This window comes from Hyperolius riggenbachi, chromosome 1 (assembly GCF_040937935.1).
Source record: "Hyperolius riggenbachi isolate aHypRig1 chromosome 1, aHypRig1.pri, whole genome shotgun sequence".
NCBI classification, from domain to species: Eukaryota; Metazoa; Chordata; class Amphibia; order Anura; family Hyperoliidae; genus Hyperolius; species Hyperolius riggenbachi.
In genome coordinates this window covers 671,227,560-671,299,648 of record NC_090646.1, presented here as the reverse complement: position 1 = coordinate 671,299,648, position 72,089 = coordinate 671,227,560, and the positions used below count along the sequence as shown (strand labels likewise).

The 72,089-nt window shown below is 50.3% G+C and overlaps 3 protein-coding genes across 3 annotated transcripts; all 3 read right to left on the bottom strand.

Annotated features, from left to right (window-relative positions):
• Positions 1–18,233: 18,233 nt before the first annotated feature.
• RPP25L (ribonuclease P/MRP subunit p25 like) lies at positions 18,234–21,468 on the bottom strand. Its single transcript, XM_068272461.1, has 2 exons — positions 21,362–21,468; positions 18,234–19,192 (listed from the first exon to the last, which is right to left on the bottom strand). The coding sequence occupies exon 2, from the start codon at positions 19,173–19,175 to the stop codon at positions 18,615–18,617; it is 561 nt and encodes a 186-aa protein (XP_068128562.1). The 5' UTR covers positions 19,176–19,192; positions 21,362–21,468; the 3' UTR covers positions 18,234–18,614.
• Positions 21,469–26,752: 5,284 nt separating this feature from the next.
• Positions 26,753–46,290, bottom strand: DCTN3 (dynactin subunit 3). The gene is made up of 7 exons (XM_068272459.1): positions 46,163–46,290; positions 42,192–42,276; positions 38,405–38,491; positions 37,496–37,579; positions 36,791–36,849; positions 31,771–31,830; positions 26,753–27,975 (listed from the first exon to the last, which is right to left on the bottom strand). The coding sequence occupies exons 1-7, from the start codon at positions 46,244–46,246 to the stop codon at positions 27,886–27,888; spliced, it is 549 nt and encodes a 182-aa protein (XP_068128560.1). The 5' UTR covers positions 46,247–46,290; the 3' UTR covers positions 26,753–27,885.
• Positions 46,291–56,562: 10,272 nt separating this feature from the next.
• On the bottom strand, positions 56,563–60,616 carry LOC137544175 (fibrous sheath CABYR-binding protein-like). Its single transcript, XM_068265246.1, has 2 exons — positions 60,503–60,616; positions 56,563–59,667 (listed from the first exon to the last, which is right to left on the bottom strand). Exons 1-2 carry the CDS (start codon positions 60,614–60,616, stop codon positions 56,563–56,565), a joined length of 3,219 nt encoding a protein of 1,072 aa, XP_068121347.1.
• Between the last annotated feature and the right edge of the window lie 11,473 nt (positions 60,617–72,089).

Genomic DNA, 72,089 nt, shown 5'->3' with positions numbered 1-72,089 from the left:
GTCCTCTGTGTGCGACTCGCTGCAGTCAGAGCCACAAACAGATGGCAGGGCAGCTCAATGGACAGAAGCCCATCCAAAACAGAGAACAGGTATGTAACATCCTGTCAAGACCCACTTTGGATGTTTGGTTGTAATTAGAGCGGACCTAAACTCAGAACTTCCTCCCTGCTCTAAAAGATACACAACAACAACATAACCTTCAAAGAAAAACATTTCTTTGTTACAGCTGATACAAATCCTGCAATAAATCTACAGTGTGTCTACTTCCTGCTGTCATAGAAGCAGACACATTGTTAACATCCTGTGCTTTCAAATGAGCTTAGATGTTGTGGCAGTCAGGTGACACATGGGAGAGATCAAATTACAACTTCAGATTAGACAGATGAGGGGGAATTAGACAGGCTCTCTAAATACATACAAGGTGGATTTTTCTATGTTTTCCTTCTGTCATGTGCAGAGTTCAGCTCCACTTTAAAGCATCTGAATGACATTTATTTATATTTGCTGAAAAATCGACGTATCTCTTTTGAATGCTGAATGTACATATGGGGGTGTGCTCTAACATATAGACAGTATACAGGAACAAAGTCTGAAGAAGGCTTATTAGCAGAAAGATTACTCTTTTTCTTTTAAGCCAATAAATGGCATCATCCTGATTCAAAACTCTCTGCTTTCGCTGATGGCTAAGATGGTAGAATGCTCGACTGCTACAGGAAAGGAGAAGGATGCCAAACCATACACACTAGCATAGAGGTAGTAACAGCTCAGGTGACAGTGACAGTGTAGCAATGAAAGGAAAGCAAACAGCATTTTTATTCCTGAAGTTGTCATAAGATGGTAGGAGCTGAAGGACAGAAAATGAGCCAGGAAAGAGTTAACTGAGACCACTGCTGGCTAGGAAGAAAAAAAACCTAAAGCCATAAATTTAGGTAAAGATAAGAAAGTTTAATTTACAGCTGCTGGGGTCAGTCTGACAGCTGTAAAGGAGAAGGTGAAGAAACTAGCAGAGCTCACTGATGTTTGTGAATGCCTGCATTAAAACTCAGCGGAACTTAGTTCTATCTGCTTTGTAATGTCAATATGTAAATCCCTGATATTTCTCACATCACACCAGGATTGTGAGAGAGATGCAGGGATTGGGGAACTCTGAAATTAAGCTATTAGTGCAGAGCAGGGCGCTGCCTGGCTGCACTGTGGGACCAGACAACATGATTTACTTTGACATATGACCTCTTCTTGCTCCAAGTCCTGTCGCTCTTCTTATCTTATCAGATTTGATCGCGCTAGGCCATGGCCTTTGTGGCCTTCCCAGAAATCCGGCCCTGTGTACAGCGCCTCTACCACGTTATGCTGGAGGAGGGAGTAACGTCATGCAGCGGTGTCACATGGTCACATTGCCGCCCAGCGCCTCTACCACGTAACGCTGGAGTATGGAGTGGTGTCATGCAGCGGTGTCACATGGTCACATTACTGCCCAGCGCCTCTACCACGTAACGCTGGAGGATGGAGTGACGTCATGCAGCGGTGTCACATGGTCACATTACTGCCCAGCGCCTGTACCACGTAACGCTGGACAATGGAGTGACGTCATGCAGCGGTATCACATGGTCACATTGCCGTCCAGTGCCTCTACCATGTAACGCTGGAGTATGGAGTGATGTCATGCAGCGGTGTCACATGGTCACATTGCTATCCAGCGCCTCTACCACATACCGCTGGAGCATGGAAAGACGTCATGCAGCGGTGTCACATGGTCACATTGCTGCCCAGCGCCTCTACCACGTAACGCTGGAGGATGGAGTGACGTCATGCAGCAGTGTCACATGGTCACATTGCTGCACAGCGCCTCGACCACGTAACGCTGGAGGATGGAGTGACATCATACAGCGGTGTCACATTGCTGCCCAGCGCCATGCGACACTGCTGCATGACGTCACGCCATCCTCCAGAGTTACGTGGTAGAGGCGCTGTGCAGCAATGTGACCATGTGACACTGCTGCATGACGTCACTCCATCCTCTAGCGTTACGTGGTAGAGGCGCTGGACAGTAATGTGACCATGTGACACCGCTGCATGATGTCACTTCATCCTCCAGCATTACGTGGTAGAGGCGCTGGGCAGTAATGTGACCATGTGACACTGCTGCATGACGTCACTCCATCCTCCAGCGTTACGTGGTAAAAGCGCTGGGCAGTAATGTGACCATGTGACACTGCTGCATGACGTCACTCCATCCTCCAGCGTTACGTGGTAGAGGCGCTGGGCGGCAATGTGACCATGTGACACTGCTGCATGATGTCACTCCATCCTCCAGCGTTACGTGGTAGAGGCGCTGGGCAGCAATGTGACCATGTGACACTGCTGCATGACGTCACTCCATACTCCAGCGTCACGTGGTAAAGGCGCTGGGCAGTAATGTGACACCACTGCATGACATCACTCCATACTCCAGCGTTACGTGGTAGAGGCGCTGGGCAGTAATGTGACCATGTGACACCGCTGCATGACGTCACTCCATACTCCCGCATTACGTGGTAGAGGAGATGTGCAGTAATGTGACCATGTGACACCGCTGCATGACGTCACTCCATACTCCAGCGTTACGTGGTAGAGGCGCTGGGCAGTAATGTGACCATGTGACACCGCTGCATGACGTCACTCCATACTCCCGCATTACGTGGTAGAGGCGCTGGGCAGTAATGTGACCATGTGACACCGCTGCATGATGTCACTTCATCCTCCAGCTTTATGTGGTAGAGGCGCTGGGCAGTAATGTGACCATGTGACACCGCTGCATGACGTCACTCCATACACCAGCGTTACGTGGTAGAGGCGCTGGGCAGTAATGTGACCATGTGACACCGCTGCATGACGTCACTCCATACTCCAGCGTTACGTGGTAGAGGCGCTGGGCAGTAATGTGACCATGTGACACTGCTGCATGACATCACTCCATCCTCCAGCGTTACGTAGTAGAGGCGCTGGACAGTAATGTGACCATGTGACATCGCTGCATGATGTCACTTCATCCTCCAGCATTACGTGGTAGAGGCGCTGGGCAGCAATGTGACCATGTGACATTGCTGCATGACATCACTCCATACTCCAGCGTCACATGGTAGAGGAGATGGGCAGTAATGTTACCATGTGACACCGCTGCATGATGTCACTCCGTACTCCAGAGTTACCTAGTAGAGGCGCTGGGCAGCAATGTGACCGTGTGACACCGCTGCATGACGTCACTCCATACTCCAGCGTTACGTAGTAGAAGCGCTGGGCAGTAATGTGACCATGTGACACCGCTGCATGTCACTCCATCCTCCAGCGTTACGTGGTAAAGGCGCTGTGCAGCAATGTGACCATGTGACACCGCTGCATGACGTCACTCCATACTCCAGCGTTACGTGGTAGAGGCGCTGGGCAGCAATGTGACCATGTGACACCGCTGCATGACATCACTCCATACTCCAGCGTTACGTGGTAGAGGCGCTGGGCAGCAATGTGACCATGTGACATTGCTGCATGACGTCACTCCATACTCCAGAGTTACGTGGTAGAGGCGCTGGGCAGCAATGTGACCATGTGACACCGCTGCATGACATAATTCCATCCTCCAGAGTTACATGGTAGAGGCACTGAGTAGTAATGTGACCATGTGACACCGCTGCATAACGTCACTCCATACTCCAGAGTTACGTGGTAGAGGAGCTGGGCAGTAATGTGACCATGTGACACCGCTGCATGACGTCACTCCATACTCCAGCGTTACGTAGTAGAGGCGCTGGGCAGTAATGTGACCATGTGACAACGCTGCATGACATCACTCCATACTCCAGCGTTACGTGGTAGAGGAGCTGGGCAGTAATGTGACCATGTGACACCGCTGCATGACATCACTCCATCCTCCAGCGTTACGTGGTAAAGGCACTGGGCAGCAATGTGACCATGCAACACCGCTGCATGACGTCACTCCATCCTCCAGTGTTACATGGTTAAGACGCTGGGCAGCAATGTGACCATGCAACACCGCTGCATGAAGTCACTCCATCCTCCAGCGTTACGTGGTCAAGGCGCTGGGCAGCAATGTGACCATGCAACACCGCTGCATGAAGTCACTCCATACTTCAGCGTTACGTGGTAGAGGCGCTGGGCAGTAATGTGACCATGTGACACCGCTGCATGACATCACTCCATACTTCAGCGTTACGTGGTAGAGGCGCTGGGCAGTAATGTGACCATGTGACACCGCTGCATGACATCACTCCATCCTCCAGCGTTACGTGGTAGAGTCGCTCGGCAGCAATGTGACCATGTGACACTGCTGCATGACGTCACTCCATACTCCAGCGTTACATGGTAGAGGCGCTGTGCAGCAATGTGACCATGTGACACCGCTGCATGACGTCACTCCATACTCCAGCGTTACATGGTAGAGGCAGTGGGCAGTAATGTGACCATGTGACACCGCTGCATGACATCACTCCATACTCTAGTGTTACGTGGTAGAGGCGCTGGGTAGTAATGTGACCATGTGACACCGCTGCATGACGTCACTCCATGCTCCAGCGTTACGTGGTAGAGGCGCTGGGTAGTAATGTAACTATGTGACACCGCTGCATGACGTCACTCCATGCTCCAGCGCTACGTGATAGAGTCAATGTGACCATGTGACACCACTGCATGAACATGCATGCACACACCCGCAGTGATGCATGCGCACACAGAAGTGTATACACCCCTAGTGACACATGTGCTTACAGAAGTGCGCACATGCCGGGACAGAAGCATGCACAGATAGCATGATTGCACAGATCCACCACACCTTTCATTATTTTACGTTTAGTAATGGGCTGTGAGTGATTCCACGTGTATAATCTACCCTGAGCCGTAATCCCGCCAGCCCGGGGTCTGCCAGGACGAGGCAATGACACGGTTAAGCTGCGCCCGTTGGTAATGCCGTCTTGTTTAAACAGATAATTGGTTTGAAGTCGGAGAGTTTACAGCTGATACGAGTGATGTTTGGCCTCAAAGAGCATCTGATAGAAGTGGCTGGATGGCTAATGAGGCCTGACTGGCGGTAATTAGGGGGTTCATCTACTGAAGAGACAATTACACGAGCAGGAATGTGGAGCCTCATCAAACCTGGAGGAGGAAAATCACACAGAATCCATTATCAAAGCGCTACAAGTACCTCTAATCTCCTCTCATCCCAGCTTGAACGTTACTAAGGACCGCACCATCCAATAGGGGGCGCTACAAGTACCTCTAATCTCCTCTCATCCCAGCCTGATCATTACTAAGGACCACATCATCCAATAGGGTGCACTTTGCTTGCATGCAAATGTAATGCAAATTGTATGTGCAGTTTAGAATTGGAATGCCAATCGGAAGACAGGCCCATTCCCAAGCTGCTACAATTTGCTTTACATTTGTATGCTAGCCAGAATGATCAGCAAGAACCCCAAACACAACCTCTATTCACTAGCAGGGAATTAGGACCCTTTGACCTTTGTGACTGTAGAATGTTATCCGCAGTGTCTGCTCAGCCAGATAAAAGTGTTTTGTCTTCTATTTACTTTTCAGGACAGTGGGCTGTCTGCCTCGTTTGCATGGATGAAAGCTCTGGCTTTTTAGCATTTCCACACTGTAGTCGGTGGCCTGCTGAGGAACTTAATGTCATTTATGTTTCTTCATGGTTTTTGCTTCTATTTTAAGACACTCGACAGTTTGCTTTTTTTCACAAGATGTGTGTTACCAAATACAATACATTGCGCCCCAATCCGAAAACAAGAAATAAATCACAAACGGCCGTGGTGAATCATGTGCAGCGAACACCACAAACCTGGAAAATGGGGTGAATTTGCAGATTAGTGCACTCCCAGCCTCAAGGTGCTACACAGGCACAATAACCTTCACATGAAAATCAGGACTCGGAAGAGGTAACGGGTCCATGGCTTTCCTCAATCAGCCTCCAGGATGAGGAAGTCGTCTCTCTTCTGACCTGCCAATTCTGTCCTACACAGGGGCAAACCCACGATTTTCAAGGGGGGCGAGGTTCCTGAAAGGGGTCCCTCAGCCACGCACAATACAGTATAATAATATGGTAGGACATCATGCTAGGTACATATAATGCAATTTCCCGTCTGACTGACAGGATCTCACAATTATTTCCTAAATGTCTGATCTGCTCCAGATCGACAACGCAATCGGTCGGGAGCAGCTTGGATACAGATAATAATGAGGACAGGCAACATTGCTAATGAAGGAGAAAGTGAACCATTCACCCAGCAGGGCACAGGGCTGTGCTCATACCTGATTCTGTTACGTTCCCCAGAGCTGCTCCATGCTCTGTACACATGCTGCTGCTCCATGCTCTGCACACACGCTGCTGCTCCATGCTCTGTACACACGCTGCTGCTGCTCCATGCTCTGTACACGCGCTGCTGCTGCTCCATGCTCTGTACACACGCTGCTGCTCCATGCTCTGCACACACGCTGCTGCTCCATGCTCTGCACACACGCTGCTGCTCCATGCTCTGCACACACGCTGCTGCTCCATGCTCTGTACACACGCTGCTGCTCCATGCTCTGCATACACGCTGCTGCTCCATGCTCTGTATACACGCTGCTGCATTATGCTCTGCACACACACTGCTGCTCCATGCTCTGTACACACGCTGCTGCTCCATGCTCTGCACACACGCTGCCGCTCCATGCTCTGCACACACGCTGCCGCTCCATGCTCTGTACACACGCTACCGCTCCATGCTCTGTACACACGCTGCCGCTCCATGCTCTGCACACACACTGCCGCTCCATGCTCTGTACACACGCTGCTGCTTCATGCTCTGTACACACGCTGCTGCTTCATGCTCTGTACACACGCTGCTGCTCCCTGCTCTGTACACACGCTGCTGCTCCATGCTCTGTACACATGCTGCACCCTGCTGCTCCATGCTCTGTACACACGCTGCTGCTCCATGCTCTGTACACACGCTGCTGCTCCATGCTCTGTACACATGCTGCTGCTCCATGCTTTGTACACGCTGCTGCTCCTTGCTCTGTACACACGCTGCTGCTCCATGCTCTGTACACACGCTGCTGCTCCATGCTCTGCACACAGGCTGCTGCTCCATGCTCTGTACACGCAGTGCTGCTCCATGCTCTGTACACACGCTGCTGCTCCTTGCTCTGTACACACGCTGCTGCTCCATGCTCTGTACACACGCTGCTGCCCCATGCTCTGTACACACGCTGCTGCTCCATGCTCTGTACACGCAGTGCTGCTCCATGCTCTGTACACACACTGCTGCTCCATGCTCTGTACACACGCTGCTGCTCCATGCCCTGTACACACGCTGCTGCTCCATGCTATGTACACACGCTGCTGCTCCATGCTCTGTACACATGCTGCTACTCCATGCTCTGTACACACGCTGCTGCTCCATGCTCTGTACACACGCTGCTGCTTCATGCTCTGTACACACGCTGCTGCTCCATGCTCTGTACACATGCTGCTGCTCCATGCTCTGTACACACACTACTGCTCCATGCTCTGTACACACGCTGCTGCTCCATGCTCTGTACACACGCTGCCGCTCCATGCTCTCTACACACACTGCTGCTCCATGCTCTGTACACACACTGCTGCCCCATGCTCTGTATACATGCTGCTGCTCCATGCTCTGTACACACCCTGCTGCTCCATGCTCTGTACACACACTGCGGCTCCATGCTCTGTACACACGCTGCTGCTACATGCTCTGTACACACGCTGCTGCTCCATGCTCTGTACACATGCTGCTGCTCCATGCTCTGTACACACACTACTGCTCCACGCTCTGTACACACGCTGCTGCTCCATGCTCTGTACACACGCTGCCGCTCCATGCTCTGCACACACGCTGCTGCTCTATGCTCTGTACACACGCTGCTGCTCCATGCTCTGTACACACGCTGCTGCTACATGCTCTGTACACGCAGTGCTGCTCTATGCTCTGTACACACGCTGCTGCTCCATGCTCTGTACACACGCTGCTGCTACATGCTCTGTACACACGCTGCTGCTACATGCTCTGTACACACGCTGCTGCTACATGCTCTGTACACACGCTGCTGCTCCATGCTCTGTACACACGCTGCCGCTCCATGCTCTGTACACATGCTGCACCCTGCTGCTCCATGCTCTGTACACACGCTGCTGCTTGATGCTCTGTACACATGCTGCTGCTCCATGCTTTGTACACGCTGCTGCTCCTTGCTCTGTACACACGCTGCACCCTACTGCTCCATGCTCTGTACACACGCTGCTGCTCCATGCTCTGTACACACGCTGCTGCACCATGCTCTGTACACACGCTGCTGCACCATGCTTTGTACACATGCTGCTGCTCAATGCTTTGTACACACGCTGCTGCTCCTTGCTCTGTACATATGCTACAGCTCCATGCTCTGCACACACACTGCTGCTCCATGCTCTGTACACATGCAGCTGCTGCTCCATGCTTTGTACACACACGCTGCTGCTCCATGCTCTGTACATATGCTGTTGTTCCATGCTCTGTGAACACACTGCTGCTCCATGTTCTGCACACACTGCTGCGCCATGCTCTGTGAACACGCTGCTGCATGCTCTGTACACACGCTGCTGCTCCATGCTCTGTACGCATGCTGCTGCTCCATGCTCTGTACACACGCTCTGAGCACACGCTGCTGCTCCATGCTCTGTAACCACGCTGCTGCTCCATGCTCTGTACACACGCTGATGCTGTTCCATGCCCTGTACACACGCTGCTGCTGCTCCATGCTCTGTACACACGCTGCTGCTGCTCCATGCTCTGTACGCACGCTGCTGCTGCTCCATGCTCTGTACACACGCTGCTGCTCCATGCTCTATACACTCGCTGCTGCTCCATGCTCTATACACACACGCTGCTGCTGCTCCATGCTCTGTACACACACGCTGCTGCTCCATGCTCTGCACACACACGCTGCTGCTCCATGCTCTGCACACACACGCTGCTGCTCCATGCTCTGTACACACGCTGCTGCTGCTCCATGCTCTGTACACACACTACTGCTGCTCCATGCTCTGCACACACTGCTGCTCCATGCTCTGTACACACGCTGCTGCTGCTCCATGCTCTGTACACACACTACTGCTGCTCCATGCTCTGCACACACTGCTGCTCCATGCTCTGTACACACGCTGCTGCTGCTCCATGCTCTGTAAACACGCTGCTGCTCCATGCTCTGTACACACGCTGCCGCTCCATGCTCTGTAAACACGCTGCCACTCCATGCTCTGTAAACACACTGCTGCTCCATGCTCTGCACACACTGCTGCTCCATGCTCTGTACAGACGCTGCTGCTGCTCCATGCTCTGTACACACACTGCTGCTCCATGCTCTGTACACACACTGCTGCTGCACCATGCTCTGTACACACGCAGCTGCTCCATGCTCTGTACACACGCTGCTGCTCCATGCTCTGTACACACGCTGCTGCTCCATGCTCTGTACACACGCTGCTGCTCCATGCTCTGTACACACGCTGCTGCTCCATGCTCTGTACACACGCTGCTGCTCCATGCTCTGTACACACGCTGCTGCTCCATGCTCTGTACACACGCTGCTGCTCCATGCTCTGTACACACGCTGCTGCTCCATGCTCTGTTCACACGCTGCTGCTCCATGCTCTGTAAAAACGCTGCTGCTCCATGCTCTGTAAACACGCTGCTGCTCCATGCTCTGTACACACGCTGCCGTTCCACGCTCTGCACACACGCTGCTGCTCCATGCTCTGTAAACACGCTGCTGCTGCTCCATGCTCTGTACACACGCTGCTGCTCCACGCTCTGCACACACGCTGCCGCTCCACGCTCTGCACACACGCTGCCGCTCCATGCTCTGTACACACGCTGCTGCTCCATGCTCTGTACACACGCTGCTGCTCCATGCTCTGTACACACACTGCTGCTCCATGCTCTGTACACACGCTGCTACTGCACCATGCTCTGTACACACGCAGCCGCTCCATGATCCATACACACGCTGCCGCTCCATGCTCCGTACACACACTGCCGCCCCATGCTCTGTACACACACTGCCGCCCCATGCTCTGTACACACACTGCCGCCCCATGCTCTGTACACACACTGCCGCCCCATGCTTTGTACACACACTGCCGCCCCATGCTCTGTACACACACTGCTGCTCCATGTTCTGTACACACACTGCTGCTCCATGCACTGTACACACACTGCCGCCCCATGCTCTGTACACACACTGCTGCTGCTCCATGCTCTGTACACACGCTGCTGCTCCACGCTCTGCACACACGCTGCCGCTCCACGCTCTGCACACACGCTGCCGCTCCATGCTCTGTACACACGCTGCTGCTCCATGCTCTGTACACACACTGCTGCTCCATGCTCTGTACACACGCTGCTACTGCACCATGCTCTGTACACACGCAGCCGCTCCATGATCCGTACACACGCTGCCGCTCCATGCTCCGTACACACACTGCCGCCCCATGCTCTGTACACACACTGCCGCCCCATGCTCTGTACACACACTGCCGCCCCATGCTCTGTACACACACTGCTGCTCCATGTTCTGTACACACACTGTTGCTCTATGCTTTGTACACACACTGCCGCCCCATGCTCTGTACACACACTGCTGCTCCATGTTCTGTACACACGCTGCTGCCCCATGCTCTGTACACACACTGCCGCCCCATGCTCTGTACACACACTGCTGCTCTATGCTCTGTACATACACACTGCCGCCCCATGCAAAGTCAACTGTAGCAGGGAAAGGGGGCGGTGCTGTGAGCATCATGATGCCTGCAGATATTCTGTTGCCTCAATTTGTGCCTGTCCCCAGACACTGCACCGGCCCTGGTCTGAGGGTGGATTCTCTGCAGCTGCATCTCCTCCCCCCCCCCCCCCCCCGTGTTTTCCAATGCTATAGAGAGGGGAGGGGGAGAAGCAGCAATATACGTCCTATTGTAGCCAGTAGTGCAACAACAATCAGCTGTGGATTCACCAACATGGAGGATCTCTAACGGTCAATCACATCAGGGGACACCTGTACTCAAGACTGTCACCCGAAATGACAATTTCACGTTAAAAGACAACAGGGTTACCATTTTTCAGACGCTGAATGCTGTAAAATGGACGCATTTTCGCATGTGATCGGTATCAATGATAGGACTTCAGACAAAGAGAAAAAAATCACACTTAAGTGCATTATAAATGTGCAGATATGAGTATGCGGATTTCCCATCCGAAAACTCATATGCGATTAACATGCTTCTAAAGGAAACGTAGCCTAAACCTCCCAAGTGTAGTGTGTGTCGCTGTATATCTGACTGGCTGTGCTCCAATGTTCCGATTAAACATGTCCTCCTGGTCTCTGCATAAGCTGCACTGCCAACACCCCCTTCATGAAAGAAAAGGTCCATGGACACTAGACCATAAACCGAACAAGGACCTGTTTTCTCTCCTCTCTCTAACTTATCAATTAAAGCAACACGGAAGAGGAACTAAACTAATGAGATTATTGTATTCATAGAACTAACCCGAAACTGAACTCTCCTGGAGTCCCCGATTTTTATCTTATGGGTTAAAATCCCAGCTCTATAGTTTCACACTGACATGGCTGCTGTGTATTCAGCACCCACAGAGAAATGGTGACCTACTCCACTTTTAATCACTTTCCTGTTACCAGGAGTATTTGCACAGCTGTACAGAAGTTGCACGACCTCTAATTAGTTTTCCTGAGAATGTCTGCGGCAGTATGACATCTCCAACTGCACAGTTGTTCACATATTAATCTTATCACATTACATATGATGCAATTATTGTTGTATCTGTTATCCAAGCGTTCCGTCGGAGGGGCCAAGTTCGGAATGCTTGGGCAACAGATACTCCAATGATTTTGCCTGATGAAGCAGATTCTCCCATGAATGTGTGTTAGTTTTTTTTTTTCAAACGTGATAATAAAATTTGTTTTGAAACTAGAATAATTGAGGCTGACTACCTGCAGGTAAGTCCACCGCTGCCGCCCTTTTCATTTGTTTTTAACGTATTTCACCCTTTGCCGGATCCTCTGTGTCAATGATCATGGCTACATATTGATATCCACCCCCGGTGGGGGGATGCCACGCGTTTCGACTACAAAGAACGACTTCAACCCCAGTGGGATCGGGTCTAATCTCCCCACCTGCCTATAACATTGGCTACCTGGGAGGTAACCTACCTTTGAGAGTATTACTTCTATGACACATTCACACAATCCATCCAGTAACAGTATATGCTGCCTATCAGTTTCTCCTACCCCCATTTTTCATCATCACGTCACTTCCAGGTACGCTAACAGTCAGGTGTAGCTGCACAGTACCTGTAATACATGCATGTAAAAAGGCGCCACGGTCATTTGGCCGACAGGAAAAGCCACTAGTAGAATATTGGTAAAATCACAGCTACTCGGCTATTGGGCAATGGGATAATTCCATAATAAAATATCGGTAGTATATATTATGTACACACATACACTATATATATATACACACACACACACACACAAACACTATACACACACACTGTACAAACACACTGTACATACACACACACACACTGTATACACATGCACACACTGTACACACACACACACTGTACAAACACACTGTACATACACACACACACTGTATACACATGCACACACTGTACACACACACACTGTACATACACACACTGTATACACACACACACACACACTGTATACACGTGCACACTGTACACACACACACACACACACTGTATACACGTGCACACTGTACACACACACACACACACTGTATACACGTGCACACTGTACACACACACACACTGTATACACGTGCACACTGTACACACACACACACTGTATACACGAGCAGACTGTACACACACACACACACTGTATACACGTGCACACTGTACACACACACTGTATACACGTGCACACTGTACACACACACACACTGTATACACGAGCACACTGTACACACACACACTGTATACACGTGCACACACTGTATACACGTGCACACTGTACACACACACACTGTACACACACACACTGTATACACGCGCACACTGTACACACACACTGTATACACGTGCACACTGTACACACACACACACACTGTATACACGCGCACACTGTACACACACACACTGTATACACGTGCACACACACACTGTATACACGTGCACACTGTACACACACACACACTGTATACACGTGCACACTGTACACACACACTGTATACACGTGCACACTGTACACACACACACACACACACACACTGTATACACGTGCACACTGTATACACGCACACTGTATACACGTGCACACTGTACACACACACACACACTGTATGCACGTGCACACTGTACACACACACACTGTATACACGTGCACACTGTACACACACACACACACACTGTATACACGTGCACACTGTACACACACACACACACACACACACACACTGTATACACCTGCACACTGTACACACACACACACTGTATACACGTGCACACTGTACACACACACACACACACACACACTGTATACACGTGCACACTGTACACACACACACACACTGTATACACGTGCACACTGTACACACACACACTGTATACACGTGCACACTGTACACACACACACACTGTATACACGTGCACACTGTACACACACACACACTGTATACACGTGCACACTGTACACACACACACTATACACGTGCACACTGTACACACACACACACACACACACACTGTATACACGTGCACACTGTACACACACACACACACTGTATACACGTGCACACTGTACACACACTGTATACACGTGCACACTGTATACACGTGCACACACACACACTGTATACACGTGCACACTGTACACACACACACTGTATACACGTGCACACTGTACACACACACACACTGTATACACGTGCACACTGTATACACGTGCACACTGTACACACACTCACACTGTATACACGTGCACACTGTACACACACACACTGTATACACGTGCACACTGTACACACACACACTATACACGTGCACACTGTACACACACACACACACTGTATACACGTGCACACTGTACACACACACACACACACACACACTGTATACACGTGCACACTGTACACACACACACACACACTGTATACACGTGCACACTGTACACACACACACACTGTATACACACACACACACACACACTGTATACACGTGCACACTGTACACACACACACACACACTGTATACACGTGCACACTGTACACACACTGTATACACGTGCACACTGTACACACACACACACTGTATACACGTGCACACACGCACACTGTATACACATGCACACTGTATACACGTGCACACTGTACACACACACACACACACACACACACACACACACACACTGTATACACGTGCACACTGTACACACACTGTATACACGTGCACACTGTACACACACACACACACACACACACACTGTATACACGTGCACACTGTACACACACACACATACTGTATACACGTGCACACTGTACACACACACACACACACACACACACTGTATACACGTGCACACTGTACACACACTGTATACACGTGCACACTGTACACACACACACACTGTATACACGTGCACACTGTACACACACACACACTGTATACACGAGCAGACTGTACACACACACACACACACACACACACACACACACACACACACACACACACACTGTATACACGTGCACACTGTACACACATTATTTTCTTGTGCACCATAAACTCTCCTCACACATCAGACACAGTGTGACGGCCTGATATACATTTACACACAAAACCAATCATCATATATTGTCATTTACTGTACTTCTGGGTAGTATGAAAAGAGGTCTGGAGTCCTAAATTTTATTGATGTCCTGAGCCCCGTATGTGAGGATTTACATCACTTCCTGTTCAGACAGGTAATAGTAAAACCTCTTCCAAGAGTGACATAAACAGCAACAAGTAAAGTGCGTTTGTAGACATGAGGAGGGATTGGAATCACACACCAGATTTCATCGCCGCCCCTCACTTCCTGTCCTGGACCCAGAGATTAATACCAATGGGACAACCAACTATCCAGGAAAATTGTAAATATGTAAAAGAAACTGACATAAGTAGATTTCTCCCATAGTAACATGCAGTATAAATTATTGTTTTTTTCTGTGTTGCTGTCACTTTACAGTAGGTAGTAGAAATGCAACATCTGTCAGGTTTTGAACTCTTCCAGTTCCTCATGGGAGATTCTCGATATTACTTTATTTACAAAAGCACTTACTTGAAGGATACATGAGGCAAAAAAAATCAAAACAATAATAATAAAAATGCATCTTTACTTATCTGGGGCTTCTTCCAGCACCCCTAGAAGTCTCTTGTCTCTCACCGCAGCTCCGGTCTCACCTGGTCTTCCAGCGTCCCCTCTGTAGTGGCCGGCGTCTCCTGTGTATGGACTCGGCTGGGTCATTAGCCGCTACGGAGGGGCACGTAAAAGACCAGGGGAGAGCAGAGCTGCGGGGAGGGACACAGAGACTTCTAGGGGCGCTGGAAGAAGCTCCAGATAAGTAAAGATGCACTTTTTTGCCTCATATCCTTTAAGAGCAGTTTCTCAGTTAAACAAAGTACAGGTAATCCTCAGTTAGGGAACGAGATAGGGACTGTAGGTTCATTCACAACTCGTAACCCTGTGCCATCTCTGTCAACTTATCTCCTCTATGTCTCTCTGTTCCCCTGTGCCTCCAGTGTCCCCCTCTGTGCTACATCTGTTACTCCAGTGTCCCCCTCTGTTCCCCTGGGCCTCCAGTGTCCCCCCTCTGTTCCCCTGTGTCCCCCTCTGTGCTACATCTGTTCCTCCAGTGTCCCCCTGTGCCTCCAGTGTCCCCCCTCTGTGCTACATCTGTTCCTCCAGTGTCCCCCTCTGTTCCCCTGTGCCTCCAGTGTCCCCCCTCTGTTCCCCTGTGTCCCCCTCTGTGCTACATCTGTTCCTCCAGTGTCCCCCTCTGTTCCCCTGTGCCTCCAGTGTCCCCCCTCTGTGCTACATCTGTTCCTCCAGTGTCCCCCTCTGTTCCCCTGTGCCTCCAGTGTCCCCCCTCTGTGCTACATCTGTTCCTCCAGTGTCCCCCTCTGTTCCCCTGTGCCTCCAGTGTCCCCCCTCTGTTCCCCTGTGTCCCCCTCTGTGCTACATCTGTTCCTCCAGTGTCCCCCTCTGTTCCCCTGTGCCTCCAGTGTCCCCCCTCTGTGCTACATCTGTTCCTCCAGTGTCCCCCTCTGTTCCCCTGTGCCTCCAGTGTCCCCCTCTGTGCTACATCTGTTCCTCCAGTGTCCCCCTCTGTTCCCCTGTGCCTCCAGTGCCCCCCTCTGTTCCCCTGTGCCTCCAGTGTCCCCCTCTGTGCTACATCTGTTCCTCCAGTGTCCCCCTCTGTTGCTCTGTCCCCCTGTGCCTCCAGTGTCCTGCCTCTTTTCCCCGTGCCTCCAGTGTCCCCCTCTGTGCTACCTCTGTTCCCCTGTGCCTCCAGTGTCCCCCTCTGTGCTACCTCTGTTCCCCTGTGCCTCCAGTGTCCCCCTCTGTGCTACCTCTGTTCCCCTGTGCCTCCAGTGTCTCCCTCTATTGCTCTGTGCTACCTCTGTTCCCCTGTGCCTCCAGTGTCCCCCTCTGTGCTACCTCTGTTCCCCTGTGCCTCCAGTGTCCCCCTCTGTTCCCCTGTGCCTCCAGTGTCCCCCTCTGTGCTACCTCTGTTCCCCTGTGCCTCCAGTGTCCCCCTCTGTGCTACCTCTGTTCCCCTGTGCCTCCAGTGTCTCTCTCTATTGCTCTGTGCTACCTCTGTTTCCCCGTGCCTCCAGTGCCCCCTCTGTGCTACCTCTGTTCCCCTGTGCCTCCAGTGTCTCCCTCTGTTCCCCTGTGCCTCCAGTGCCCCCCTCTGTGCTACCTCTGTTCCCCTGTGCCTCCAGTGTCCCCCTCTGTGCTACCTCTGTTCCTCCAGTGTCCCCCTCTGTTGCTCTGTTCCCCTGGGCCTCCAGTGTCCCCCCTCTGTGCCTCCAGTGTCCTGCCTCTTTTCCCCGTGCCTACAGTGTCCCCCTCTGTGCTACCTCTGTTCCCCTGTGCCTCCAGTGTCCCCCTCTGTGAGTAATGGCATATGTGGTCAGTAGAAGAGCCAGGCACCTCTGTCTTTTTAGTTTTGGGTTTAGATGGACTAAAGGAAACCTGAAGTGAGATGTATATGGAGGCTGACATATTAATTTCCTATCAAACAATGCAGATTGCCTGGCTGTGTTGCTAATCCTCAGCTTTTAATATTTTTAGCCATAGACCCTGAACAAGCATGCAGATCAGACGTTTCTGATTGAGCAGTGACTGGATTAGCTGCATGCTTGTTCCAGGAGTGTGATTCAGCCACTACTGCAGCCAAAGAGACCAGCAGAATGCCAGGCAACTGTTATTGTTTAAAAAAAAAATACATATGCTAGCCTCCACATCCCACTTACTTCGGGTGTCCTTTAAGAGGCAAAGCTTCATGGAGGTCCAGGGGCCAGCAAGAGAGGCCCACATCGCTCTAATGGGGACACAGAAAACAGCTGTTCTCCTACTTAAAGAACAAGTGACACCCATGCTAACCTAGAAATAAAAAACACATAAGTAGATAAATACTAGTTCTACTCACATAACAGATGTATTGTGCTATCCACGTACTGCTTCCTGTGAATTTTATAAAGGAAAAGCAGAAAATCCTATTCTAGGCAGTGGCCATCTTGCCAAGCTAATGCTGACATCATATCCTCCCCGACTTTTGTTTTCCTCCCTCCCTTCTCTTGCTCATTGTGTATTCATTAGCTGCCCTCCTCCCAGAGTCTTTTTTTTATTTACACATCCAATCACTTAGTCACCTCAGCCTTGCTTGTAAACACAAGTGATCAGCTAGGCAGGGAAATAAATGGAAGAGGAGGAATATATTATAGATAAAAAGAACTCCCATCATGCAACTGTTTGGCACTGACTACTAAAGGGCCAGTGCTCCTAAAGTATGTGATAACTACAAACCAGAGCAGCAGAAAAAGTTTTGCAAGTTTTGAATGCAGCCTTAGCATCTTTATCACTTAATACACTCAGACCAGTTGCTGTTGAAATTTGATTTTTATAGCGAAAATCGCGCTTTAAGTCTCAAACTCTCTTCCATACTATGTAAAACCCATATAAAGAATGAACGCTGTGCAATTTGTAACGTTACAATATATTTTGCAATACAGAAGTTGGTGATCTGTTGGCCAGATTCCCGTAATTCTTCAGAAAATAGAAAAGCCTTAAAAATTGTAGACACCAAACGAAATGTAGGCACATCGGCTGCTCCGGGATTATCCAGCCCAGCGTTAGACAGACAGTCAATGATTCCACAGCCATCATAGTCTGAATAAACAAGCAGAGCCTTTACTGTCAATACTTGATGTCATTCTGGTCATAGAGTGACAGTTTAGTCTTCCTATTTGTAATATCTCCTCCTATGTTTTATTAGGGACCTCCCCTCGCCCTCCAGGGGGCGGCCTCTGCTGCTTCCTTCCGTTAGCCCCGCCTCTTCCTTGCCCGGGTTTCTTTCTCTTGGGCCCCTGGGTGTCTGGCTTTAGCTCTTGTATCCAGTGGGAGTCGTACTTGCCCGGGGCCTGGTATCCCAGTTCTGATGTGTCTAAGGGGTCCTTGCTGAGCAGGACGCAGATGGCGGGGGTGTTTCTCTTCACAGTCAGGGGGTCCAGGCCCACCTCCGGTACGATGGGCTCCCAGATCTCCTCTCTTGGCCTGTAGAAGACCTTGGTGACCTGGTGGAGGTTCTTCACCCTCCTCTTCATGATCTCCACGCAGGTGATGGTCTTGCTGAGGGCTTTGCCGGTGCCGCTGAACAGGATCTGCCGCACGCCGTCGCTCTCCATCTTACCGATGGCAAAGCCCATCAGATTCCGGATCTTGCTTCCATCCTTCACTTTCATATCAATGATGTCTGGAGGGAGGGCGGAAAACGGCGGATCCTGAGCCTTCTCCTCCTCCCGCACCTTCTTGTAGTTCTCCATGACTCCAGCCCAGGACTCTGCATGCAACACACAAACATCAGTACAATGAGAGATCACCAATATAAGAGGGACACATCCACAGAAATGATTCCACAAAGGACAGCCTGTGAACTATAAAAGGCAAGTGTTATTATCAATGCATAAAGCGCCATCATCATAGTACTGAACTATGAGATACATCAACAGCTATGGTTGAGAAACATCTCTGCAGCGGGGAGATCGAATCACATCTAGACAGACGATGACACTCTTTTTCCTTTCTTCTAGACGAGGGCTTCTCAACTCAGTCCGCAGAAAAGGGCGCAGCAACGACTATTCTACCTGCACCAGTTACAACAAAATCTGGCATGTTGGGCACCTTCCTGACTCAATACTACGGCGAAGAGTGGTAAAATCTGCTGAGAAGATCATCAGGATCCCCTTCCCATCTCTGGACCCCCTGTACTCCCCCAGACCATTAACCAGAGCAGCCAGGACTGCAAACCATCCCTCCCACCTCGGCAACCGCTACTCCAACCTACTCCCATCAGGACGCCGCTTCAGGACTCTCTCCACCAGGACCTCCAGAAACAGAAGCTGTTCTGGCTAGCTATCTATCTATCAGTCTACCTATATATATATATAAATCTCATTATAGTAAACCTCTGGATATAGTAAACTCAGCAAACGCATCTGTTTATTAACAATGTATGACCAATTCTAAGTTACTGTACTACTTTTCCTGGTCCCTTGGCGTTCACTATAAAGCATATATAAATACATCCCACTAAGCAACCTAAGCCCGTTTAAAAATAGGCTCCAGGTGTGTCACCGCAGCAGCATTACAGCGCACATGCACGCCCGCCCGCCCAAAAGCACTGACACAGGGACATAGGATGCAGAGACACGTGGAAATTATTATATAAGATATATAAACAGTATGTACCCATGTATTCATTTTCTCTTCCCAGATCCAGGACAAGTCCTCCAGCACCCAAGGCTGAGACACCAAAGTACGGCACTCCCATCCCTCCCATTTCAGCCGTCACACAATGATTGCTATTAGACTAATGCTGGATACACACGTTGCGTTTTCCCGTGCGATTCCCGGGATCGATTCAGTCGATTCCATTATTTCCAACATGTTCGATCGTGTTTCGATGGATACAGCCGTCGATTTTGCATATTAAGTATGCAAAATCGCCGGCTGTATCCATCGAAACACGATCGGACATGTTGGAAATAATCGAATCGACGGAATCGATCCCGCGAATCGCACGGGAAACCGCAACGTGTGTATCCAGCATAAGAGGCATCCCAGGGCCCCCAACACCTTAATCTCTAGTTATCTGGCTTATTTCTCTCTGCTTCAAGCACAATGGTGGAATGATAGCTTAGTAAGTTGTGCGTCCCCTCCTACACTGCGCCCTGAGGCTCCAGCCTCTCTCGCCTTTGCCCTGCACCCCCTCCTACACTACGCCGAGGCTGGAGCCTCTCTCGCCTCGGCCCAGCACCCCCTCCTACACTGTGTCCTGAGGCTGGAGCCTCTCTCGCCTCTGCCCACCCTGCGCCCCCTCCTACACTGCGTCCTGAGGCTGAGCCTCTCTTGCCTCTGCCCACCCTGCGCCCCCTCCTACACTGCGTCCTGAGGCTGAGCCTCTCTTGCCTCTGCCCAGCGCCCCCTCCTACACAGCGTCCTGAGGCTGGAGCCTCTCTTGCCTCTGCCCACCCTGCGCCCCCTCCTACACTGCGTCCTGAGGCTGAGCCTCTCTTGCCTCTGCCCAGCGCCCCCTCCTACACAGCGTCCTGAGGCTGAGCCTCTCTCGTCTCTGCCTTGGCCCTGTCTCTGCCCATGTGAGTCTGCTGTACTGAGTGCCAAAAACAATTCCTTGTATGGCACCCTGTACTTGGCAAATATAAATCTATAGGGTTTCCTGCTGGGTGCCCACAACTAGACAATAACAATCCAGAGTCTCTGTGTGAATCTATGCAGCAATATTGAGTTGAGAAGCCCTGTGCACCCCCCTCCCCCAGCACAGGAGGGGCCCCTGCTGCTCAGTGTATGGGGACCTCTCCCAGTGACAGGACACGTGTCTCCCAGCATGCCCTGCGGGGGAGCCTGGGACTAGTAGTGCACCCCCAGCTGCAGAGCTCAAGGCTGAGGAACCACAACTCCCAGCAGTGCAAGGCAAGGGGTGATCACTGACCTCACACGGATCCTCAGATATCTCCACACCTCTCCTCACTGCGCCGCCATCTTGCCACTCATACTGAAGGGAGGGGCTGCGCTGTCCACCAATCAGCGACAAGATCAGATCTCTGCAACACTTCCGGGATGCGCCTCACGCTGGAACGCACAGGAGGCCTGCTAGCGAATAGATAATTCACCTCTCAAGGAAAGGCACAATGTGCTGGAGACTGCTGCCACCTGCTGGCCGCTAGCGGTAATGCACCTCTCAAGGAAAGGCACAATGTGCTGGAGACTGCTGCCACCTGCTGGCCGCTAGAGGTAATGCATCTCAATGAAAGAATGGACGGAGTCCATTCTCATAGGCCACCATTGATTATTATTATTTTGTATTTATATAGCGCCGACATCTTCCGCAGCGCTGTACAGAGTAATAATAATTGCAGTATTTGTATAGCGCCTTACTCCTGTCGGACTCAAAGCGTTTGCGAGGCAGCCACTAGAGCGCACTCAGTAGACAGTAGCAGTGTTATGGCCCGTACTCACGGGTTGCAAATGTTGCCTGTCGCCAGCACACGTGAGCGTGTGGGCGACAGGCCGGTGACAGCTCCTCGCCAGGTCCCTCCGCGTACACACGCGGAAGAGGGACCAGCGGCGAGGCGGAAGCTGTCGCCGACGTTCCTCCTCCCTCCGCCGGAAGCTCCATATACTTTAATGGAGGTTGCTGTCGCTAGTCCGCGTACTCACGCGGATTAGCGACAGTTGCGGCGGGGGTGCGGCGGCGACTGTCGCCATGCGATTGAAACTTTCAATCGCATGGCGACATGAGCGACGGGCGACAGTTCGGGGTGCGCGCGCGTGCAACGGCCCATACTCACGGGCGACCTGTTGCCGCAACACGCGCGCGCCGCGTGTTGAGGCGACAAAAGTCCCTCGTGAGTATGGGCCATTAAGGAGACTTGCCCAAGAAACTCCTTACTGAATAGGTGCTGGCTTACTGAACAGGCAGATCCGAGATTTGAACCCAGGTCTCCTGTGTCAGAGGCAGAGCCCTTAACCATTACACTATCTTGTCACTAACTGTCCCTCAGAGGAGCTCACAAGCTAGTCCCTACCATCGTCATATGTCTATGTATGTAGGGTCAATTTAGGGGGAAGCCAATTAACTTATCTGTATGTTTTTGGGATTTTGGAGGAAACCAGAGTGCCCGGAAGAAACCCATGCAGACACGGGGAGAACATACATACTCCTTACAGATTATGTCAGCATCCACTTCATCTGGCCGGTCCACTAAATAATCATGCAGGACTCCTGCGTTCCACACGTCCAACCTTTCTTGGTGAGTGAGACTTGCATCCCTGATTAATTTAGTCCTGGTAATCCGTCCAGTCGGTGCAGCCCAGCCGGGGTCAGGACCGCGATGGGGCATGGACACGAGGCAGAGCTGTGTGTGCGCAGTATGCCTCAATTGTGGGAATTACCAGGACCTCTAGCAGAAGATGCAGGTGGTGGAGGAAAACAGCGAGTGACCGATTAGTGTGAAGGAGGCTGGAGGAAGCCCCGGGTATGTATTGCTTACTTTTATGTGATCTCAGGTTCACTTTAAAGGGGTTATTGTACTGCACCTGCGCAGTAAGCTCCCGATGACTCGCCCGAGTTGGATGAGATGCCGCGTTAGACCAGGACCGGCACATCGTTGGAGGACAGCGTGGGACATGACAGCTGCAGAGGGCTGGTAGAAGCCCCAGGTGTCTGTTTTTATTTTCAACCCCCCATGGGGGGGGGGCGCATTTGAGGGAGGTTTAGGCAGCCAGATCCCTGTTAGGGCTTGCTGGGCTGTGTTTCCCCTGTGTGGGCAGGTGTCCCCCCCCCTGCAGCTGGCATCCTTTACTCACCTCCCAGGCTCCAGCGATGAGACCGCTGCGCACAAGCAGTAAACCCCTCCACTCTGGCCGGCATCTCCGCTCGTACTGACTCTCAGTTCCGTGTAGTGGCTTGATGAAGTCATCAAGCCGGGACCTGCCACTGACGTCAGGGAGAGCGGGGATGCCGGCCAAAGCGGAGGGAAGCGCTGATCGTCGTGGGAACGTCAGGGAGGTGAGTGGATCCTCTTCCCCCTCCCCTACCGCCGCAGCAGTTGTCACATACTGATCACGTGATCAGGAGCCATACGAGATGGCTGCTGATCACTGAGGGGAGATGGCAGCTGCCATATGACAGCTTAATCTCCCCTCTCCGGTGCGCACAATCGTGTCAACTTCGGACGGCGTAGATTGTACGCGCCACATCAGGCTAGAACAGTCACAAGTGCGGTGTAGGCTCTCATATAGGCAGTCCCCAAAAGGTTAAAGTGTAGCTGCTGGACTATTCGGATAGCAGTCTGTGGGATAGTGTTCATGCACCCGGTTGGTAGGATGCCCGTTTTTCTGTCTTGTGCTTATCTGGCTCTTGTGGACAATCTGGCCCAATAGATAATTATATACAATGATGCCTGATGAAGAGTACTGAACACCCGAAACAAACGTGTCGTTGCCACTAGAAATGTATTTTTGCTAAACGCCACCAGAAAATTAAATATTCTTAACTTCCTCAAGTTAGATTATTGATCTCGCGAGTCTCTCTGAAAATGTTTGATGAGCTTTAATGCTATCTTTGGAAACTGAATTTCTTTGGATAAAAGTTTTTATGAACACTCAACTTTTTTTATTTTTTGAATAAAGTTGTATCGATTTTTTGCAAGATTTGATGTGCCATGTTATTTTTGATAGTCTTGTCCTTTCAATAATCAAGTCACTTTAAGCACTTGAGGTCCGTAGGCTTACACCCCTCTAGTGACCAGGCCATTTTTCACACTACAGGGCTGAGCAGCTTCATCAGCGTGCTGCACAGCCTTACAACTCAGCACACAAATTAATTTTTCCTCCTTTTATTGTCCTTAAAGGGAACCAGAGACGCCGGACATGGAAAAAGAAAAAAGATTTCATACATACCTGGGGCTTCTTCCAGCCCCATAAGCCTGGATCGCTCCCACGCCACCATCCTCCACTTCCTGGATCCGCCGGTACCGGGTGCCGTCACTTCCGGCGGACGCGGCCAATTGTCCGCATGATCAGGGGCTCCCTCCATACCCTTACGCGTGCGGCTGCGCAGTATGCAGCCACACGAGTAAGGGTATGCTGGGAGCCCCTGTGATGCGGACAATTGGCCGCGTGCTGACGCCGACTGGCCGAAACTACGGGACCCGGAACCGGCGGATACAGGAAGCAGAGGACGGCGGCGTGGGAGCGATCAGCGCGTATGGGGCTGGAGGAAGCCCCAGGTATGTATACAATTTTTTCTGGCGTCTCTGGTTCCCTTTAATAGGACACGCTTTTGGAGGATTCTGATCGCTGCTGCGATCTTGTTGGTTTTTTTTATTATTATTTAAAGAAGGGAGGTTTTTCCCTCCCTCCCCCCGTGCCATCCTAATCACCATAGGACAGCGATCGGCACCCATCCCCGCCTCTCATAGGCATCAGACTATGAGAGGACACGCACCAGGAGCCACTCTGAGGGACAGCCGAGTGTCCCTCGTACAGCGCTGCAGAAGATCACAGCGCTGTACAAATGTAAACAATGCTTTCCCCTTTCAGCTCTAAACAGTCAGCAAACCACGATCGCGGCTAGCAGGCTGATCACAGAGCAGAGCTCCGGCAGGGAACTATCGCACATGCGGGCGCGCGTTCCCTGACAAACTGCAGCTTCAGGACTTGACGTCAGTTAGGCGGTCCTGGGGCTGCCGCCGCGGTCATGCCCATCGGTGTAACACGGTCGTTAGGTAGTTAAAGTCTACCAGAGACTAAGACATTGAACAAATCTATACTTACCCAGGGCTTCCTCCAGCAAGGGACGAGTGGCGGATGAAATCCGAATTGAGTTTAATGCGGATTTCATCCAGATAATTAGTGCACCCGATGGGGCGGGTGGGGGGGTTAACTCATTTGGATTTCATCCGGAGCTCATCCCTGCCTCCAGCCCCATAAGCACGTGTCCCTCACCATCCTCCCGCGATCAGCCCCGGTAACTGGCTCAGTCAGGTCCAGTCTGGGTCTTCTGCACATGCACGGAGCTCCCACACATGCGCAGTAGACCCGGACTGACGCGACTGAGCCAGTTACCGGCACTGATCTCGGCTGAACGTCAGACCGCAGGAGAACGGCGAGGGACTCACACCTGTTTATGGGGCTGGAGGAAGCCCCGGGTAAGTATGGATTAGTTCTATTACTTAGTCTCTGGTTTACTTTATTTAGTCCTTCTCCCAGCTGTAAGCCATTTATCTTATATGTTGCTCTACCTTTGGCACGTCCATGATCTCACATTTATCTACATTAAATTCAACCAGATCAGAAGTATAGAATCTACACTTACCTGGGGCTTCCTCCAGGCCCGGGAATTCTGCTGCCTCCCTTGCCAACATCCCCGGTGGCTACATTCCTCTGTAATAGCCCCCAGTAATAGGGCTTCAGTCGTGCCACTCCCAGTGACGGAGGCACCCGCACGCCCAGGTATGTGCAGAGCAGTCCAAGTGAAGACCTGTTACCGGGGGCCATTACAGAGGAACGTAGCCACTGTGGATGTTGGCAAGGGAGGCAACAGAATTCATGGGGCTGGAGGAAGCCCCTGGTAAGTATAGACTTTGTATGTCTTCTCAGGTATACCTTAGATGTCATCTGTCTGCCCATATGGCCATGCTGTTGCGATCCTAATGCAATATGTCACTATACTGCTTAGTTACAGATTGCCCAGCAAGCTCATGGTGGGAGTGTGTAAGGGGCCAAAAAGGACTGATGAGGAACAACCAGTCCCAAACCGTCTGTATGCATGTTGGACTATTGTGGCTCTGTAATATTAACTTAACAAGTTAACTTAACTTGACACATCATTGCATTCCAGCTGTTCTGGAGGTGTGGCTAGCTTACAGGGACAACAAGGAATGATTTGCATATTCAGCAGTGATGCATTGTAGGAGACACCATATGCTCACTCCAACCTACATTATCACAAATACCTTCTGTTTTAAGAAGGCACATTTCTGTTTATGCTTCTTAATGTTGAAAATTCTGCATAATTTTGTATCATCTGTGAAAATGGCAATATTACTCCGTATTCAGTCTACTGGATCATTGATAAATAGATTATAAAAGGATTGGACCCAGTACTGAACCTTGGGGGACCCCACTGTTGACAGTTTCCAATTTCTAGTATGATCACATATGATTGTTTTGCGCGCTGTTCTGCCTCTGACCTCGCCTGAAAGACGTAGCGGGCTAGACAGACAGTGCAGCCTCTTCTTATGATATTATTATTATATTATAGTAGCACACCAGGAAACACACAGAGTTGCTCAGGAATAAAAGCCACACACCAGACTTCCAATAACGTGCTGTTTATTCAGCCAGATGCACAACTTACATTTAATAATCTTCCTATCAGAGTTTCATTAAAACAGAGAAAACATCAGGCTGGGGCTGGACAGGTATTTTAGATTTTGCTATGAAATATCCTCTACCATCGGTTGGTGTCTCCATGACAATGTAGTAAGCTACAGCACAGTGACAGTTGCACGCCATGCTCAATGCTGCAGCACTGCACTGCTATCCCCATGTATCTGCATCAGTGCAGCAGGCGGATCATCAGGAATAGCTCTCCACTCCTCCACACCAATCAGGGCCCCCAGACTAATCCAACCCTGTGCTCAGCAGGGGCCCCAGACCAGACGCTGCAGGGACCCCCAGCCTAATCCATCGCTGCAAGGGCTCACACTGTACAGCAGAACACCATGGTTTTTGTTATACTGGAGCTCAAAAAAAAAAAAAAAAAAAAGGATTTTTTTTAAACATTTTGAATAAGAGGAAGAATAATGGTCGTCAAGAGCTGCTCTGTTTTCCCACTTCCTGTCTGCCGCGGAGTCCGGACAACGGGGAAGAGAACTTAACCCTTTCCGTACTCTATGCAAACTTCGGTTTAAAGGTTGACTTTTACATTATAATATCTTATTGAAGAGTACAGCTCACCGCTGGATATGACTGCATGCGTCCTGTAGGTATTCCCCATGTGTGGCCACGCCTACACAGTGTAACTTATAGAGACATCGTGAATGGGGAAGGGGGGGGGGGGGGGGGAGGGAGAGAGAGATCAATAAGATGCAAATCATTCAAATTCATGTAGCTTGAAAATGGGTCAATCAAATCCCAAAGTGAAAATCGATTGGTCCAATTTCAAGCAGCATAAAATGCAAAGTCTGCATAATTCTGCCTCAGCTCAGAATTATGTGCAGTTTATGGACTATCCCGAATATTGGATACGAGAGAGGTGTCGGTCAATGACAAAGCTGGTAACTGCAGGGGCATGGAAGGTGGGTGTGATGGAAGGTGGGTGTGATGGAAGGTAGGTATGTGGTACACAGCTGCAGTCAGTATAAATAATGAGGGGGTAGGGTGTTCAGCTGGAGGGGCGGAGTCACCCAGCTGGAGGGGCGGAGTCACTCAGCTGGAGGGGCGGAGTCACTCAGTGATGGGTTTGACTTGTTTGGCTGCTTCCAGTTTGGAGATGGCCTCGTCCCACATGACGAACTGTTTGGAGAGGAGGAGAGTCTGAAGCAGGAGGTTAAGGATCACATATGGATGTAATATGCTGAATGCCATTCATAGGCTCGACACAGAGCTTGAAATATTATTTATTTTTTATCTTTTTCTGGTTGGACTAACCAAGCTAACTATGTAACAGCCAAGCACAACCAATCAGAACTGATCCGGTATGTGAGCACTGAGACCGACAACAGAGGATTGGCTGCAACTATAAGCAGGAAAAATCTGCAGTGAGTGGAGACGGATTCCAATTGCCTCTATGTCAAACTGATCCTTTGACTTCAGTGCCCAGATCCAGTGTACAGCCAATGGAGAAAGCACACCTGATCTGCATCCCGGAATCAGCACACCTGATCTGCATCCCGGAATCAGCACACCTGATCTGCATCCCGGAATCAGCGCACCTGATCTGCATCCCGGAATCAGCACACCTGATCTGCATCCCGGAATCAGCGCACCTGATCTGCATCCCGGAATCAGCGCACCTGATCTGCATCCCGGAATCAGAGCACCTGATCTGCATCCCGGAATCAGCGCACCTGATCTGCATCCCGGAATCAGCGCACCTGATCTGCATCCCGGAATCAGCGCACCTGATCTGCATCCCGGAATCAGCGCACCTGATCTGCATCCCGGAATCAGCGCACCTGATCTGCATACCAGAATCAGCACACCTGATCTGCATCCCGGAATCAGAACACCTGATCTGCATCCCGGAATCAGAACACCTGATCTGCATCCCGGAATCAGAACACCTGATCTGCATCCCGGAATCAGAACACCTGATCTGCATCCCGGAATCAGCGCACCTGATCTGCATCCCTGAATCAGCGCACCTGATCTGCATCCCTGAATCAGCGCACCTGATCTGCATCCCTGAATCAGCACACCTGATCTGCATCCCTGAATCAGCACACCTGATCTGCATCCCGGAATCAGCACACCTGATCTGCATCCCGGAATCAGCACACCTGATCTGCATCCCGGAATCAGCACACCTGATCTGCATCCCGGAATCAGCACACCTGATCTGCATCCCGGAATCAGCGCACCTGATCTGCATCCCGGAATCAGCGCACCTGATCTGCATCCCGGAATCAGCGCACCTGATCTGCATACTGGAATCAGCGCACCTGATCTGCATACTGGAATCAGCGCACCTGATCTGCATACTGGAATCAGCGCACCTGATCTGCATACTGGAACCAGCGCACCTGATCTGCATACTGGAACCAGCGCACCTGATCTGCATACTGGAACCAGCGCACCTGATCTGCATACTGGAACCAGCGCACCTGATCTGCATACTGGAAGTGTCTGATCTGCATACTGGAGACAGCACACCTGATCTGCATCCCAAAAGCTGCACACCTGATCTGCATACTGGAATCAGCGCACCTGATCTGCATACTGGAATCAGCGCACCTGATCTGCATACTGGAATCAGCGCACCAGATCTGCATCCCGGAATCAGCACACCTGATCTGCATCCTGGAACCAGCACACCTGATGTGCATACTGGAACCAGCACACCTGATGTGCATACTGGAACCAGCACACGTGATCTGCATACTGGAAGTGTCTGATCTGCATACTGGAGACAGCACACCTGATCTGCATCCCAAAAGCTGCACACCTGATCTGCATACTGGAATCAGCGCACCTGATCTGCATACTGGAATCAGCGCACCTGATCTGCATACTGGAATCAGCGCACCAGATCTGCATCCCGGAATCAGCACACCTGATCTGCATCCTGGAACCAGCACACCTGATGTGCATACTGGAACCAGCACACCTGATGTGCATACTGGAACCAGCACACCTGATGTGCATACTGGAACCAGCACACCTGATGTGCATACTGGAACCAGCACACGTGATCTGCATCCTGGAATCAGCACACCTGATCTGCATACTGGAGTCAGCACACCTGATCTGCATCCCGGAATCAGCGCACCTGATCTGCATACTGGAATCAATGCACTTGATCTGCATACTGGAACCAGTGCACCTGATCTGCATACTGGAGTCAGCGCACCTGGTCTGCATACTGGAACCAGCACACCTGATCTGCATCCTGGAGTCAGCACACCTGATCTGCACACTGGAGTCAGCGCACCTGATCTGCATACTGGAGTCAGCGCACCTGATCTGCATACTGGAATCAGCGCACCTGATCTGCATCCTGGAGTCAGCACACCTGATCTGCACACTGGAGTCAGCGCACCTGATCTGCATACTGGAGTCAGCGCACCTGACCTGCATACTGGAGTCAGCGCACCTGACCTGCATACTGGAGTCAGCGCACCTGGTCTGCATACTGGAGTCAGCGCACCTGGTCTGCATACTGGAATCAGCGCACCTGATCTGCATACTGGAGTCAGCACACCTGATCTGCATACTGGAATCAGCACACCTGATCTGCATACTGGAATCAGCACACCTGATCTGCATCCCGGAATCAGCGCACCTGATCTGCATATACTGGAGTCAGCACACCTGATCTGCATACTGGAGTCAGCACACCTGATCTGCATACTGGAATCAGCACACCTGATCTGCATACTGGAATCAGCACACCTGATCTGCATACTGGAATCAGCACACCTGATCTGCATACTGGAATCAGCGCACCTGATCTGCATACTGGAAGCAGCACACCTGATCTTCATACCGGAATCAGCACACCTGATCTGCATCCCGGAATCAGCACACCTGATCTTCATATTGGAATCAGCACACCTGATCTGCATACCGGAATCAGCACACCTGGATCTGCATACTGGAATCAGCACACCTGATCTGCATACTGGAATCAGCACACCTGATCTTCATACCGGAATCAGCACACCTGATCTGCATACCGGAATCAGCACACCTGGATCTGCATACTGGAATCAGCACACCTGATCTGCACACCGGAATCAGCCCACCTGATCTGCACACCGGAATCAGCCCACCTGATCTGCATACCAGAATCAGCACACCTGATCTGCATACCAGAATCAGCACACCTGATCTGCACACCGGAATCAGCACACCTGATCTGCATACCGGAATCAGCACACAGGAATCAGCACACCTGATCTGCATACCGGAATCAGCACACCTGGATCTGCACACCGGAATCAGCCCACCTGATCTGCATACCGGAATCAGCACACCTGATCCGCACACCGGAATCAGCCCACCTGATCTGCATACCAGAATCAGCACACCTGATCTGCATACCAGAATCAGCACACCTGATCTGCATACCAGAATCAGCACACCTGATCTGCATACCAGAATCAGCACACCTGATCTGCATACCAGAATCAGCACACCTGATCTGCATACTGGAGTCAGCACACCTGATCTGCACACCGGAATCAGCACACCTGATCTGCACACCGGAATCAGCACACCTGATCTGCATACCAGAATCAGCACACCTGATCTGCATACCGGAATCAGCACACAGGAATCAGCACACCTGATCTGCATACCAGAATCAGCACACCTGATCTGCATACCGGAATCAGCACACAGGAATCAGCACACCTGATCTGCATACTGGAATCAGCACACCTGGATCTGCATACTGGAAGCAGCACACCTGATCTGCACACCGGAATCAGCACACCTGATCTGCAGACTGGAAGCAGGATCCGCCTGCGCACTGTGAAGGATGAGATCTGCCTGTGTGTACCGGTTACTATACATGCAATAACATTTACTACACATGTGGGTGGAGACTAACTGCTGATCAGTGTCAGGGCTAGGCGGGGTGACAGGCAGCGTTCCGATAAAGGATACCAGCTTGTTATAATCCTCCAGCAGCTTCTTGGTCTCCACGGTGATCTCGTCACACTGATCCTGAGGAAGACAAGAGCAGAATTACAACACGATGTACAGATCGGGCCATACACAGCCAATCTCTGCAGGCAATCCGTGTGATCAGCGTACATTACAGCAGTGCAGGGGGGGGGGGGGGTGTCCTGAAAAGGGGCTGCACTATCACTCCTTATATCCCAACCACAGGTAAAAGCAAGCAGCAGGGCCAGTTCTGCCTGCATGTGTTACTGCCCCAGATGCCGTAGTGCAGGTTGTGTGAACCCCCCCCCCTCCCCCCCCCCCGGTGGGTACAGATACTGTATGTCGCAGGGGGTGCCCGATGTTGAAAGAATATATGTAGAAATGTATACAGCAATATCCACTACAGACCCTAGCAGGTATTCCACATTACGGATGCCTCTGTCAGGAAAAAGGGAACGTAGAGATCGGGATAAAATCCGAAACGTTTTTAATTTTGCACTTGACAACGCGTTTCATGGCAAGAGCCGCTTCCTCAGTAACTGTGCCTCTGGACGGTCTTTGAGCCCCAGGCTCCTCCGGCAACATCCAGTATCCAGTATATGTCCCCATCGGGAAGGGGGGACGGGTACTTCTGGGGAGAAAAAAAACTCCCAGTACTGAAATTCTTTGGAGCAGCCACCGCCATCATACTTATTAAGGTAGGGTGGGGACGGTACTCCCCCCACATGCGATAACGAGCGGCTGCCTCACACAGCAACCAACCTTTGTGAGTATATCTATCACTATCCTCTCCATTATCCTGGTGATCTAATGATATTGCGTCAGATTGGGCTCCCGGTGTTATTTCTCCACAAGCTGATATTGGGCTGGGAACACTGTGGAATGACTGTGTCCTATAAGTAAACATGGTCAGCAGCCTGTCAGGCATTACCCCTTGTGAAGTACAGAGCTGAGGAGAAATAATTGCTTTTACTAACACTGCCTGTTCAGCTTATAGAACATTGTATCCATTTTACTATTTCTGTACACTGCTTTGTGCAGGTTCCTGACTCTGTGATAAACTATGTGCCCCTATCCTGGCTGCTCAACCCTGCCCTATCACAGCAGGTTTATGACACACATACACTTTGGGGGACACCAGACAGGGGTCTGACGGTCATCAGAAAATCAAAGGTCGTTACTGCCGTGCACCCCATCGAGCCCTTGCAATCAAGATTCCCCAGCATGAGTAATTGATGCTTTCAACTGAGTTTGACCAGAAACTGATGGAAAGATCGGTCAGGTGGCCATGTTATGGCATCAATTCTCCTCCGATTCGGTAAAATTATCAGATGGGAAAGGTAAATCAGCCTGCAAAATCGAGTAACGTATGCACACCCCAAGTCTGTGCTGCAGAAAGGGGCTGACAACTAATCATACAACTTTCACAAAAGTAAAACAAGCTCCTCCCGAGTGCTGCGCAGGACAAGGAGACTACCTGGGTCTGGTTACGTCAATTCCAACCAGTACAAGCTCCGCCCCTGAGTGCTGCACAGGACAAGGAAACTACCTGGGTCTGGTTATGTCAATTCCAACCAGTACAAGCTCCGCCTCTGAGTGCTGCACAGGACAAGGAAACTACCTGGGTCTGGTAACGTCAATTTCAGCCAGTACAAGCTTCGCCCCTGAGTGCTGCACAGGACTAGTAGATTACCTGGGTCTGGTTATGTCACTTCCAACCAATACAAGCTCTGCCCCTGAGTGCAGCGCAGGACAAGGAGACTACCTGGGTCTGGTTATGTCAATTTCCAGGGCTGTGGAGTCGGTCCAAAAATCCACCGACTCCGACTCCGACTCCTCAGTTTAGGATTCCACCGACTCCGACTCCACGACTCCGACTCCTCTAATTTGCATATTACAATTTTGTTGATTAAAAGTATGTAACATGAAATTCGTCTCTTAACTGCCAACGCTTAGGAATTTTACAAGACAACTGAAGTGAGAAGGATATGTAGACTACTATATTTATTCCCTTTAGACTAAAACTAGTTCTTGGTAAGAGTACTTGTAAAAGGTACAAACCGGAACAAAGAACATCTATCAGGCCCTAGGCAATGTAAGTGTGGGTACATGTAAGAATGATGTGCAGGTACTCTGCAGGGGAATAAGGAGATTGTAAACAGACAACACCTCTGTGTTCAATGTGCACAACATTCTCAGTGGATTCCCTGCAGCTCTGTGGGGAGTGCATATGTAGAGTATAGTACTACTGTGTAACAAAGTAAACCTGAGACAGATGAAATTAAAGTTTTATACATACCTGGGGCTCCTCCAGCCGCCTTCAGGATAATCAGTCCCTCGCTGTCCTCCTCCGCCACCTGGATCTTCTGCTATGAGTCCAGGTACTTGAGCCAGTCGGGCGTAGTGCGCATGCACACACTCCGCCGCCAGGAGCATACTACACCTGTGCAGCACTATTGCGCAGGTGCAGAATGTTCCTGGCTGTGGGAGCGGCATGCGGCCGGACAGCGCTGACTGGCTGAATTACCAGGACTCATAGCAGAAGATCCGGGTGGTGGAGGACAGCGAGGGACTGATTAGCCTGAAGGGGGCTGGAGGAAGCCCCAGGTATGTATAAAACTTTACTTTTCATCCGTCTCAGTTACCCTTTAATTTGTAGTCACCAAACCAAATTTTAACAACATATCAAATTATTTGATTTCATCAGCAAAGAGAGTGCGTACATTTGCATAAATCAGCATCAATGCAGAATTATTTCCATCTCGTTGACCATCTCTATTAGTGACACAGCTACACATCAGGCTTTATTCTTACAGCATAGATGTTATTTAGTATATATAAGAGATTCCTGTGTACACATCATATATACAGTCACAATCAGATATGTATATCTGACCTTAAAAATACGGGGACTGCTTTATTGAAGCAGCACAAGTAACTAATTTTGATTGGTTTATTTCATTTTTGGGGACTAAGCACAGCTATTACTGTATATATACATTATTTTTAATGACTAATATCTGAGAAATAGAACATTTTATCATATTTTTTATTTTAATTACAGTTACAAATTCATTAGGAGTCGGAGTCGGAGTCGGTGCATTTTTTCCCGACTCCGACTCCAGGCACCCAAAATTGCCCGACTCCACGACTCCGACTCCACGACTCCGACTCCACAGCCCTGTCAATTTCGACCAGTACAAGCTCCGCCCTGAGTGCTGCGCAGGACAAGGGGGTTGATTCACTAATCATTATCGCACTCATTTTAACTAATAGTTAATTTTAGTGCTCATGCAATGTGCAGTCCTGGCAGCGTATCATGCGCTCTAAGTAACATGCGATTGTGTTTAGTGCCGCGCGCTATACTTGTAGTGTGACAGCGAAACTTTACTAGTGTGGCCACTACGACACCAATTAACGTAGTAGTGGTCACACAAGTGAAGTATCTCGGTCGTGATACAAATATACCGCATGGCACTGAACACGATCGCACGTTACACAGGAGCGCACGCTACGCTGCCAGGACCGCACGTACCATGTGCGCGCTAAAATTAGCTCATGATGATGAGGGCAATAGTGGATTAGTGAATAAACCTTATGGAGACTATCTGGGTCTGGAGACGTTACATCACTTCCGGACAGTACAAGCTACGCCCCAGAGTGCTGCGCAGGACAAGGAGATTATCTGAATCTGGAGACGATACGTCACTTCCAGCCAGTACAAGCTCCGCCCCAGATTGCTGCGCAGGACAAGGAGACTATCTGGGTCTGGAGACGTTACATCACTTCCGGCCAGTATAAGCTCCGCCCCAAAGTGCTGTACAGGACAAGGAGACTATCAGAATCTGGAGACGATACGTCACTTCCGGCCAGTACAAGCTCCGCCCCAGAGTGCTGAGCAGGACAAGGAGACTATCTGGGTCTGGAGACGTTACATCACTTCCGGCCAGTACAAGCTCCGCCCCAGAGTGCTGCGCAGGACAAGGAGACTATCTGAATCTGGAGACGTTACATCACTTCCAGCCAGTACAAGCTCCGCCCCAGAGTGCTGCGCAGGACAAGGAGATTATATGAATCTGGAGACGATACGTCACTTCCAGCCAGTACAAGCTCCGCCCCAGATTGCTGCGCAGGACAAGGAGACTATCTGGGTCTGGAGACGTTACATCACTTCCGGCCAGTATAAGCTCCGCCCCAAAGTGCTGTACAGGACAAGGAGACTATCAGAATCTGGAGACGATACGTCACTTCCGGCCAGTACAAGCTCCGCCCCAGAGTGCTGCGCAGGACAAGGAGACTATCTGGGTCTGGAGACGTTACATCCCTTCCGGCCAGTACAAGCTCCGCCCCAGAGTGCTGCGCAGGACAAGGAGACTATCTGAATCTGGAGACGTTACATCACTTCCGGCCAGTACAAGCTCCGCCCCAGAGTCCTGCGCAGGACAAGGAGACTATCTGAATCTGGAGACGTTACATCACTTCCGGCCAGTACAAGCTCCGCCCCAGAGTGCTGCGCAGGAAAAGGAGACTATCTGGGTCTGGAGAAGATACGTCATTTCCGGCCACTACAAGCTCCGCCCCAGAGTGCTGCGCAGGAAAAGGAGACTATCTGGGTCTGGAGAAGATACGTCATTTCCGGCCACTACAAGCTCCGCCCCAGAGTGCTGCGCAGGAAAAGGAGACTATCTGGGTCTGGAGAAGATACGTCATTTCCGGCCACTACAAGCTCCGCCCCAGAGTGCTGCGCAGGAAAAGGAGACTATCTGGGTCTGGAGATGATACGTCATTTCCGGCCAGTACAGGAAGTAAGAGGAATTCTCTTACTTCCATACTCCATAGCAAAAACCCGAAAGCGACGCTAACTCTTCTCCACCTCTGTCCACTACTAAATATCAAGCTATCCACTGGATGAAGGCTTTACAGTGTCAGCAGTTCTATGCACTAGTGGCGGGGTCTTTTAGGACATCAGAAGGGAGGTCCAGAAAAGCTGGTCTAGGTCCACCTGATGCCGGGTATTTACCTGCTGCTGGATGTGGATCTGGGAGAGGGTCTGTAACCTGGAGACCTGAGCTGGAACCGCTGTGACAGAAAGACAAGAACACGGATGTCAGTTCAGATTGAACATCTTGTAACTCCCCTAACATGCTGGCAATCACATAGGCCATGGCCTTGGGCGGCAGGGTGGCTGGGGCGCTATTTTAACCCTCCGTGTCTCTGTGTGTGGCGCTTGTGTTGTTCGCCTGCCCACACGATGTTAATGAGATACGTGCTCTCCTCCCCAAAGATCTCCTCGCTAGCTGCACTGCATAGGCAGACCGGCAGATTATCTGTGCTCTCTCCATTCAGTCTGCAGAGAGGTGAGGGAACTAACAGTGAGCTCAAACAGCTGTTCTGTGCAACCATGCCAACAGCATCCTATGCTCTGTTTGGAGTACTGTGTTCCATAAGACTGGCCAGTGATCCCCCCCCCTCCCCCACTTTCCGCTGCAAAGAGCCGGAGCCACTGCTATTCATTTTCAACTGCTGGGTTAATCCAGGGACTGGCAGCAGAGACTGATGCTTTTCTCTGACAGGTTCTGGTAGAAACACTGTGGAGTGGTTGTGTTATATAAACAAATTGCAAGAATTGCAAAAATTATTTCAATACACAGAGCTGAACTGAAATCAGCGAGTTTCCCAGCAAGCATGGAACCGACTGAAGCTGAAAAGGCTCCAGGTTACGTACCTTTGATGTGCTCGCTGTCCAGGATGGGCTGCAGGGATTGGACCTGCTCCAGGAGGGCGGCCTGCGAGAGAATATACTGCTCCTCTGCAGGGAGAGAACACAGCATTACACTATGGAGGCACAATGTACACGGCAATCAGCCCGCCTGCATCACACCCCCCCCAGGGGAAAACACACAGCGTCACACTATGGAGGCGCAACCTACACCACAATCAGCATGCCCGTATCACCCTCCCATCCCCCCCCCTTCCCGGGAGAGAACACACAGCGTCACACTATGGAGGGACAACCTACACTGCAATCAGCACACCAGCATCACACTCCCCCACCCGGGAGGGAACTCACAGTGTCACACTATGGAGGCGGAACCAACACTGCAATCAGCACGCCTGCATTACACCACCCTCCGCCCCCCCCCCCCCTCCCGGGAGAGAACACACAGCGTCACACTATGGAGGCGGAACCTACACCGCAATCGGCAACCAACAGCCTCCCACCCATCTCCTCATCCCCCCCACCCCAAATCCAGCCACAATCCTACTCACAATCATCTCCACCACATTTCTGGGAATTTACTCATTAGAATTTAATTCCAAAAGAAAAAAAGAGGGAGAGGGGAGTTGTGTGGAAGGAATTTACTTTACATTTGTTATAAAAGAGACAACTGTGTTATTGTAAGACCTGCGGCCACCAGAGAGCTTTCAGCAGCGCCCCACAAGCACTAGACTAATGAAAGTCAATGGAGGTGATTTACATGCCATTATTACCTGTAATGCCCAGAGAGGCCCTGTGATATGATCACAATACACTATAAAAGCGATATCTGCTGGGAGGGGGGGATTGAATGACATGGCTATACGGTAGCATCATCTGTACATTATATACATCCCACCAAGTAGGAAGACTCACCTGCTATAATGAACTCTAGCTTCATAGCATCCGGAACGGCCACTCTGTCAATGTAATGAGGATCCAGATACTTCATCAGATCGTCAACTAAAACACAGAGAGGAAAACAACACTGGTGAGATCAGCAGCCCGGCACATAAAGCATTACTGAGGCAGGGAGAGGAGACACTGAGGCCATACAGAGGTGCAGGCTGGTGTCTGTGGTCTGCCGAGAGGCCGTGTGCCTGTAATCTACTCCAGCCGCGACTAGAGTTAGTCGGCTACCTTTGAACTGTAGGTACGTGTGCGGTGAACGCGGAGTATTACAGTGTCCGCACACAGAAGTTGATCTGTAATACTGTGCATGTGAAAAACTGCGCAAACTGTGCATGTGAAAAACTGTGCATGCGCCACACAAGTAACTCCGGTTCAAAAGCAGCCGCCTAAATCTAGCTGCAGCTGCTCCCGGAGCAAATCGCGGGCACACGGAGCCTCTCGGGCGAGAACACAAACATAGGTGTCTCAAACATGCCCACCCCTCTATATGGCCTCAGGCCCTCCCCTTTAGATTGCCTCAGTAGTGCTTTAACGTGAAATGAAACTCAAATTTTCATCTCAACTGTAACACAGCAGAGAATTAAAAGGAAATAAAAAAAAATAGTAAAAGGCACCGGAAGGGTTAATAACTCAAGATCCACTTTACGGACGCTAATTGATAACATTGCCACACTTCGTTTGTTGAGTGTGCGTGTGTGTAGGGGTGGTGATGGGGGGTTATAGTAGAAATAATGGACAATTCATCCTCTGGACTAAGGAGAAGAACAACTGCCCTATTACCAACAAGCAGTTCTAAAGCCAACATCCCGTACAGGAGTGCATCAGTGAACGTGGCATGCGTGGCCTCCACATCTGAGGACACAACATCCCTGCCGGTATGGTGTGCATCAGTGAACGTGGCATGCGTGGCCTCCACATCTGAGGACACAACATCCCTGCCAGTATGGAGTGCATCAGTGAACGTGGCATGCGTGGCCTCCACATCTGAGGACACAACATCCCTGCCAGTATGGAGTGCATCAGTGAACGTGGCATGCGTGGCCTCCACATCTGAGGACACAACATCCCTGCCAGTATGGAGAGCATCAGTGAACGTGGCATGCGTGGCCTCCACATCTGAGGACACAACATCCCTGCCAGTATGGAGTGCATCAGTGAACGTGGCATGCGTGGCCTCCACATCTGAGGACACAACATCCCTGCCAGTATGGAGAGCATCAGTGAACGTGGCATGCGTGGCCTCCATATCTGAGGACACAACATCCCTGCCAGTATGGAGAGCATCAGTGAACGTGGCATGCGTGGCCTCCACATCTGAGGACACAACATCCCTGCCAGTATGGAGTGCATCAGTGAACGTGGCATGCGTGGCCTCCACATCTAAGGACACAACATCCCTGCCGGTATGGTGTGCATCAGTGAACGTGGCATGCGTGGCCTCCACATCTGAGGACACAACATCCCTGCCAGTATGGAGTGCATCAGTGAACGTGGCATGCGTGGCCTCCACATCTGAGGACACAACATCCCTGCCAGTATGGAGAGCATCAGTGAACGTGGCATGCGTGGCCTCCATATCTGAGGACACAACATCCCTGCCAGTATGGAGAGCATCAGTGAACGTGGCATGCGTGGCCTCCATATCTGAGGACACAACATCCCTGCCGGTATGGAGAGCATCAGTGAACGTGGCATGCGTGGCCTCCACATCTGAGGACACAACATCCCTGCCAGTATGGAGTGCATCAGTGAACGTGGCATGCGTGGCCTCCGCATCTAAGGACACAACATCCCTGCCAGTATGGAGTGCATCAGTGAACGTGGCATGCGTGGCCTCCGCATCTAAGGACACAACATCCCTGCCGGTATGGTGTGCATCAGTGAGCGTGGCATGCGTGGCCTCCGCATCTGAGGACACAACATCCCTGCCAGTATGGAGTGCATCAGTGAACGTGGCATGCGTGGCCTCCGCATCTAAGGACACAACATTCCTGCCGGTATGGAGTGCATCAGTGAGCGTGGCATGCATGGCCTCCGCATCTAAGGACACAACATCCCTGCCGGTATGGTGTGCATCAGTGAGCGTGGCATGCGTGGCCTCCGCATCTGAGGACACAACATCCCTGCCGGTATGGTGTGCATCAGTGAGCGTGGCATGCGTGGCCTCCGCATCTGAGGACACAACATCCCTGCCAGTATGGAGTGCATCAGTGAACGTGGCATGCATGGCCTCCGCATCTAAGGACACAACATCCCTGCCGGTATGGTGTGCATCAGTGAGCGTGGCATGCGTGGCCTCCGCATCTGAGGACACAACATCCCTGCCAGTATGGAGTGCATCAGTGAACGTGGCATGCATGGCCTCCGCATCTAAGGACACAACATCCCTGCCGGTATGGTGTGCATCAGTGAACGTGGCATGCATGGCCTCCGCATCTAAGGACACAACATCCCTGCCGGTATGGTGTGCATCAGTGAGCGTGGCATGCGTGGCCTCCGCATCTGAGGACACAACATCCCTGCCAGTATGGAGTGCATCAGTGAACGTGGCATGCATGGCCTCCACATCTGAGGACACAACATCCCTGCCAGTATAGAGTGCATCAGTGAGCGTGGCATGCGTGGCCTCCGCATCTAAGGACACAACATCCCTGCCGGTATGGTGTGCATCAGTGAACGTGGCATGCATGGCCTCCGCATCTAAGGACACAACATCCCTGCCGGTATGGTGTGCATCAGTGAACGTGGCATGCATGGCCTCCGCATCTAAGGACACAACATCCCTGCCGGTATGGTGTGCATCAGTGAACGTGGCATGCGTGGCCTCCGCATCTAAGGACACAACATCCCTGCCGGTACAGGAGTGCATCAGTGAACGTGGCATGCGTGGCCTCCACATCTGAGGACACAACATCCCTGCCAGTATGAAGTGCATCAGTGAACGTGGCATGCATGGCCTCCACATCTGAGGACACAACATCCGTGCCAGTATGGAGTGCATCAGTGAACGTGGCATGCGTGGCCTCCACATCTAAGGACACAACATCCCTGCCGGTATGGTGTGCATCAGTGAACGTGGCATGCATGGCCTCCGCATCTAAGGACACAACATTCCTGCCGGTATGGTGTGCATCAGTGAACGTGGCATGCATGGCCTCCACATCTGAGGACACAACATCCGTGCCAGTATGGAGTGCATCAGTGAACGTGGCATGCGTGGCCTCCACATCTAAGGACACAACATCCCTGCCGGTATGGTGTGCATCAGTGAACGTGGCATGCGTGGCCTCCACATCTGAGGACACAACATCCCTGCCGGTATGGTGTGCATCAGTGAACGTGGCATGCGTGGCCTCCACATCTGAGGACACAACATCCCTGCCAGTATGGAGTGCATCAGTGAACGTGGCATGCGTAGCCTGCACATCTGAGGACACAACATCCCTGCCAGTATGGAGTGCATCAGTGAACGTGGCATGCGTAGCCTGCACATCTGAGGACACAACATCCGTGCCAGTATGGAGTGCATCAGTGAACGTGGCATGCGTGGCCTCCACATCTAAGGACACAACATCCCTGCCGGTATGGTGTGCATCAGTGAACGTGGCATGCGTGGCCTCCACATCTAAGGACACAACATCCCTGCCGGTATGGTGTGCATCAGTGAACGTGGCATGCGTGGCCTCCACATCTGAGGACACAACATCCCTGCCAGTATGGAGTGCATCAGTGAACGTGGCATGTTGCTTACTCTTCTTATACAGGGTCTTCACCCGCTCACGCTTGCCGGCGATGTTCCCCAAACCGACCTGGACCTTCAGCAACCCATCTGCAATCTGAGAAATGATAAGAGACCAGAGGATAAGCATGACAGAAAACCCAGCATGGCGTACATACGGCACTGCACAACCCCCACAATGCACAGACAGGACGAGCTCTTACTTGTGCTATCATGTATAAACCTCGGCTGGCTTCTGGCTGCTCTGAGACTTGCTGGTTGGATGTGAGTTTGGGACTTCGCTTTCAAGGTGCCCATTCATACATGATGATCAGAAATACCTGCCACTCTTATGCTAATCATCACATTCATTAAGGAGGTGATTGGCTGCTCACTTCCTCCTGTTTCCCCCGCCCACCTCCATTTCCCGGGTTTCCCCTTCTACACAAAGCAATGATCAGCCAATTAGCAGATAGAATCCAGCACTCTGACAGCAGGGGGCGCTCTCTGCGGGGCAGAGGGGAGATCAGTTAGGTTTTTTTTTTTTTTACAAACATCTGTTGGCTATTTATACCACAGATCCAGGGCTTTGGAACCAGGGCTTTGGAATCAGAGCAATTTTGGGTACCTGGAGTCGGAGGTTTCGATAAACTGAGGAGTCAGATGATTTTTGTAGCGACTCCTCAACCCTGAACAGATCATCGCATTAATAAGTGTTGGTTTCTCAACTACAACAGAAGTCAGTGGAACTCATTTTTATGACGAGCAGCTCATTGCTTCCGATTCGAGATCCCATTTAATGGAGCTGCTCAAATACTTACCTAAGCAGAGGGAATCCTCTGGATCCTATAGTGGCTTCCCTCTCTGTCCTCTGGACCCCTGGCAGGGTAGTGTAATGGTGAAGGGCTCCACCTCTGACACAAGAGACCTGGGTTCAAATCTCAGGTCTTCCTGCACAGTAAGCCAGCACCTATTCAATAAGGAGACCTTGGGCAAGACTACCTAACACTGCTATGCCTATAGAGCGCCTCCTAGTGGCTGAAGCTCTGGAGCTTTGCATCAGGAGAAAGACCTGTTATAAATGTTCTGTGTCTTGTCTGTAGCAGCTCGCAGACACTCCAGCTGATCGGGGCCGCGCTTGTCTTCTGGGATGATCGCAGCCATGCGGGCGCGTCAGCCCCTGCGGAGTACTACAGAGCCGCTTGTGCACAGCGCAGTACAGCCGCGCTCGCACAGCAAGAAAAGCCTCATTAATGATTTTGTACCAGAGCTTCAGCATTAAAGTGTACTCGAGGTGTTATATGACATGATGAGATAAACGTGTATATGTACAGTCAGTGCCAAACATATTAAGAGAGACTCTAAGAAAATGTTACTATACCTGTTCTAATGTGCTCTGTCTTACTGCAGCCTTTTCTAGTTGCGTAAGGAAAAGGATCCGCAAGCCAGGCAGTGGTTGAACAAAAACGCTGGATCCACTACTTAACCCCCCTGGCGGTACAATAAATCTGCCAGGGGGGCAGCGCAGCACTTTAAAAAAAAAAAAATTTTTTTAAAAGAGTCTGAAGCGAGAATAAATCTCGCTTCAGACTCATAGATAGCAGGGGCATGTGTGCCCCTGCTAAACCGCCGCTATCCCGCAGCTAAACGGGGGTCCCTTGACCCCCAAATCCCCCTCCGTGCAGCGGGGGAGCGCTTCCGCATTGGGGCAGGGCTAACCGCCCCAGCCCTGCCCCACGCGCGTCTGTCAGCGCGTATCTCCGTCTCTCACCCGCCCCTCTCAGTCTTCCTTCACTGAGAGGGGCGGGGGAGAGGCGGCGATGCGCCGCTGATAGACACACGTGCCCCTGCTAACTATGAGCTCTGAAGCGAGAATTATTCTCGCTTCAGTGTCTCTTTAAAGCATGTAGCTAGCCTAGCACTATGCTTCCCCCCTCCCTTTGCTATCCCTCCCACCCCTCCGATCGCCGCCAGCGCTTATACCCTGCACGAAAACCCGTTCTGAACGGGATTCCCTGTATGGGCTTCCCCGTCGCCATGGCGACAATCGCGATGACGTCACCGACGACGTGACGTCAGCGGGTGTTCCGATCCACCCCTCAGCGCTGCCTGGCACTGATTGACCAGGCAGCGCAAGGGGTCTGGAGGGGGCGGCGCGGCGGATAGCAGCGAATCGTCGGGTAGCGGCGGCGATCGTTATACACACGCAGCTAGCAAAGTGCTAGCTGTGTGTAGCAAAAAGAAAAATTATGTAAATCGGGCCAGCAGGGCCTGAGCGGCACCCTCCGGCGGCTTACCCCGTGTCACACACGGGGTTACCGCCAAGGAGGTTAAAGGGCCATTACAATATATGTAATGTCCCTTTAAGAAGACGGCTGGTTGATGTATAGGGCGGAGTTTACCCTCCTCCCACCTACATATAGCCCTCTCCTTACAGGCTCACTTTTAAACTATGACTAAGGGCAGATTGTAGGCCCGACACGAGTCAGTTGAGCCTTTGTTTTTTTACACTTGTCATGTGGAGCTTCTAAATAAAGAATACCAGTGTTTTGTTCAACCACTGCCTGGCTTGTGGATCCTTTTCCTTACACATGTGGATTGGCGTGGCTTACCAGATCCTGCACCCATTGGTATGATCTAATAGGAGGTTGAGCGTTATTGAACTCTTTCTCACTTTTCTAGTTGCACTGTCTCTGTAATATATCCAATCTTCTTTTCTTTGTCAAGCTTTGTCGACCCCGAAAGGAATGCACTGCCTCTGCTGTGATAGAGGGAAGTTATGCACGCCCCTCCATGCCCCCCCCTCCATGCCCCCTGCAGGCTCTGTGTGTGTGCTTTGCTTATCCCTCACAGACAGGTGTCTGCTCTCAGTTTTCTGAGTTTGTGAGGCTGAAGGGGGGGAAGGAGCTGCTGCCTGTCACAGGCTAATCCCAGACTGGAGTGCAGATAATTCACAATGTAATAAAAACTTGTAGTATATAGACACACACAAGCATCACTTCCTGGTTAGCGACCATGATTTTGTTTCTAAACACTGCCTAAAACTGGCGATTAAAAGCCAGGATTGCGGCGGGGAGCATCGGAAACGGCAAAGAGGGATCCAGGAGATCACAGTGACTCGATTGGTATGTTTTTGGTTTTTTTTATTGTACAAATTGGACAGTACAGATTCTTTTTAATAGCCAGGCTGTTTTACTTGTCTTATTTTGCTGCCTGAAAGAGTTAATTTCTAGGCACAAAAGTGACAGCTTCTGTCTTGTCGGTACCTTGTCGGGAATATAGTTAGCATCACTGATAAGCAGAGTACAGCCAAAAACATTTTCCTGGCAAAATACAACTTCTGAGGGGAGGGAGAGATGAAGTACATGAAATACTACTGACCTTTTTCTAACTCTGGGACACTCAATAGGCTGCCACTGATCAGAGACAGTAAAACATTCAACCTACTTTGTAAATATTTAAGTGTAAAAGAAAACCTGGGATACTTAAAAAGGTCATTGTTAGGAGTTGGAGGATAAATATAATTGTTTATGTCACCAGTTTATGTTCACATCGGGTTCACTTTAAAGTAATATTAGAAGATAATAGAGCTGATTGTCACCATTAATAAGAAAAAAAAGCCCCTGTAAAATATATCACAATTATAAAGGAGGTGAACTGTAATTATTATAATACGGTTCATGGATAGTTCTGAATTGATGCATGATTATGCAAATATATGCTCATTAAAAATACCCCAAACAAGTCTTACCAAGCTGGGATTCTATTGGTTCATTTTCAAGCTGCAAACATTTGCATATTCCTGCATCAACTCCAAATAGTTATCAGATATATCTAATATATACAGTGCAGTGGTGACGTCAGGGAGCATTAGCAGCACAGAGGCAGAGCTGACATCACGAGAGGAGAGGTGATGGGACAGAGAGTGACAGCAGAGATGGAGGGATGACGTCACACAGGTAGTGACACGTCAGGTGGGGGAGGGGTGATCGGGGGTCAGTCACCTTCCTGGCCGGAGCTCCGCTCTCCCCGTACAGCCGCTTCTCCAGCTCTTCCAAACGGCTCTGCGTCTCCCGCAACTCCGCCATCCCTGCGCTCCAATCACCGGATGTCACTCTCCGCCCTGCGCTCCAATCACCGGATGTCACTCTCCACCCTGCGCTCCAATCACCGGATGCGACGTCAGCCTGCGTTCCAAACCCTGGAAATAAAGCGCTGCATCCACACATAGCTGTCTCCGGCACAGGCTCCATCTGCTGGCCAGTTCGGGTACAGCACTTCTACATCTCTACTGTATATTACCACTATTCTGCTTACAGCTTGTCTGGTGTATGAGCGCCACCTGCCGACCATTCCGGATACAGCACCCTCTATACTGAGCCACGGCTGCTATCATGTGCTGGTGCGCTTGAGGTGACACAGTGCATTCCTCCCATCTCCCAACCACAGTTTTTTCCCCTTAACAATTTTCACATCACACTGAAATGTATATATATGTGTATATATATATATATATATATATATATATATATATATAGATTTTTTTTTTTGCCACAAATTAGGCTTTTTTTGGCTGGAACTTTTTGCTAAGATTTATTTTATTTTCATACCTCCCAACTTTTTGAGATGAGAAAAAGGGACACTTAAGCCACACCCCTGCTACACCCCTGGTCACGCCCTCACCATGCCTCTAGTCACGCATACCATAAAGATTTCATAAGAAACATATGTTGTTTTATAATTCAAACCACACTGGTCCTTTCTATCCTGGTTCATTTTCCTTCACAGTAACATTTTAAAATTAGTAATATATCAATTTAAAGGTTGGGAATAAAGTTTAGAGTCAATCACATTTTTAGTATAGAAATATATATATTTAAGGTGGCCATACACTGGTCGATTTGCCATCAGATTCGACCAACAGACAGATCCCTATCTGATGGAATCTGATCAGAGAGGGATCGTATGGCTGCCTTTACAGCAAACAGATTGTGAACCGATTTCAGCCTGAAACCGTTCACAATCTGTTGTGGTGGTGGTGCTGCTGCCGTCGCTCCCCCCCCCCCCCCCCCCGCCGCCGCATACATTACCTGCTCCGCCGGCACGACTCCCGGGTCTCTCTCCGCTCTTCTTCTCCGCTCTGGTCTCCGGCAGCTAGATAACAGACACTTTTAGCAGTGAGGATGAAACAGGGAGAAGGGCAGACGTTTTCTCTAATGTTCCCACTGATTTCTATGGTAAAATACATGAGGGTGCTTCGTCTCTGGTTCACTTTAAACAGTAGAGCGCCCTCTACTGTTTAAACTTCCTGCCGGGCAGGAATAAGTGAAGGCATGCCGGAGACCAGAGCGGAGAAGAGCGGAGACGAGCGGGGGCAGTCGCGCCGGCGGAGCAGGTAATGTATGCGGGCTCTATTGCGTCGGTCGTCGGGCACTCGAACGCCGCTAGCGATGCGCTCTTTACCCGCGGGCGAACGACGGTAATTTTCCGCACGGCGCGATCGACGGGATCGGACGAAATGAATCGAAATTCGGCGTGTAGCGCGAACGATTGGCAGCAGATTCGATCCCAGTGATCCAATCTGCTGTCGAAACGGCGGTAAATCGGGCCAGTGTATGGCCAGCTTTACATAGAAAGAGGGACAAAGTCCTGAAAGAGGGACAAATGAGGAGGAAAGAGGGACAGAGGGACAGGGCTCCCAAAGAGGGACTGTCCCTCCGAAAAAGGGACAGTTGGGAGCTATGTTATTTTACATGCATTTTATAGGGAATAATTAGAAAAAGACCCACACATTTTATTTGCCCATTTGTCCCGGTTATTACAATGTTTACATTGTGTCCCTAGTGCAATGTTTGGCGATAATATTTAATCTGGAAATAAAGGTGCATTTTTTTCCTTGATGCTGGCTTTTCATTCATCGCAGGCACTGCGAATGGGATGGCATCACGCTGCTCCCAGCCCCCGATCGCCTTATCAGTGGAATTGCGACAGAAATGATAAAAAAGAGGGAGACTTTAGGAGACGCCTCTCTCTTTTTTTTGCTTTCCTGATCCTAACCCCTGCTGTAAGACAGCAGGAGCCCTGATCTCTGGGCTTAAGTACAGTGACCATACGTCCCGCTTTACCTGGGACGCGTCCCGTCTTCGGGGTCCGCTGTCCAGGCTGCATGAGGTCCCGGGAAACGTCCCACTTTTAGCCGCGGGACGTCCTGGCCTCGAGACTCTGGCCACCGTATCTGCATGAACTGGCTGCGGCGTCTATAGACGCCGTGCCAGTTCATTGCCCACAGCCCCGCTCCAGCCTGCATACTCTTCCGTCCGGCAGGCGAGCAGGGCTACGGGAAGATGGCTGCCAGAAGCCCTGTACTGGAGACTATTTGTGTCTCCAGTACAGGGCTTCAGGCGCCATCATGCTGTAGCCCTGCTCTGCCTGTCAGCGCGGGAGACTGCAGTGCAGGAGCAAGATTGTCCAGGGAGTAGCGCGCCAGAGGCCGGAGACTTCTGTCAGGTGGGTAAATGCTTTTTTTTTTACAGGTGAAATGTTGCTCACATTGTGTTTATTTTGTGCTGAAATGTTGCTCACATTGCATTTATTTTGTGGTGAAATGTTGCTCACATTGCGTTTATTTTGTGGTGAAATGTTGCTCACATTGATTTTATTTTGTGCTGACATGTTGCCCATTGCGTTTATTTTGTGCTGACATGTTGCCCATTGCATTTATTTACTGCTGACATGTTGCCTATTGTGTTTATTTTGTGCTGACATGTTGCCCATTGCGTTTATTTTGTGCTGACATGTTGCCCATTGCGTTTATTTTGTGCTGACATGTTGCCCATTGCGTTTATTTTGTGCTGACATGTTGCCCATTGCGTTTATTTTGCACTGAAATGTTGCTCACATTGCGTTTATTTTGTGCTGACATTTTGCCCACATTGCGTTTATTTTGTGCTGACATGTTGCCCCCATTGCATTTATTTTGTGCTGACATGTTGCCCATTGCGTTTATTTTGTGCTGACATGTTATTATTATTATTATTATTATTATTATTTAGTATTTATATATGTTGCCCATTGCGTTTATTTTGTGCTGAAATGTTGCTCACATTGCGTTTATTTTGTGCTGACATGTTGCCCACATTGCGTTTATTTTGTGCTGACATGTTGCTCACATTGCGTTTATTTTCTGCAGACATGTTGCCCACATTGCGTTTATTTTCTGCAGACATGTTGCCCACATTGCGTTTATTTTGTGCTGACATGTTGCCCATTGTGTTTATTTTCTGGTGTCTGGGGTAACTGTTGCTGCATTTATTATTTAATGGTCATAATTGGCTATGTTTGCTGCTTTGGGGTTATGGTATACTATTAAAAAGCATCATACAGTTTCTGCACACCCATGATGCGAATCCTCGTTTGACCACATCATGGCGTAAACACTGCTTTCTTATGCCTCGCTGTTACATCATTATGCTAGCTCCGCCCATACAATGTCATGGCCACACCCATTTTTTCGGCGCGGCGCGAGCCCCCCATTTTTCGGCGCCTTTGACGTCACAACGTTGATGATGTCGGTGACATCATCCCGCCCGTCGCCATGACGACGGGGGAGGCCCTAATGGAATTCCTGTTCAGAACGGGATTTCCGGACGGGCTTGATCGCCGGAGACGATCGAAGAGGGTGGGGGGATGCCGCTGCACAGCGGCTGTCATGTAGCTAGTGCTAGGCTAGCTACATGATTTTAAAAAAATAAATAAAAAAAATAGTGCTGTGCTGCCCCCTGGCGGTTTTAATTGACCGCCAGGAGGGTTAAGGTCACTTTGCCTATCTGTGTTTTGGGAGGAAACTTTGGCCCCCTCCCTCAGAGTTACCTTACAGTTCACCCCACCCACACCATATAATGGTCACACCCCTTTTTCCACCGTGCTCATTCCATTCCGTTTGGTCGGAACGGAATTGCTTTTTCAATCCGGTGGAATTCTGAAATTGCCTTGTGAAATTCTGCTGGTATCCGTTGATGGTTTTAAGCTGAAAATTCACTTCAATGGCATCAAGTCCTAGAGAGAGAGAGAGAGAGAGAGAGAGAGAGAGAGAGAGAGAGAGAGAGAGATCATTTTTCTCTTGGGTATATCACAATGGTACATGCTAGGCTGGCTTCCAGGGATGGTCGTAGTCAGCCAACTTCGCTACGCTGGAAATACGCGTAGTTTTACGCAATTACGCTTCGCCAAACTACGGCTTCGAAAACAAATATTCGCTTCGTATGCATTTTGTAGAATACGCGTTAAAATACGCAATTACGCGTAGTGCGAAGCGTAGTGTAAGCGGATGCTTATGCCTGTATGCAGAAAATTTTCCGCATTAATTTCTTTATAAAATGCATATACTGTGAACCCTTCTATGCGTACATTCCCCTTTCCAATGCGTAAATTTGTATGCATACAATCACATGCGGAAAATTAGACGCGAGTAACGCATTCGTAGTTCACTCCGCAATACACATGTTAACTATGCATAGTGGGCGTAAGCTACGCGTAGCGGTACTTCGCTACGCGTAAATCCGTAAGCGTAGGTTTGAAACTTCGCCTATGAACTACCATGCGTAGTTGCGAACTACGATGCTTAAATTTGCACTGGCGTAGTTGCCTGCTCATCCCTGCTGGCTTCAGCATATAGTATTGTAGTGTGTTGTGTTGGTGGTATAATGGTTAGGATAGCAGCCTACAGAGCGGTAGGCCTGGGTTCGATTCCTGGCCAATGTGAGTTTGCTTTTGAAATCCTACAATGCACTAAGCAAGCTCATTTTTCTCTTGGATATATCATAATGGTACATGCTAGACTGGCTTCAGCATGTAGCATTGTAGTGTGTTGTGTTGGTGGTATAATGGTTAGGATAGCGGTCTACAGAGCACTAGACCTGGGTTCGATTCCCAGCCAATGTATGTAAGCTGGCTTTTGAAATCCTACATTTCACTAAGCAAGCTCATTTTTCTCTTGGATATATCACAATGGTACATGCTAGGCTGGCTTCAGCATGTAGCATTGTAGTGTGTTGTGTTGGTGTTATAATGGTTAGGATAGCAGCCTCCAATAGTGGTAGGCCTGGGTTCTATTCCTGGCCAATGTGAGTTGGCTTTTGACATACTACAAATCCTTAAAGAGAACCAGAGATGAAGCACCCTCATGTATTTTAACTTATAAATCAGTGGGAACATGACAGTAAACACCTAATCTGCTCTTTGTTTCATTGTTCTCTGTTTAATTTGCCTTTTATCACCTCTGATAAGAATCCCGACTAAGCAGTCGGTCTAGCTTTGCTACAGAATGATTATTGCTGAGACTGTGGTCTTTGGTGTCTTTTCAAGTCCAAGCCTGCCCCCTGCTGGCTGTGCTCAGGAATCATTATAGCTGAGTCATTATAGCAAAGCCAGACTCAATGCACACTCCGGAATTCTTTTCTCAGCTAGATAACAGACACTTTTAGCAGTGAGGATGAAACAGGGAGCAGGGCAGACGTTTTCTCTAATGTTCCCACTGATTTCTATGGTAAAATACATGAGGGTGCTTCGTCTCTGGTTCACTTTAAGCAATTTTCTCTTGGATATATCATAATAGTACATGCTAGGCTGGCTTCAGCATGTAGTGGTGGTATAGTGGTGAAGTGAGCTACCTACCAAGCACTCAGACCTGGGTTCAATTCCCGGCCAAGGTATGTAAGCTGGCTTTTGAAATGCTACAATTCCCTGGAAGACAAGAAGATTCCCTGGGAGAGAGGGATTACACTTCCTGATGTTGTAAAGCAGTTAGACCTGCAATTGAACATTCAATGAGATTTCTGACCTTAAAACACAGCTTTGTATTAAATCTAGATTTTTTTGTTGGGACTTTTGATGTGTATTTCACTCAACCATGTCAGCAGAAATTTTTCAAAATCTTTAAGTTCGCCTCCCCATTGAAGTCTATTGCGGTTCGCGAAAGTTCGCGCGAACCGAATCTTTCGCGGTGTTCGCGAACTGAAAATCGAAGGTTCGCTACATCTCTAGTAATTATACATGTTAATTAGATCCCCTCTAAGGCGTCTTTTCTCTAGACTAAATAAACCCAGTTTATCTAACCTTTCTTGATAAGTGAGACCTTCCATCCCACGTATCAATTTTGTTGCTCGTCTCTGCACCTGCTCTAAAACTGCAATATCTTTTTTGTAATGTGGTGCCCAGAACTGAATTCCATATTCCAGATGTGGCCTTACTAGAGAGTTAAATAGGGGCAATATTATGCTAGCATCTCGAGTTTTTATTTCCCTTTTAATGCAATCTTATAATTGTTGAGGTAATCCAATTGTTTTCAGAAAAATTCTGCATCCTCTGATCGGTCCAATGCTTCCAAGTTCTGTGATTGGGCTAAAATTACAGAGTTGCGGTAACTTGGATTAACACGGAATTCCAATTTCTGGTTTTCCATTTTCCAATCAGAAATTTAAATTCTGTAGAATCCAAATAAGCATCTGTAGTTGACCTGCAGATTTTTTCTGCTACACAACCGACCACAGGGAACAGGGCCTTAATACAATTTGACAGTCTATTTCCCACCATACATTTCTTGGTAAAGTTGGTCTAAATTTCCCAACATGTCCAATCTAAAGAAAAAAAAAATACAAAAAAATGGGATATTCATCAGATTTCTCAGTTAAATGAAAACAAACGTTCAATTTTTCTGTACAACCGATCATTTGCATCGATTTGTGGTAAAATCAAACAGAAAAATTGGGCCGTGTGTTGCCACCTTGATAATTCTGGATCAGGAGGATTTGGTAATTGCGGGTTTAGCTAGTTTTCCTACTCCTATGGATGCTTAAATACTGGGAGGAGAATTAAGGTGCCCGTCAAGAGTAAAATGTTTCCTTCAGATGCGATCTTTCGACGTGATTTGAAAGACCTAAACTAATCGGAAGGCAATTAACGATTGTTCCCGATAAAGGAATGATTTAAGATGGTTTTACATTCCGATTCGATCATAAAACCAACTTTCGGATCTAAATATTTTTTCCTTTACCAATTGACCAAATAATTGTTTCACATTGATTTGCATCACATACGTCACAGTTTTCTATACAATTTGATCATAAAAATTGCATCGAAAAATCTTCTGTAAAGATTTCTTTTATTTTTCATACAGTTTTCTTTTTCAAACAAGAGTAAAGTGCCAGAGACAGAAAGTTTCTCCTGGAAGTGAGTTCGGAAGAGACGTTTGGCGCTGGATATACTGCGATCAGGTCTTTGCGGAGTCTATAATCGCTTTTATGACGCCTGTCCTTATAAAAAGCCCGGCAGGCAGCGAATATTCTGTCCTTGGGAGAGAAGTTCTTTGTCCTTCAGACGTCAAAGCGGAGGTGTCCGAATTTGCAATCCCCCCGGCGCGGCCCCCTTACCGCCGGCCAGAGGCGCAGACAATGCGATCGCCATTGATTAAGACGCTCGCTCTCAGATGCCACCTTCTCTACAGTGCAAATAACAATTGATTTTTAGAAAGTGTGTTTTTTTTAAGGTCTTTTCTTTTGGGCTTTCTATAGAAGACTGAGTTTCTGCTCATTAGCGGGGCCTATGCAAATGGCGCTGGGGCTCGTCAATACGGATAATTAATCCTGGAGGAAAAATACAAACTTGTCTGATGAAGTTTAGCTGTGAAGAGATGCATGGCACAGGGCGGTCGATGCCGGACGCGGCACAATGCCGGCCCGGCTACTAAATGAGGATTTTTATAGGTCGGCCAGGTGAAAAGGGCATCGGAGCCATCATTCCACACCGCGGCCGGAGACAGCGCCAAGCGCAGGACTTCAATACACGCTCCTATTCAAACCTTAGAGATTTGTTATCGTTTATACAATGCGGTCATTGTCAGGTTTATACGGCCACAAGAAGGAAAGACTTGCTGACTTCTGCGGTTTAACGGTTTAACCCCATGAATGGATCAGGTAGTGATGAGGAACAGTGCTGATAAATATTGTCCACTGGTAAAAAAGATTGGGCCTGATATACCATATTTTTAGGAATATAAGACGCTGTCCCCCTTGTGTCCCCCGCTCCCCCCTGTGTCCTCCTCTTCCCCTTGTGTCCTCCACTACCCCTTGCACCCTTTGCTCCCCCTTGTGCCCTCCGCTCCGCCTTGCATTCTTTGTGTCCCCCGCTCCCCCTTGTGTCCTCCGCTCCGACACTGCTCCTTGCATCCTCAGCTCCCTCTTGTGTCTTTTGCTCCCCTTGTGTCCTCCGATCCCCCTTGTGTCCTCCAATCCCCTTTGTGTCCTCCGATCCCCCTTGTGTCCTCCAATCCCCTTTGTGTTCTCCGATCCCCCTTGTGTCCTCCACTCCCCTTGGTGTCCTCCGCTACCCCTTGTGTCCTTCCCTCCGACACTGCTCCTTGCATCCTCAGCTCCCTCTTGTGTCTTTCTCTCCCTTTGTGTCCTTTGCACCCTCTTGTGTACATCACTCCCCCTTGCCCTCCTCTGCTCCCCCTGTATAGATAAAAGCAGCAGCAGCAGCACCTTTCTCACCTCATCCATCGAAGCCCACAGCATTCAGAGACCTCTCCTCTCCCTCACTGTTCATTGCCTATATTCTGAAAAATAACAAAAGTTTGCATTCCTAAAACAGAAAGAATTTGCGATAATTCAGGTTGGAGTGAGCTCGAGATGTCTCCCAGGCACCACTGCTGAATATATGCAAATTAACCATATATTCAGCAGTGGTGCCTGGGAGACATCTCGAGCTCACTCCAACCTGAATTATCGCAAATTCTTTCTGTTTTAGGAAAGCAAACTTTTGTTTTTCTTAACATCTTAGTAAGGGGGCTTTTAGGACCATTGTAGTCCCTTACACACCCCAATGAGTTCTGGGTCACCATGAGCTCGCTGGGTAGTCTGTGCCTCCTGAAAAATAAGGTAGATACAAACTTGCGATTGCTGGAACAACGATTGTGGACGAAAGCCTGATGCAAACTTTCAAATTTGATCAATCACCAATCAGTATTACCTCCTCCATGTAGTATGAAGGTTTACCTACACAATCTGCCCATAGTATTCAAAATCTGTTGACCCTCGTCAGAGCCGGGACAAGGTCCTCCAGCACCCAAGGCTGAGACACCAAAGTGCGCCCCTCCATCCCTTCCACACCAGCCGTCACACTGATTGCTATTACACTAAGAGGCGCCCCAGGGCCCCCAACACCTTAATCTCTAGTTATCTGGCTTGCACTCACTGCCATGTATCCCCTTTTCCTATTTCTCTCTGCTTCGAACACAATAGTGGAATGATAGCTAAGTGAGCCTCTTTCGCCTTTGCCTCGGCCCGGCCCTGACCCTCGTACTATATGGAGGTGGCAAAACTGGCCAACCATTGGGCGAGCTAAATTTTAGGTGGGCACCAAGCTTTACAAAGTAGAAATGGGCAGTTGCATGCAGGTGTGAACACATGGCCTGCGATGACATCACAGTAGTGTTGGGCGAGGTTGGTGCAATGCAGTCTGCTGGGGCAAACCTTATGGGGCTAGTTGTTTGCATGCATATCACCGACTGGCAAACTCACACACTAGCATTTGGGGGTTTGTAACCTGTAAATCCCGACGTTAACATGGGCTCCCCTGACAAACTGCACTGCAACAGTGCTGGCGTCTCCCTCCTTGCCATCCTACACCTCTGGCGTGAAGAAGGGGGGGTTGGAAGGGGGAAAAGGTGATGTCAGAGGATCACAGGGGGGGTTGAATGGCACAAACTTTGTTTAGTGCGGTTTGTCATGTGAACCCCATGTGGAGTAGTGTGCAGGGGAAGGTTTAGGGTTAGGAGTCAGGTGGGCAGTGTGTGTGGGCGGGGGTTAAGGTTAGACGTCAGGCAGGTAGTGTGTGCGGGCGGCAGATGTTTAGGGTTAGGCGCTAGGCAGGTAGTGTGTGTGGGCGGGGGAGTTTAGGGTGAGACGTCAGGCAGGTAGTGTGTGGGGGTTAGAAGTTAGGTAGTTTTTGGTAAGGCTGGGCAGGAGCAGAAGGGTCTGGCAAGGCTGGACAGGAACCGCTGAAGTCTGGTGAGGCTGGGCAGGTATAGCTGGGGTCAAGGCTGGACAGAAACCGCTTAGGTCTGGCGAGACTGGCCAGGAACAGCTGGGGTCTGGCGAGGCTGGGCAGAAGCAGCCGGGGTTTCATGAGGCTGGGCAGGAACAGCTGGGCTCTGGCGAGGCTGGGCAGGAACAGCTGAGGTCTGGTGAGGCTGGGCAGTAACTGCTAAATTCTGGAGAGGGTGGGCAGGAACAGCTAAGGTGTGGTGAGGCTGGGTAGAAGCAGCTGGAGTCTGGCGGGGCTGGTGATATTGTATAGAGTCGCCAGCTTTCATAATGAGGTTGTGCAGGGCTGGCAGATGTCTTCTGGATCAGGTATGTGGATGGACAATAGCCTGGGCCTGTGGCTGGATGGAAGCCTGGAACTGGGAAAGAGCAGCAGGCTTGGACTCCACAGACTGTAGTTGGGCAGCATGCTTGGACTCCACAGACTGTAGTTGGGCAGCATGCTTGGACTCCACAGACTGTAGTTGGGCAGCAGGCTTGGACTCCACAGACTGTAGTTGGGCAGCAGGCTTGGACTCCACAGACTGTAGTTGGGCAGCAGGCTTGGACTCCACAGACTGTAGTTGGGCAGCAGGCTTGGACTCCACAGACTGTAGTTGGGCAGCAGGCTTGGACTCCACAGACTGTAGTTGGGCAGCAGGCTTGGACTCCACAGACTGTAGTTGGGAAGCAGGCTTGGACTCCACAGACTGTAGTTGGGAAGCAGGCTTGGACTCCACAGACTGTAGTTGGGAAGCAGGCTTGGACTCCACAGACTGTAGTTGGGCAGCAGGCTTGGACTCCACAGACTGTAGTTGGGCAGCAGGCTTGGTCTCCACAGACTGTAGTTGGGAAGCAGGCTTGGACTCCACAGACTGTAGTTGGGCAGCAGGCTTGGACTCCACAGACTGTAGTTGGGCAGCAGGCTTGGACTCCACAGACTGTAGTTGGGAAGCAGGCTTGGACTCCACAGACTGTAGTTGGGCAGCAGGCTTGGACTCCACAGACTGTAGTTGGGAAGCAGGCTTGGACTCCACAGACTGTAGTTGGGCAGCAGGCTTGGACTCCACAGACTGTAGTTGGGCAGCAGGCTTGGACTCCACAGACTGTAGTTGGGCAGCAGGCTTGGACTCCACAGACTGTAGTTGGGAAGCAGGCTTGGACTCCACAGACTGTAGTTGGGCAGCAGGCTTGGACTCCACAGATTGTAGTTGGGCAGCAGGCTTGGACTCCACAGACTGTAGTTGGGCAGCAGGCTTGGACTCCACAGACTGTAGTTGGGCAGCAGGCTTGGACTCCACAGACTGTAGTTGGGCAGCAGGCTTGGACTCCACAGACTGTAGTTGGGCAGCAGGCTTAGACTCCACAGACTGTGGTTGGGCAGCAGGCTTGGACTCCACAGACTGTGGTTGGGCAGCAGGCTTGGACTCCACAGACTGTAGTTGGGCAGCAGGCTTGGACTCCACAGACTGTAGTTGGGCAGCAGGCTTGGACTCCACAGACTGTAGTTGGGCAGCAGGCTTGGACTCCACAGACTGTAGTTGGGCAGCAGGCTTGGTCTCTACAGACTGTAGTTGGGCAGCAGGCTTGGACTCCACAGACTGTAGTTGGGCAGCAGGCTTGGACTCCACAGACTGTAGTTGGGCAGCAGGCTTGGACTCCACAGACTGTAGTTGGGCAGCAGGCTTGGACTCCACAGACTGTAGTTGGGCAGCAGGCTTGGACTCCACAGACTGTAGTTGGGCAGCAGGCTTGGACTCCACAGACTCTAGTTGGGCAGCAGGCTTGGTCTCTACAGACTGTAGTTGGGCAGCAGACTTGGTCTCCACAGACTGTAGTTGGGCAGCAGACTTGGACTCCACAGACTCTAGTTGGGCAGCAGACTTGGACTCCACAGACTCTAGTTGGGCAGCAGACTTGGACTCCACAGACTGTAGTTGGGCAGCAGGCTTGGTGGTCTCCACAGACTGTAGTTGGGCAGCAGGCTTGGACTCCACAGACTGTAGTTGGGCAGCAGGCTTGGACTCCACAGACTGTAGTTGGGCAGCAGGCTTGGACTCCACAGACTGTAGTTGGGCAGCAGGCTTGGTCTCCACAGACTGTAGTTGGGCAGCAGGCTTGGACTCCACAGACTGTATTTGGGCAGCAGGCTTGGACTCCACAGACTGTAGTTGGACAGCAGACTTGGACTCCAGAGACGGTAGTTGGGCAGCAGACTTGGACTCCACAGACTGTAGTTGGACAGCAGACTTGGACTCCACAGACTGTAGTTGGGCTGCAGACTTGGACTCCACAGACTGTAGTTGGGCAGCAGGCTTGGACTCCACAGACTGTGGTTGGGCAGCAGGCTTGGACTCCACAGACTGTAGTTGGGCAGCAGGCTTGGACTCCACAGACTGTAGTAGGGCAGCAGGCTTGGACTCCACAGACCGTGGTTGGGCAGCAGGCTTGGACTCCACAGACTGTAGTTGGGCAGCAGGCTTGGACTCCACAGACTGTAGTTGGGTAGCAGGCTTGGACTCCACAGACTGTAGTTGGGCAGCAGGCTTGGTGGTCTCCACAGACTGTAGTTGGGCAGCAGGCTTGGACTCCACAGACTGTGGTTGGGCAGCAGGCTTGGACTCCACAGACTGTAGTTGGGCAGCAGGCTTGGTGGTCTCCACAGACTGTAGTTTGGCAGCAGGCTTGGACTCCACAGACCGTGGTTGGGCAGCAGGCTTGGACTCCACAGACTGTAGTTGGGCAGCAGGCTTGGACTCCACAGACTGTAGTTGGGCAGCAGGCTTGGACTCCACAGACTGTAGTTGGGCAGCAGGCTTGGACTCCACAGACTGTGGTTGGGCAGCAGGCTTGGACTCCACAGACTGTAGTTGGGCAGCAGGCTTGGACTCCACAGACTGTAGTTGGGCAGCAGGCTTGGACTCCAGAGACGGTAGTTGGGCAGCAGATTGGACTACAGAGACGGTAGTTGGGCAGCAGATTGGACTGCACAGACAGTAGTTGGGCAGCAGGCTTGGACTCCACAGACTGTAGTTGGGCAGCAGACTTGGACTCCAGAGACGGTAGTTGGGCAGCAGATTGGACTCCACAGACTGTAGTTGGGCAGCAGGCTTGGACTCCAGAGATGGTAGTTGGGCAGCAGGCTTGGACTCCACAGACGGTAGTTGGGCAGCAGATTGGACTCCACAGACAGTAGTTGGGCAGCAGGCTTGGACTCCACGGACCGTGGTTGGGCAGCAGGCTTGGACTCCACAGACTATGGTTGGGCAGCAGGCTGTGCTGGAGGCTGGGTGCCTGGCAGAAGCAGTTGGGGTTGGTGGTAGCAGGTCAGCAGATGGTGGAGGCACAAGCTGGGCGCGCTGCACATGCTGGATGGAGACAGTTTGACTGATGCATTTGTTGCTACGAATGTGTTTTGGAGGGAAGAGTGGCTAACGAAGGACTAACAGAATGTGAGGTGTAAAGAGGACCTGTCCTTAGCACAGCCAGATCTGCAGCTTCTGCCATTCCCGGCAGCCATGCGGTCCTGAGTAAGAATTTGTTGCATTAATGGAAAGTAATGGAAAGTGAGAATCCTCCTGATAAAGCATTTAAAAGCGAGCGATGGGGTCTATTCAGCGTTTTAATTAGCAGAGGACATTGAAACAAAAGGTGATTTAGGTAATGCCTGGCAGCCAATGGAGCCTAACGAAGTGTTAATTGATCCGGCCCAAGTGCTATATAGGACATTATTCATCCGCGATGACTAATCCAAGTCCTCGGAGCGGGGGGGGGGGGGGGGAGGGGAGGGACGGACAATGGGGCAAATCACGGTGATGAATAGTCAGAGATAATCCACGCTAGATAAAAGGGTTACCCCACCCCACAACAGAATACCCACACAGCTCGGGGCGACCCAGAACCACCTAATCATTGAGCCCTAAGTGTTGGTATAAAGTGTAGCGGAGATGAACATCGAGTCACGAGATACTCACCTATGAAGAGCGCAGCCTCTGGATCCTGCGGATGAAGCAGGTCATTTGGGTGCGCTCATTGCTGCACTGCGTCTGACCTGGGCGCCGCCATAGATATAACGTTATTACGTCTATAGCGGTGCTGCAGGATATCGCGATAGCGATAGAATCCCTTCTTCCTCCGAGTTGCTATGATTCGGAGGGGGGATATTACATAAAGTCGCACGGAATTTCAGCGGCAGCAGGGTGAGCTGTCGTACGGCTCTCCCTGCGCCCAACTGACCGGGGGGGGGGGGGGGGGGCGAGTACATACCTTCTCTCCTGCGGAGGCTTCCCATGCCATCCTCCGGACCATTGTTGCTGCTGTAGACTCCCAAAAGAAATCCAACAAGTCAATGGCCTCAGTGGAGAACGCTCGCGGAAGCATGGCGCGACCACAAGAGGTGCGGCCGCGCACTGACTTGACTTGCTTGGAGCGGAGCTGCAGCGAGGTAAGTAAATCTGATTTAAAAAAAAAAAAAAAAAATTAAATGCCAGATGTATCCTTTAAACTTGGGTCAAAAGACTACAAAAATCTCCCAGTATCTAAAAAATATATATATATATAAAACAAGAACGCACTGGAGTGCACAGGAGTCAACAAAACAATTTTGCTGTGTCAATCAACAAAAGCCGCAATAAACAAGCAATAATAAAATAATAATAGGATCGTTTATACGAGATTGCCCCATGTATGGTCAGCCCCATAGGAATGGCCTGCAGGCAGCTTTCTTTAGCATATATCAGAGCTGTATAAATGAAATATACAGTAGAAGTATTCCAGCACGAGGCAGGACTGGCAGCTGCAGGGTTAATAGATGGGGATTGGACGTATATTGCACAGATAATTCTCTGGGGAGGCCGGCACTAGGCAGGGCTGGCAGCTGCAGGGTTAATAGACGGGGATTGGACGTATATTGCACAGATAATTCTCTGGAGAGGCCGGCACTAGGCAGGGCTGGCAGCTGCAGGGTTAATAGACGGGGATTGGACGTATATTGCACAGATAATTCTCTGGAGAGGCCGGCACTAGGCAGGGCTGGCAGCTGCAGGGTTAATAGACGGGGATTGGACGTATATTGCACAGATAATTCTCTGGGGAGGCCGGCACTAGGCAGGGCTGGCAGCTGCAGGGTTAATAGACGGGGATTGGATGTATATTGCACAGATAATTCTCTGGGGAGGCCGGCACTAGGCAGGACTGCCAGCTGCAGGGTTAATAGACAGGGATTGGATGTATATTGCACAGATAATTCTCTGGGGAGGACGGCACTAGGCAGGACTGGCAGCTGCAGGGTTAATAGACAGGGATTGGACGCATATTGCACAGATATTTCTCTGGGGAGGCCGGCACTGGGCAGGACTGGCAGCTGCAGGGTTAATAGATGGGGATTGGACGTATATTGCACAGATATTTCTCTGGGGAGGCCGGCACGAGGCAGGACTGGCAGCTGCAGGGTTAGTAGACGGGGATTGGACGTATATTGCACAGATATTTCTCTGGGGAGGCCAGCACGAGGCAGGACTGGCAGCTGCAGGGTTAGTAGACGGGGATTGGACGTATATTGCACAGATAATTCTCTGGGGAGGCCGGCACTAGGCAGGACTGGCAGCTGCAGGGTAAATAAACAGGGATTGGACGTATATTGCACAGATATTTCTCTGGGGAGGCCAGCACTAGGCAGGACTGGCAGCTGCAGGGTTCATAGATGGGGATTGGACGTATATTGCACAGATAATTCTCTAGGGAGGCCGGCACTAGGCAGGGCTGGCTGCTGCAGGGTTAATAGACAGGGATTGGACGTATATTGCACAGATAATTCTCTGGGGAGGCCGGCACTTGGCAGGGCTGGCAGCTGCAGGGTTAATAGACAGGGATTGGACGTATATTGCACAGATATTTCTCTGAGGAGGCCGGCACTAGGCAGGGCTGGCTGCTGCAGGGTTAATAGACAGGGATTGGACGTATATTGCACAGATAATTCTCTGGGGAGGCCGGCACTAGGCAGGGCTGGCAGCTGCGGGGTTAATAGACAGGGATTGGACGTATATTGCACAAATAATTCTCTGGGGAGGCCGGCACTAGGCAGGGCTGGCAGCTGCAGGCTTAATAGACGGGGATTGGACGTATATTGCACAGATAATTCTCTGGGGAGGCCAGCACTAGGCAGGACTGGCAGCTGCAGGGTTAATAGACAGGGATTGGATGTATATTGCACAGATATTTCTCTGGGGAGGCCGGCACTGGGCAGGACTGGCAGCTGCAGGGTTAGTAGACGGGGATTGGACGTATATTGCACAGATAATTCTCTGGGGAGGCCGGCACTAGGCAGGGCTGGCTGCTGCGGGGTTAATAGACGGGGATTGGACGTATATTGCACAGATAATTCTCTGGGGAGGCCGGCACTGGGCAGGGCTGGCAGCTGCAGGGTTAATAGACGGGGATTGGACGTATATTGCACAGATAATTCTCTGGGGAGGCCGGCACTAGGCAGGACTGGCAGCTGCAGGGTTATTAGACAGGGATTGGATGTATATTGCACAGATAATTCTCTGGGGAGGCCGGCACTAGGCAGGACTGGCAGCTGCAGGGTTAATAGACAGGGATTGGACGTATATTGCACAGATAATTCTCTGGGGAGGCCGGCACTAGGCAGGACTGGCAGCTGCAGGGTTAGTAGACGGGGATTGGACGTATATTGCACAGATAATTCTCTGGGGAGGCCGGCACTGGGCAGGCTGGCAGCTGCAGGGTTAATAGACGGGGATTGGATGTATATTGCACAGATAATTCTCTGGGGAGGCCGGCACTGGGCAGGGCTAGCAGCTGCAGGGTTAATAGACGGGGATTGGACGTATATTGCACAGATAATTCTCTGGGGAGGCCGGCACTAGGCAGGACTGGCAGCTGCAGGGTTAATAGACGGGGATTGGACGTATATTGCACAGATAATTCTCGGGGGAGGCCGGCACTAGGCAGGGCTGGCTGCTGCAGGGTTAATAGACGGGGATTGGACGTATATTGCACAGATAATTCTCTGGTAGGGCCGGCACTAGGCAGGGCTGGCTGCTGCGGAGTTAATACATGGGGATTGGACGTATATTGCACAGATATTTCTCTGGGGAGTTCGGCACTAGGCAGGGCTGGCAGCTGCAGGGTTAATAGACGGGGATTGGACGTATATTGCACAGATAATTCTCTGGGGACGCTGTGACGGTCGCCCCCTCGCCCCGCGTTATGAGAAAACTAACGGAGGATTGATCTAGTCTGTAAATGGTTGTCACCTCGCTGCCCATCTCTCCCCATACAGCACGGTCTCTGGAGAAGTTGAGACCAAGGGGCTCGGCCTGTGTGTGGTGCGGTCACATGTCACCCCGGGGGTCCTAGGGGGGCTCGGCCTATGTGTGGTGGTGTGGTCACATGTCATGTCACCCCGGGGGGCCCTCCACTCGACTCATTCATTACATTGTTACTTTTGATCAGTTATTACACGCTCATCTCTTGTAATCTAGCGGGCTGCAGGAAGGGGGGTCCCAGCTGTCAGCCATGATCTGGTATTGTCCTCACTAGTATTACAGATATCAGTTTCTAGGCTAAATCGCTCTCAGGACAAGCTACCTATACAGGCCTGCCCAGGGCCGTGCAGAGGGTCCTTAAGTGGGGGGTGCTCAAATTTGAAAAAGGGGCCTGGCAATGCCTACCCCCGTATGCCCGCCCCCCCTCCTTGTTTCTGGCTAGGGGGGTATTGATTGTCATGCTGCTGAATGCAGATGATGGGTGCCATGTGGGTTCTGGGTGTAAGTGCTGAGTGTCATGTGGGTTCTGGCTATGGTTGGGTATCGAGTGTCATTCAGGTTGTTGATTGCAAATACTTAGTGCCATGTAAGATCTGGGTGCATGTACTCGATGTCATGTGGATGTTGGGTACAGGTACTGGATGTGACATTGGTGCGAATACTTGCGGCCATGCTTGTACTGGGTGATGGCTATGGGTTGGCTTTGGGCATCACATGGGTTTTGAATGCGGGTACTTTGGGTGTGGTTACGGGTTAAGTAGGTGCTTGGTGCAGATAGTAGGGGCCATGTGGAAGCTGTGTGCAGGTGTGAGTACTGGGTGCAATTTTAAGCCTGGGTGCAGATACTTGGTGTCATGTGAGTGGTTGTACTGGGTGCCAGCTTTAAGGGGAAGGGGTGGCTGATGGGAAAAGTAGAGGCCAGTGTGGGTGCTGCAGGAAGGGGCAGGGCCATGCAGAGGATCCTCACAGGGTGTGGTGCTCAAATTTGAAATCGATAAATCGTGCTAAATTGTGTATGTAATACCCCCTCTCCAGAAAGCATAAGGCAGTCTTAACACCCCCCCCCCCCCCTCCCACACACACACACCTTTATAGCAGTATTAGGCAGACTCTGTGTCTCCTTCCAACCAACTCTTTTGGTGCTACCACCCTCAAATCAGCAGTGATAGGTGCCCACTGTTAGTGGGTTAGAGTGGGCACAGTGGAGCCCACAGTGGAGGCACAGACTCACCTTTCATTACTGGGACCTCTGTCCCTCTTGATCAGCACCCAAGCCTCTTTTCAGGCAAATAAGTGGTTACCAATATGCAGTGGTTGCTAAGCATTAGTAGATGCAAAACTGCAGTAAGTGCCAAGGTGCAGTGGGTGCCCAGATGCAGAGGATGGTAAGACGCAAAGGTTCACTTTGTGGTAAGTTGCAGTGGGTGCCGAGATGCCAAAGTAAATCTGTGTCAAGCTGCTTTGTGTACCAAGGTCCAGTTTGTATTGGGTGTTTATTTGCAGTGGGTGCTATGCAGTATTGGGTGCTGAATGAGTAGCAGATGGTGATAAACAATACTGGGTGCCACGTGAGTGCTAATTGGTACAGGGAGCCATGTGAGTGTTGGACATGAGTGAGTAGGGAGTGCCATGTATGGTCTGGATGTGTGCCATTGGAGAGTACTGAGTCTCATATGGGTTCGGACAAAGGATGGGTACTGGGTGCTATTTGGGTGCTGGCCATGTACGGGTACTAGGTGCATATAATGGCTTTGGAACTTGGTGACGTATGAGTACTGTGCCATGTGGGTGTTGATTATGCGGTATGTCGGTCTTAGGTGCAAATACTGAGTGCCAAGTGGGTACTGGGAGTGAGTAATAATTCTTTTTTTTGTACATGGTGACATATGGGTGATGGGTGCTGGCTAGTGGGGTATTTGTTGTCATGTGGGTGCTAAAGGCAGATGCTGGGTGCAATGTGGTTTCTGGGTGCTGGCACAGGGTGTCATTTGGATTCTGGCTGTATGGGTGTGTATTAACCATCATGTAGATGTTGGTTGCAGGTACTCAGTCCCTTGTGAGTTCTGGGTGCAAGTACTGAATGTCATATGTGAGTGCTTGGTGTGGGTGCTGGGCACCAAGTGGAGGCTTAGTGCAACTGTAACTACTGCAGATTAAATATGTGGGTGTTGGGTGCAGGTACTGGGTATCACATAGGTGCAAATACTTGGTGCCATGCCTGCACTGGGCGCTAGCTATGGGTGGGCATTGTGTGTCATGTGGGTTCTGAGTGCAGGTACTTTAGGTGCTAGTACTAATTATGTGAGTGCAGATAGTGGGTGCCATGTGAAGGTGGTGTGCAGGTGTGAGTAGTGATTGCCATGTTGGGGCTGGGTGCAAGTACTGTGCCATGTGGGTGTTAGTACTGGGTGCCAGCTATAGGGTGAAGGGGTGCAGGTATTGGGTGTCATGCGGCTGTTTGATGCAAGTACTAAGTGCCATATTGAGGTCGGATGTGAGTATTGGGTGCAGGGTGCTTGGTGCAAGTACTGGGTGCTACTGGTTGAGTGTAATGTGGGTGCTGAATATTGGTGGGATTACTGTGGGTGCAGGGGGTGGGAGATCACTGTGGGTACTGCTATGAATGGCATAGTTGCTGCTAGGGGAGGTAGAGGTCAGTGTGGTTGATGGGGGAAGGGTAGGTCACTGTGGGGAGAAGTAACTGTGGGTGCTGTGGAAGGTAGAGGTCAGTATGGGTGCTGGAGGAAAGGGAGGTCGCTGTGGGTCCCTTGGGGGAGATCACTGTGGGTCTCGGGAGGTAGAGGTCATTGTGGGTGCAGGGGGTGGGAGGTCACTATGGGTGCTGCTATGAATGGCATAGTTGCTGCTAAGGGAGGTAGGGGTCAGTGTGGGTGTTGGGGGAAGGGTAGGCCTCTGTGCTGTGGAAGGAGGAGATCAGTATGGGTGCTGGAGGAAGGGGAGGTCACTGTGGGTGCTGGGAGAAGTCAGTGTGGTTACTGGAGGAGGGAGTGGATGCTGGATGTCGGGAGAGGCCACTGTGGGCGCTTGCAATGGGAGAGGTCACTGTAGGTGCAGCGTGGGATGGGAGGTCCCTGTGGGTGCTGCAGGGGACAGGAGGGTAGCCACTGGGGGAGGGAAAATCACTGTGGGTTCTGAGGGAGGGATAGGTCAGATGTGGGTGCTGGGGTAGGCAGGATCACTGCTAGAGCTGGGGAGGAAGAGGTCACTGTGGGTGCTAGGTGGAGGGAGAGGTCACTGTGGTTGCTGTGGGAGGGAGAGGTCACTGTGGGTGCTAGGTGGAGGGAGAGGTCACTGTGGGTGCTGTGGGAGGGAGAGGTCACTGTGGGTGCTAGGTGGAGGGAGAGGTCACTGTGGGTGCTGGGTAAGAGAGAGGTCACTGTGGGTACTAGGTGAAGGGAGATGTCACTGTGGGTACTGGGTAGGGAGAAGTCAGTAGGTGGAGGGAGAGGTCACTGTGAGTGCTAGGGGAGGGAGTGGTCACTGGGTACTAGGTGGAGGAAGAGGTCACTATGGGTGCTGGGGGAAGTAGAGGTCAGTATGGGTCCTAGGTGGAGGGAGAGGTCGCTGTAAGTGCTAGGGGAGGGAGCGGTCACTGGGTACTAGGTGGAGAGAGAGGTCACTATGGATGCTGGGAGAGGTAGAGGTCAGTATGGGTCCTAGGTGGAGGGAGAGGTCAGTATGCCACACTAGGATTCCTGTCTGGGCCTCTTCACTTAAAAGTGTCCCAGGCGGGGGCGGAGCTTCCCGCGGGTGGGCGGGGCTTATCGTGGTCATGGGCGGGGCTTATTTATCAAGCGAGAGGGGCCTTTTTTTGTAGATTTTAAAAAGGGGGATGCCTGGGCACCCAGAGCACCCCCCTGTGCACGTGCCTGGGCCTGCCTCGCCCACCCCTAAAAACGGCCCTGCTGTCACTGCATCAGTGTAACCAGAAATAACGCTTTATGATATCCACATGAATTGAAAGAGGAACTGTAACAACATATACAGAAGTAGGATGCAGTAGATTATTCAGGATACTCACTTTTTATTTTATTTAATTTATTTATTGTATTTATAAGTTGCTAACACTTTTATGTTAATTCTCCTGGTTTCAGCATCAGAAATACTTCCTATAGCTACAGTATATATTGCTGTATATTGCTATGTAGCCCCACCCTCCTAGTAATGCTTAGCCTAGGCTGTTTGTTATGTGAAGTTCCCCTCCCAGAGCATTCTGGGAGACCATCTATATTTCCTTCTGCAAACGAACATTCCGCAGAGATTACCTGGCAGGACTGAAGATGTCTCCACCTGTGAGTCATTTCAGAATGTAGATCAGGGAGAGGAAAGATTTTACAATGGGCAAACACTGACTAAATAATCTATAAATGAATACCGTAAAATAAATAAATAAGTAAGCAATTTTATACATTACTAGCTGACCCACGTCTGTTTAAAAATGGGCTTTAGGTCTCTGTCGCACCAACGCCACCAGCACATGTCAGTGCGCATGTGTGCGCAGCGCACCACCACCCCCCCGCCGCGCAAGCGCACATGCCCGCCTGGCTCCCTGGCCCAGTCCTCCTGTCCCAACGGCTGTCCCTGCTGCACATGCGCAGTAGCGCAAACACACAGACACAGGGACTGGATGATGCAGGGGCACTTAGGTTTCATTACATAGGATGAATTTTGACTACAGTTCTTTCTTAAAGCACACCTGAACTGAGAGGGAGGCTGCTGCCATGATCATTCCAATGCTGTAAATTAATATGGCATGCTGATCAGAGGGAGATGATCGGTGAATACTACACACATCCAATTTTGACTACACAATCAGTAGTAGTAGGAATGCATGCCTGGCTGAGAAGCTCACATCCTACACACCTACATCCTACACACGCACAAGCTCACATCCTACTCACATCTGCCAGCAGAATGCTTTTAGAGTTAGTCCCCCTTCAATCAGTCATGAATCCAGCAGCTAGACTCATCCATCTTTCCCACCACTCTGCTTCCACTTCTCCCCTCTGCGACGCCCTACACTGGCTCCCTATCAGCTTCAGGATCAGTTTAAGGTTTTGTGCCTTACCTACAAATCTGTGCACAAGACCTGCCCAACCTACATTTCTGAGCTCGTAAACAGATATATACCTGCCTGCCCCCTCCGGTCCTCCAGTGATCTCAGCCTGACCTCCCCACGCATCTCTCATTCCCATGCACGCTTACAAGACTTCTCAAGAGCTGCGCCGACCCCATGGAACTCCTTTCCACTCCCCCTCAGACTCGCTCCTTCCTTCAACACCTTCAAGCAAGCCCTCAAAACACATTTCTTTAAATTGGCCTACGCCTACCCCACATCTACCACACTCTAACTTTCTCAGTCAATCACCCTTTCCACAGTCCTACCTTATGTGTCCTCCCTTTAGATTGTAAGCCTTGGCAGGGCCTCCCCCTCTCCATTAGTGTGTCCTTCTCAATTTTTCTACCCCAGCAATTACACCCTTCTAATGGACTAACTCGTACTTGTTTTGCCGGATCTCTGTAAAACGTATTTTATACCCCGACTGCATGTATAACCTTGTGCTATGTTGTATAACCGTTTGCTACCTCTCTGTCTGTCACCCCTTGTTGCAATGTATGTATCCCTATTTATTGTCTGGCGCTGCATAATATGTTGGCGCTTTATAAATACAATAAATAATAATAATAATAATAATAATCTTCTTCTTAATTGCAAATTTATGGAAATCAACATCTGTAGAGAATGTATTACCAGCAATAGCCAGCAGGTGGCCGCTATCATCCAGGTCCACAGGGACGGTTCAAGATTTATAGAAAAGTATTTAGTTTATTTAGAGTTGTATACAACTGCAGTCACTGCATCCATAGTCGATATAATTATAGCTATATACTGCTACACCGATATCTTGATTCAGATTAAAGGCTGGCCATGAACACTATTATTATTATTGTTATAATTATCATGGTTCTATATTTCTAAAAAAATTTCTGCAGCTCATCTTCAAAGATGCGTCCACACATACGCACGCACATACGCACACACATACACACTATACACACACACATACGCACACACATACGCACACACATACGCACACACATACGCACGCACATACGCACACACATACACACACACACACACACACACACACACACACACACACACACACACACACACACACACACACACACACACACACGCACACACATACGCACACACATACGCACACACATACGCACACACATACACACTATACACACATACGCACACACACACTCTCGAATAGGCGAGTATGTAACTTTTTTTTTAGGGTCACTTTAAAGGACAACTGTAGTGAGAAATAAGAAGAAGAATATGGAGGCTACCATATTTATTTCCTCTTAACCAGTTCGCGTCCCTGGGGTTTTCCCCCTAAAAAACCAGAACAATTTTCTACATTTCACACTCTTCCCATTCATTAGCCAATAACTTTATCACTACTTATCACACATAAATGATCTATACCTTGTTTTTTTCGCCACCAATTAGGCTTTTTTTTGGGTGGTACATTTTGCTTAGAATTATTTAATTTTGTACAGATTTTAATGGTAATAAGGGGAAAAAAATGAAAAAAGGAATTATTTCTCAGTTTTCAGCAATTATAATTTGAAAATAGTAAGTGGTACTGTAAATTAAACCTACACATTTGATTTGCCTGTTTGTCCTGGTTATTAGGGTTTAAAGTATGATCCTAGTACAATGTATGGCGACAATATATTATTTGGAAATAAAGGTGCATTTTTTTCCATTTTGCGGCTTTGTATTTTTCTTTAATTGTTGCGGCACTTTTTAATCCTCCCCGCTTCCTAGTTAGCAAGATGTGCTCCTTTATACCCCCCCTCCCCCATACTTGGCCAGATGTGCCCCGTTACCCTTCCCCAGCCCCTGATGTGCCTCTGTAAACCCCCCCCCCCACTTCAGTGAACCAGACGTGCCTGTTTATCTCCCCCCCCCATAGTTAGCCAGATGTGTTTTTTATTACCCCCCCTCCCCCCATTCATAGCCAGGTGTATGCCCTTTATGCCTCCCCCTCCCCCATTTGTGGCCGGCTGTGTGCCCCTTTTAATTTTTATCTCTCCCCCCCCCCCCCCCCCCATGGATAGCCAGGAGTTGGCCCTTTAAGATATTTTTTTCTCCCCAAATGCCAGGTGTCCCCTCCACCCCCTCTGCAGAGCTAGGCGCAGGGAAGCAAGAATCTCTCACCTGACCTTGTTCCACCGGCGATCACGATCTCCCCCTTGCAGTACCGCTGGCAGCCTCAGTATGCTGACCGGATCGGGTCCCGGCTTGATGACGTCATCAAGCCGGGACCCGATTCACTCAGCATAGTGAGGCTGAAAGCGGGACTACAGGGAGAGGATCGCGATCGGCGCTGGAACAAGGTAAGGTAAATATTGTTACATTGTAATCCTCCATGCTGCCCGATCGCAGCATGGAGGGGGAGGGGGGTATTACAGAGGATCGGGCGGGGGGTGGGGGGATCGGAGACCCGGGAAGGGATGCCGGTATAGAGTAGTTAGGGGGAGGGGGGTTAATGAGCCCAGGAGCGTGCTAGCACGCCCGCTGTGCTCATTAAATGACAGCAACTTATAATCACGTCATGTGGCTTTCAGGAGCCACTTGCAATGACGTGATTATACTGTATGCGGGATGCAAACTGGTTAAACAATACCAGTTACCTGGCAGCCCTGATGATCTATTTGGCTGCAGTAGTGCCTGAATAACACCAGAAACAAGCATGCAGCTGATCTTGTCAGATCTGACAATAATGTCAGAAACACCTGATCTGCTGCATGCTTGTTCAGGGGCTGTAGCTAAAAGTATTAGAGGCGGAAGATCAGCAGGACAGCCAGGCAACTGGTATTGCTTAAAAGGAAATAAATATGGCAGCCTCCATATCCCTCTCACCTCAGTTGTCCTTTAAGTCTTAACAGAACGAGGAAGAGTTGAGAAGTTTTTTTGCTGTCTGTGTCCCTTTTCTGAAGATCCCTCTCACTTCCTGCAATGATTTGTATTGTTACCTGGACTGGAAGATAGAAAGAAGAGGTCTTTCCACCAGAGACACAGACATCAACACAAACCCGGCACAATTCTCCATTCAAGGCAAAGGAAAAATAAGCACACAGTCTTTGGCTGGGTTTCAAATCTATACTTAAAGGGCCGGCAGAAAGGTTGTGTAGAAGAGCTAGCAATCGCATGTTGAAGTAGATGGTCCTGCCATTTTTCAGCATCGTCCTGCAGCAGCTAAAGAGTTAACAGACAAGATTATTAATGAGATTTGAAGGTATTATAGCGTCATGACAACGAGGTGGGGGAGGTGAGAGCAGAGAATGAGACTCACTACTGTCGAGGTGAAGGGTCAGTGAACAATCAATATGATTGTATAAACACAGTTACAATAAAGTGACATTTCCTGTTGGGGTCTGGCCTCCTGGATCAGCTGCAGATTATCTGCCAGCATGGTGGGGCCACGTGTCTCTCTGTACATCACCTTCTAAAGGAA

What these genes read in the sequence shown, in the direction of transcription:
- RPP25L (XM_068272461.1), bottom strand. Translation starts at nt 19,175, where the DNA reads ATGGAGAACTACAAGAAGGTGCGGGAGGAGGAGAAGGCTCAGGATCCG.
- LOC137544175 (XM_068265246.1), bottom strand. Translation starts at nt 60,616, where the DNA reads ATGCTTCCGCGAGCGTTCTCCACTGAGGCCATTGACTTGTTGGATTTC. An exon ending in AAGCCTCCGCAGGAGAGAAG is followed by an intron (nt 59,668 to 60,502) that starts GTATGTACTCGC and finishes GTCCTTCGTTAG; the next exon opens with CCACTCTTCCCTCCAAAACA.
- DCTN3 (XM_068272459.1), bottom strand. Translation starts at nt 46,246, where the DNA reads ATGGCGGAGTTGCGGGAGACGCAGAGCCGTTTGGAAGAGCTGGAGAAG. An exon ending in GAAGACCCTGTATAAGAAGA is followed by an intron (nt 38,492 to 42,191) that starts GTAAGCAACATG and finishes TCTGTGTTTTAG; the next exon opens with TTGACGATCTGATGAAGTAT. An exon ending in AGATCCACATCCAGCAGCAG is followed by an intron (nt 31,831 to 36,790) that starts GTAAATACCCGG and finishes TGTCTTCCTCAG; the next exon opens with GATCAGTGTGACGAGATCAC.